This window comes from Bufo gargarizans, chromosome 2 (assembly GCF_014858855.1).
Source record: "Bufo gargarizans isolate SCDJY-AF-19 chromosome 2, ASM1485885v1, whole genome shotgun sequence".
NCBI lineage: Eukaryota > Metazoa > Chordata > Amphibia > Anura > Bufonidae > Bufo > Bufo gargarizans.
Window position 1 is genome coordinate 506029479 of NC_058081.1, and position 72089 is coordinate 506101567.

Below are 72089 nucleotides of genomic sequence, written 5' to 3' on the forward strand. Positions count from 1 at the left end.
AAATATTCTGTCCAATCAGCAAGGCTTCTTCATTTGCTTAGGCCTGCTGATTGGACAGAATGATTCTGTAGCTCATCAGTAGAACTTATGTTTGCAGATGTGGCAATTATAGGGAAAGAGCTACAGCAGACAGGACCCCCCCCCCCCCCCCCCCGAGCTGCCAGCTTTAAATAAATCTAAGCGTGGCCATACACATTAATATTTTGCTGGCCGAACTCGCCTAATGTGTGTGGGGAGCTCCTGACAAAGGTCAAGCAAAATTTATATTTTTGCCCTATACTTTTGATGTTCTGCCAAGCCAAACATGCATATGTATGGGGAAGAGAGAGATAACTGTCGGCCAAATTATCCTATTGAATGTGTATGGGCAGCTTAAAGGTTATCCCCATCTTCACCCCTCTGACCCCCTGATATGAGCATCAGAGTTTTTTTGCTTACTTTGGTACAGTGGTGCAGTGTTACCAGTGACGTTACCGGCTCATGGGCGGGCAGTAGCGCTGCCCTAGCCGTTTTACAGGCTAGGGCAGTGCTAAAGCCCGCCCATTAGTGCTGGTGACGTCACTAGAAACACTGTTGGGCGAAAGCCTCCACCTAGCAGTCCCTATGGAGAGCCCGGTATGTCACCGGATCTCCATAAAATGCCTCTGGCCTGCGTGATTCATGAAATGCTCCGATGCTCATATCATGGGGCTGGAGGGTTGAAGATGGGGATATGTCTGGATTCAGAGCCCTTTAACAGAGCAATTGGAGCAATGAATGAGGTGATCTCTGGATCCATGTGAGCTACAGACCCAGTTCTAGCTTTGTTAGGGTCCATTCACACGTCCGTATGTGTTTTGCGGATCCGTGCGGAGCCGGGATGGGGGCAGGGCAGTCCGCCTCGGCTCTCAGGGGGGTGCCAGAACAGAAGCAATGAGCGCTTCCATCAATACAGATGGAAGCGCTCATTGCTTTTCCCTTTATAAGATGCAGTGCATCTTATAAAGGGAATACTAGTGAGTGCTTCCATAATGGAAGCGCTCACTAGTCTGCAGGAGGAGGGGGAGAGAAGCGCTGTCCAGTACTTATCCCTCCTCCTGCTTGCTCTTCTCAGGGCTGGCACTGCTGTGTCCTTGCTGCCTGCAGGGTCTAGAGGTCTGACTGGGGGGTTTGGAGGTCTAACAGGGGGCTGGAGGTCTAACGGGGATCAGATATGGGGGTCTGGAGGTCTAATGGGGGTCTGGAGGTCTAGTGGGAGTCTGAAGGTCTGATGGCGGTCTTGAGGTCTGATATGGGGGTCTGGTCTGAGATGTGGGTCTGGGGATCTAATGGGGGTCTTATCTGAGGTCTGATTTTGGGTCGGGGTTTTACATGGAGGTCTAATGGGGGTCTGATCTGAGGTTTAAAACTGGGGTCTTATATGGCGTCTGTCTAAAGGGGGTTTGGTCTGAGATGGGGGGATTTCATTTAGGGTTTTATATGGGGGTCTGATCTGAAAGGAAGGTGTTTTTTTTATTACTAGCGCACAATATAAAGGGTTGTTTTTTACTGACGCACTATCTGTGTGGTACCAGTATTTTCAGGGGGACTGTTTCTGCAGGAAAGTATTGGGGAACACAGTGGAAACAGTATTGGGGGTGGCAGGATGGGGTGTTGAGAAGGTGAGGAGGAGGATGGAAAAGTAAGAAAGTAAGATGTCTGTTTGTTAAACTCTGCAGAGACGAGGCGCGGCTGAAAGAAGTCACCATGGCGGTCTGGTCTGACAGGAGAAGAAGAGGAAAGAGAATGTCTACATCAAAGAAGAGAAGTCACTGGATAAAAGAGGTACATAGGTGGCGCTGTATGAAGGGGGCACAGTGGGAATTATTACTATAAAGGGGGCACAATAGGGATTATTACTATGAAGGTGACACAATGGGGATTATTACTGAGAAGGGGGCACAATAGGGATTATTACTGTGAAGGGGCACAATGGGGATTATTACTGTGAGGGGGCACAATGTGGGCATAACTAACATAGGCGTGCGCACGGGGTGTGCCGGGTGTGCCTGGGCACACTCTAATAGGTTCGTCACCTCCATGCGCACTGCCCCCCAGCCTATTTCCCTGTCTGTTTTGCTGGCTGTCGCCGCCCGCCGCGCTGTCAATTCATTTACAATATCTGGCTGTGGGCGGCCGGCGGGCGGTAGCTAGTATTCAAATAGGGGGCGGAGTCCCGGACCCGGCGGAGGCAGAGAGGGAGTGCGTGCTGTGCGGCGCAGGCTGAGTTGACGTTGAAGTCACGTCACGTCACGCTGCATCTGAATAGTAGTACCCTGCCTGCGCGCCTGGCCGTCTGCTAGCTGGTGAGGTGAGGGCTGGGCATATAAAAAAAGTAGTATGTACCCCCCCGTCCCACAGTGCTACGAATCCTCTGTTGTCGCCTGTATTATCCTGATACCCCTCAGTTATATAATATATCTGAGGGGTATCAGGGTAAATCATACAGGGGATAATATAACTAGGGGTATCAGGGTACATAAGGGGAAATATAACTGAGGAGGGCTAGGCTACTATCAGACATTATACAGGGGTAATATAACTTATCTTACCCCTCACCCCTGTATTATGTCCCTGATAGCCCTCTCACTTGTATTACCCCTGTATAATGTACCCTGATAGATACCCCTTAGTTATATTACCCCCTGTATAATGTACCCTGATACCCCTCAGTTATATAATATAACTGAGGGGTGTCAGGTTAAATTATACAGGGCGGGGTAATATAACTAAGGGGTATCAGTGTACATTATTATACAGGGGGTAATATAACTAAGGGGTATCAGGGGACATTATTATACAGGGGTAATATAACTTAGGAGGGCTATCAGGGGACATTATACAGAGGAAATATAACTTATATTACCCCTGTATAATGTCCTTGATAGCCCTCCTCAGTTATATTACCCCTATATAGTGTACCCTGATACCCCTTAGTTATATTACCCCCTGTATAATTTACCCTGATACCCCTCAGTTATATTACCCCTGTATAAAGTCCCCTGATAGCCCTCCTCAGTCATATGTCATCCACAGATCCCCCATAACAGTGTGTCATCCACAGGTCCCCCATAACAGTGTGTCATCCACAGGTCCCCCATAACAGTGTGTCATCCACATGTCCCCCATAACAGTGTGTCATCCACAGGTCCCCCATAACAGTGTATAAATCCACATGTCCCCCATAACAGTGTGTCATCCACATGTCCCCCATAACAGTGTGTCATCCACAGATCCCCCATAACAGTGTGTCATCCACAGGTCCCCCATAACAGTGTGTCATCCACAGGTCCCCCATAACAGTGTGTCATCCATAGGTCCCCCATAACAGTGTGTCATTCACAGATCCCCCATAAAAATGTGTCATTCACAGATCTCCCATAAAAATGTGTCATCCACAGATCCCCCATAACAGTGTGTCATCCACAGATCCCCCATAACAGTGTGTCATCCACAGGTCCCCCATAACAGTGTGTTATCCACAGGTCCCCCATAACAGTGTGTCATTCACAAATCCCCCATAAAAATGTGTCATTCACAGATCCCCCATAAAAATGTGTCATTCACAGATCTCCCATAAAATGTGTCATTCACAGATCCCCCATAAAAGTGTCATCCACAGATCCCCAAAACAATGTGTCATACACAGATCCCCCATAAGTGTGTCATACACAGATCCCCCATAACACTGTGTCATCCACATATCCCCCATAACAGGGCACCTGCGCACTATGGAGAGACTGAAAGGAGGGGAAGATCCGCGGAAGCAAGCAGAGGACGGCATAGCAGAAGACTGAATAGCTTCTTTTGTAAGTAAATTATTTTATTATAGTGCTGAAACTGCTTTAAACTCTAAAGAAAAGTTTTGGAGAGTGTTTCTCTCTTTCTCAGGTATGAAGCAATACCGAGGAAGAAAGGAAAACTCTTGAAAGCTTGTCTTTTAAGTATTAGGATAGTACAATAAAAAGGTACCCCTGCATACCGCAATACTCTCCTATTTTGTAATCTTATTTATATATACTTATTTAGTTTTTTTCAGTAGTATGATTATATGGTGGAAATTATTAGTGCCCCCCGCCCCCATTTTTGACTGTGGTATATTATGTGCCCCCCCCCCCTATATATTGTTTCTAGGTGCAGAGGCGGAGTCAAGGCAATGCTAGGGTGAGGCCCAGCCTGTGTGTATATGTGTGTGTGTATATAATTATATATATACAGTGTGTGTGTGTGTATATATATATATATATATACACACACACACACACACACATATATACATACATACATAAATACACAAATACACACGTGCGCGGGGCGTGTGTTTTTGTGCTTTAGGGTGCACACCCTAATGCAATAGGCTGCGCACGCCTATGATAACTAATGTGAGGGGGCACAATGTGGGCATAACTAATGTGAGGGGGCACACATCTGTACAAAACTACTGTGAAGGTTGTACAATGAGGGCAATACTACTGCAAGGAAGTTTTTTTTATTTATTTTTTGGGGTGGGGGGGGGGGGGTGTGTGCCAGAGAAAGGACCCGCCCCGGGTGCCAAACACCCTAGGCACGCCACTGCTCGGGCCCCTCACATTGAATATACTTACCTGGTTCCCAGCTCTGCTCCTGGCACAGCCTCTGTAGCTTCTCCCTGTGCGGGGCTGAAAACATCTGTGTTGGAGGAGCAGCCAATGGCAGGTGGGGACGAGCCAACCTTGCGTCGTGGGTGACCCTAGGGAGCCTCCCCCAACACCGGATGTTTTCAGGGAAAAGCAGCGGTTGCGGTGCGGGGACCAGGAGGTAAGTACATTCAATGTGCTCATAGCAAACAATGACATTTCTGATTGCTATGGGTAACTGCACTATATATACACACGTATTTTCACAGAGCAAGGCCTGTCCATGGAGATTTGGGCAGCTTTGGACTCCATGACGGTGCCATTCCTAAGATTTCTATACTGTGCACATATCTCCTCTCCTAAATGCCATGGGGCACACACGTACACACCCTGCCCTGAGGTCGGAGCCAGCAGCCGCCCCTCACCCACAGCCAGCAGACAGCTAACTGTTTTCAGAACATCTGGGCAGTTCCACGTCACAGACTTGAGGGACTCGGAGCTCATTGGCTGACGCTTAGAAGCGATCCTATTGGCTGAGCGGAAGGATGCGTCAAGCGCCACGTCTGCAGCGGCCACAGAGCGAAGTGTGAGCGCTGAGAGATAACGAGGGCGGCGGAGGGAGACAGGATCCGTGCGGTGAAGGTGTGTGATACGACGGCTGCTGGACACCCTGCGGGATACGTTATAGCTGGCGGTGAGTGTGGGGAAGGTGGCCGTGCTGTGCGTGCGTGGCCTGTCGTGATGGAGCATAGGGACCAGTGCAATAACAGTGACGTGTCCCAGGTGTAAATCGGCACTGGCACCTGGGGTACCACAGGGACTATGTAGGGTTTCAGTAGGAATAGCAGCCACCATATAGGGCAGTGGGACATGAAGGCCACAGCTGACCTTGGATTCGGTAATTTTTTTTACTTAAGACGACCAATGTATTTTTGACATTATTTGCATATGTGGTGTCATAGCATTCGCCCTTGACCCATTTATATGTCTGTCCCATCGCTATGTCGCTGTTGGCAGTTATCGCTGCCATCATGTCCGTCATGTAGCGACATTCCCTAGTGTTCAGTGCAACCCGAAACTTTTTGCACTATTCCCCCAAAAATATAAAAAAATTTCCTCCATCTCCAAACATTACAGTGCGTTTGCTGTCCCAGGTGACCATGCCTATAATGATGGCTCTATGGTATATCTAATGTAGATGATGGTATTTCCCCCACTCATATCGCAGGACTTCGTGTTGCATCTGGATGTAGATCATCAGGTGTACTCGGTGGCATCGGCCATATTGGCTTAAGATCTAGAAGAGTCAATGAGGGAGAATGATCAAAACTGGTGTAAAATTAGTTGCCCATAACAACCGGATTCCAACTTTAATTTTCCAATGGAGCTCTGAAAAATAGAAGATGGCATCTGGTTGCTAGGGGCAACTAAACCAGTTTTCGTTTGCACCCGTTTTGATAAATCTCCCCCAATATTTAATTTGTGGTCTGGATAAGTCCCTGAGGGTCACGTCCTGTGAAGTATTTCCAGTAGCATAGTCGGAGCGATCCTTTGTGACTGGCGCTCTTTTACATACCATGTGTTGCTGATGAAGCAATACCTCTTATTGGATGGCGTGCGTCAGAGGTTTAGATACTTGGACATCTCATGTATCTGCTGAGCTGGACTTGGATCAGCACAGAGCTTTATGGTGATCTGAGTCCAGTTCAGTAGAACTCCAGGTGGTCTGGGTAATGCGGACAATAAAATCCACTCGTACTCAGGGCAGGATTTCCCATACGGTCATGTTATTTTTCTCCACATTGGAGAAACTATCTTCTATGGCAGTGGTCCCCAACCTTTTTTGCGCCAAGGACCAGTTTCCTGCAAGACAATTTTCCCAGGGACTCGGTGGGGTGGGGTGCTTGGGTGGGGCTTAGGGTGTGCAGGTCCACACTATAACTCCCCACCAGAGACCTGCCGCAGCTCACATGACTGGTTACTACGGGTGACACACGCGCTCTCGACGTCTTCATTTCCATGGATACAGTGGCTCTCATAGCAGATGACAGGACCATGTAACTGACCATATGACAGGTAATATAAGGGGCAGGCCGTCCTCATCATGTGATGCGGGAGTGAGCGGCGTCTCGATGACAGTCGCTAACGCTGGTCTGGAGAACGTACTCAGCTGGCGGGAGGAAGTCGGACAAGCGCATGCGTACTGCGAGTCCTTTAGGGTCCATTCACACGTCCGCAAATGAGTCTGCATCCTTTTTCCGAGATATCGGGAATGGGTGCGGACTCATTTATTCTCAATGGGGCAGGAATGGATGCGGACAGCACACTATGTGCTCTCCGCATCCGCATTTCCGGAGCGCGGCCCCGCAAAAAAAATAGAACATGTCCTATTCTTGTCCGCAATTGCGGAAAAGAATAGGCAGTTCTATGGGGGGTGCCAGCCGGGTGGGTGTATTGTAGATCCGCAATACACCACAGATGTGTGAATGGACCCTTAGGCTGCTGCTTTCTGAATTTATATTCAGCCGGGCCGTGGCAATTCGCGTGGTGGTTGGGGACCGCTGTTCTATGGGAAATTCTAGTGACTTTTCCGGAAGGATGTTGAGCGAGTGATCTGAGGAGCAGTCAGGATCTAATATTACGTTGTGCAGCGCTGACATGTGATACATGCACACACGTGGCCACTCAAGTGCTTATGGGGCTGTATGTACACACGTGGGTCCGCATTAGAAGACTGTGTACTCTTAACCCATTCTATGCCTGTTGCTGGCCCATCCTTTACCCCAGGTAGTACCTGTGTTGACTAGCTGACCAGCTGATTTTAGCAGTGCAGGGCAGCCATATTAATGTGTATTTGAGGGCTCTTCCTCGATGGCCAATGTCAGGGGAGATAAGGATTAGTGTTGTGCCTTTTCATAGGTAAATACATTGCGCTGTCGGATTTTAACATGTCCGATCCTTTTGTTGTCAGGCGATGTCTGGCAGCAGCAGATCCCCCTGTCTCTATTGAGAACACCTGCATGCTCAGCCGAGCATCCCTGATTATGGTGGGAGGGTGAGCAACATCACATCTAATCATTGTCAATGGGGTTGTGATGCAACTCGGCAGTCGCCAAACAATGCAAACCTGCTGGATTTTTGCCCGAAAATCACTTGCGACTTTGCCTTCATGAACCTCAATGCTTGTTCACATGACCGTATGGCCTTTTCAGTATCTTGCGGCCCTTTTTTAACGGATCAGTTTTTTGTTTCAGTAGTGTCTCCATTCCGTTTTTCCGTATGGCATATACAGTAATTATATAGAAAAAATTGGGCTGGGCGTAACATTTTCAATAGATGGTTCCGCAAAAAACTGAACCGATACGGAAGACATACAGAGTACATTCCGTATGTGTTCCGTTTTTTTGTGTGGACCTATTGACTTGAATGGAGCCACGGAACATGATTTGCGGGCAATAATAGGGCATGTTCTATCTTTGAACGGAAAATGCGGAAACGGAATGCAGTACATTCCGTATTTTTATTTTTTTGCAGAACCATTGAAATGCATGGTTCTGTATACGGGACACAAAAAACGTTTGTGTGAACGAGCCCTTAGTTACGTGTAACTCACAACATAAGAGCCAAATCACATAAAATACCGGTAGTTGTGTGACACGAAGTGGCAGACGAGTCGCACAGATTTCTAGTTGCATGACTTGTATACAGCTTGATGTCGTGCGGCCAAGTCGCCATGTAGCAGTCGTCAAAATCAAGGCAGTACGGGACACCCCCTGGTTCTGCGTAGAGCTATGCCATTACAGCCCTCATCTGGCCACCATGTTCACGTTGTCCTTTTAGCAGCAGGGACCCTCTGTGATTGCAACTTAAAAGGACATTATTGGGTTACATTTTTAGGACACAGGCGTATAATTTGGAGTGGGCCCCATTTGGCTTGTTTCCAGGTGCTGTAAATGGCGGAGAGAAACCCAGAGAAGTTTTACTTGTAAGCTTAAGGGTTAATTCCGCAGCACCTGAATACTTGGGGATAATGGAGCTTTCTGGAGCAGGGAGGAGCGTCCTGCAGGCAGTTTAGACAGTGTCTGGAGACAGAGGTGTATTATTCTCCATCCCCCCAGGATGACATGGAAGTGTTGCTGCTGTAAAGCGTGGCGGAGCTGCCAGGGATCAGGTTTAAGTCTCTGCCACGTCACTGGAGTGAAGAAAAGCCTCGCTGTCCACCCGAGCCTCCTCCCTCCTGCACTGCTTTTCTTCTGGGTCTTGAAAAACATGATCATATCACAGTACAGTGCCCGTTCCTGCAGGACATTGCGTGTGTTATCCCTTGCATGTAGTCTGTGAGGTATGTTTATTAAAGTACAGTGCCCGCTCTGGCAGGGCATGGTGTGTTAATAGCGATGACGATTATCAGGATATTGATATTACATGGTTATTGTAACTGGTAGAGAAGTTTAGGATTTGGACCTGCCTTATGAGGAATATCCTTCCCCTAAAAATCCACTGGAAAATATAATTCACAAGTCCCCTCTCCTCGCAGGTATTAGTCTTATTGCATGTATAGTTCAGTCTGTTTGGGTCAATATGACAGCCTTTCAACGCACTTTCCCAGATTACTGAATTGCAAGTCTGCATATTTATATTGACATATGGGTGCAGGGGATCACTGTGCCCCCTACTCTTCTGTATCTGCTTTACTATACAGGTCTGCCCAGTTATCCTGACATATGGGTGCAGGGGATCACTGTGCCCCTTACTCTTCTGTATCTGCTTTACTATACAGGTCTGCCCAGTTATCCTGACATATGGGTGCAGGGGATCACTGTGCCCCCTACTCTTCTGTATCTGCTTTACTATACAGGTCTGCCCAGTTATCCTGACATATGGGTGCAGGGGATCACTGTGCCCCTTACTCTTCTGTATCTGCTTTACTATACAGGTCTGCCCAGTTATCCTGACATATGGGTGCAGGGGATCACTGTGCCCCTTACTCTTCTGTATCTGCTTTGCTATAAGGGTCGCCCAGTTATCCTGACACATGGGTGCAGGGGATCACTGTGCCCCTTACTCTTCTGTATCTGCTTTGCTATAAGGGTCGCCCAGTTATCCTGACACATGGGTGCAGGGGATCACTGTGCCCCTTACTCCTCTACAGATGCTTTACTGTACAGGTCTGCCACTCAGCACTAGGAAAGCAGAATAATGGCCAATATGACACTGCAGGGATGGTCACCTATCTGAATTTCACATCTGCCTAGTTTCATAGGTTACCTGAATGCCTGTTTTTATTGTCATGTTGGATTAGGGGATGGATCAGCGCATCCTGTGCACATCTGTAGCTGCACTACTGTATAGGTCTGCCATTCAGGACCCTAGGGAAGCTGAGTGATGACCAATATAACGGCTGCAGTGGTATTTACCAAGCTGTCCTAGACCGCCCCCCCCCCCCCTTCCCTTATGGGATCAGGGGTACAGCACTGCACCTGTTGGTCCCACTCTTACTTCCTGCATTACAGGGCAGGCTTGATGTTCAGGGCTGTAGAAAAGCTGGGTGGCAACCAATATGGCTCTGCCAGATTCCTGGATGACAAATCTGCCTAGCTATGTTGTCTACGTCTGTTCACGTCTGCTATTCAGCTCTTTAGGGAAGCTGGGTGACCTTCAGATTCCCGATCTCCGGTAGTTACATGGGGCAATAATGACGAAGTGTTGTGCTGTCTAGTGGCACTACAAGCCCCAGCATCTCCATCCATCCTCGGCTTTATGTTTCATGAACTTGTTGAGCTCTACAAGATGTGCAGCTCTTCCTGTTCTGCTATTGAACTACATTTCCCATGATTTCCCAAGGGTTCGTGGCTGGAAACAATGCTGGAGCTGGGGTTAAGACCGAACCGGCTGTGACATGAGCAGGCCGAGGGATGGTATGCAGAACCACTATCACTGTAATGATACATATGCAGTATATATCGGCTTCTGGGCCCCTCCTGGGTTTTAGCATACGATTCTGGATAAATTATTGCCCCGCTTTTCTAAAATCCTGGCTATCATGCCGTTCAGGACTGTAGGAAAGCTGGGGAAGGGGTGGTAATATAAGCCGTTTGGTTAGAAACAGATAGAACTAAGTGAACAACTGAGTAAGAACCTGAGTGATGAGGCCAAAGATTTCAGTAATTTCCGTGTAAGCGCTGTAAATGGCTGCTGCTGTTTGTACGTGCGCAGCTTGTATTTAGCGAGCGTCTCTGGGGGGGGGGGCTCAGCAATCTAGTCACATCTCATTCTTGCAAGTGTTTGCGTAATGTCGCTCTGTGGCCCCGAGATTCTCCTTTACCCGGTGATTTCTACTTGTGGATAATTATAATAAACATGTTCTTTTTCTCAGGCACAATGAACCACACCGAGAAGTCAGAAGAAGACGTTCCAGCTTATCTACAGGAGGAGAAGCCAGAGGGTAATTACATTTATACTCTTAAGGGATTGCCAGTTTCTCCTCTAGGTATTGATGAATCTTGTGTTTTCGAGATGGAACCAAAAATGTGTGTATAGTGTCCTCTTAAAATGAGGTCTTTGCCCTGACACCCTGTAAAGACCATGTCAATGACAGGTCCCCTATTTCGCAGAGGTGCAGGGTAGGTATGATACTGCCTTAGGCCATGTAAAGCCTTAAAGGGCTTCTGTCACCCCACTAAACCTTTTTTTTTTTTTTTTTTTGCTTACTTATAATCCCTACACTGCGATTTATGGCTACATGATCAAATTAATCATTTTGGTCCTGTAGATTTAGTTTAAAACAAGCTTTTAAAATATGCTAATTACCTTGCTACCAGCAAGTAGGGCGGCTACTTGCTGGTAGCAGCCGCATCCTCCGATCGTAAAGACGCCCCCTCCACATTGTGATTGACAGGGCCAGGGAACGGGATCGTTCTCTGCTGGCCCTGCCTGTTTGCATTTAAAATCTTGCACCTGCGCCGCGGCTGTACCTGTCTTCAATTGGCGCAGGTGCACTGAGAGGCGGACGCTCCATCCTCAATGCGCCTGCGCCGGGTGTAGATGTGACGTCAGCAGGCGCGTTGAGGATAGAGCGGCTGAGCGAGCAGCTGCCTCTCAGTGCGCCTGCGCCAATTGAAGACAGGTATGGCCGCGGCGCAGGCGCAAGATTTTAAATGCAAACAGGCAGGGCCAGCAGAGAACGATCCCGTTCCCTGGCCCTGTCAATCACAATGTGGAGGGGGCGTCTTTACGATCGGAGGATGCGGCTGCTACCAGCAAGTAGCCGCCCTACTTGCTGGTAGCAAGGTAATTAGCATATTTTAAAAGCTTGTTTTAAACTAAATCTACAGGACCAAAATGATTAATTTGATCATGTAGCCATAAATCGCAGTGTAGGGATTATAAGTAAGCAAAAAAAAATAATGAGATTTTAATACTGAGACCTATCCTCTGAATAGGTCATCAGTATCTGGTGGGGGTCCGACACCCAGGATCTCCGCCAATCAGCCATTTGAGAAGGCACTGGCGTTCCCATGAGCTGTACAGTGCAGCGGTTTTGCTTGGTAGCACAGCTACGCCTAAGCCGCGTGACTGATGAACGTGACCTCACTCTACCTAGGGAAAGCAGCGAAAAGGCTGTGGCGCTACTGCGAGCGCCGCTGCATTCTCAAAAAGCTAATAGGCAGAGGTCCGAGGTGTTGGACCCCTCTCCGATCAGATACTGATGACCTATCTTGAGGACAGGTCATCAGTAAAAATACCTGCGAAAAACCCTTTACAAACGTCGTCTTTGTGCCCAGATCTACTTAATGGGAGGCACATTGTTTTATCAATTTGGACTTCTATTCGCCTCACATTAGTAGTAAATAACCCCATGGTACCCTTTATGTGAGGAGGTAAATGATAGGGTTATTATTAATGTGAGGCACATGTGGGGTCATTTATCAAACTGGTGTAAAGTAGAACTGGCTTAGTTGCTCATAGCAACCAATCAGATTCCATCTTTCATTTTTCACAGCTCCTTTGGAAAATGAAAAGGTGGAATCTGATTGGTTGCTATGGGCAACTAAGCCAGTTCTACTTTACACCAGTTTGATAAATGACCCCACACGTGCCTCACATTAATAGTAAGTAACCCCATCTTGTACCTCACATTAACCCTATGTTGTCCATTATGGAGGTCCAAACTGATGAAACCTTGTGCCTCACTTTAATAGTAAGTAATCCCAACATGTATGTCCTCACATAATGGGCAACATGCGGTTAATGTGAGGTACATGTTGGGATTTTATGCTATTAATGTGAGGCACGTGGTTTTATCAGTTTGAGCCTCCGTGTGCCTCTCGTTAATAGTGACACCATCATTAACCCCATGTTGCCCATTATGTGAGGTACATGATGAGGTCCATGTTACTATTAATGTGAGGCACATGGCTTTATGAATTTGGAGCCCCATGTGCCTTGCATTAATGGTAACAGTGAGCCCATCATGTACCTCACATTAATCCCATGTTGTCTATTGTGAGGAGGTACATTATAGAGTTATTAATGTTAGGCACATGGTGTTATTAATTTTGAACCTCCATGTGCTCATATTAGTAAGGGACACCATCATGAACCCATTATGTGTAGTACATGATGGGATCACTGTTACTATTAATATGAGGCCATGCGCCTTACATTAATACAAGCATATGGCATGAAGCACATGTAAAAACTGGAAACTTCTCCTGCAGCAAGATCATTCTGGTTGTTGTAGGATGAAGGACCTGTGATGATGTCATCACCATGTGACCAGTAATGTTACTGGTCACCAGGTGATGTCATCATCATCAAAGGTACTTTAACTTATAATCATCCAGCACAATGAGGACCACTTTGAGTTTATCTCTCCCCTGAAACCCCCCATCAGGCCCCTCGGTTATTTCATTGATGGCAGTGGCTGGCCGGGTTACAGTGGGGAGGGACTCTCTCCTTTCTTCTCCACTGTGCAGCTGCTTAGGAGAACGTGGCGTTCTCTGCAGTTCTTGCACGCTATGTTCTCTGATAGGCACTGATACTAAGCTGCTCAATAGTGGAGCTAAGTATCGAAAGAATGCCAGTTTGGTATCGAAACCGGCTCAAAAAGTATTGATAATCCGATACCCTTTGCAATCCTAGGCTGATATGTTATTAAAAAAATGTATACCGCTTATACGAATGAGGGGAATAAACTGCTGCCTGAAACCTTAAGACCCCTTTCACATGGTCGTTGCGGGAAAATGTGCGGGTGCGTTGCGGGAACACCTGCGATTTGTCAAAATGCGGAACGCACATTGCCGGTGTCCGTGTTTTGCGGATCCGCAATTTATGAATGGACGTGCGAATGGGACCCTAAGGCAGTGTTTATCTTGAGAAGAGCAGAATCGGGCATATTGAAATCCCATAGCTCAATCCTTCTTTCTTAATATCTGTAATAGGGGGGAAGGGAAGGGGAAAGAGTCAGAAACCCCCCATCCCATACACATTAGAATTAGATGATCTGCAGATTTGGCCACCCTTGTGGTGTGGGGAAGACAAGTTGCAGCTCCAGAGGTCTATCTTGCTAGTAGGATCCCGTTGCTCACTATGTTAATACTGTATAAACCCTTGAAGATGTGAAGGTTGACAATTGGACAAATGGTACTTCTAGACAGCAGAGAATGACGTAGGAGGTAAGGTAATCAGCGCTGGAGCTATATATAATCCTTGTGCTAATAAGTTGGTGGCTTTCAGATTTACTAGTACATTTTTGGAATATTTTAGATTTCTGATTCTACATCCCACCATATGGCCTTCACAAAGTTTGGGGCGTTTTCTAAGGGTATCTGTACAGAGCAGTAAGGTAACACTACGTGTTTGATGCAGTAACAAGAGTAGTGGTCGGTAGTCCTCCCAGACCTTGTAAGGTGAGCAGGTGGACTTCTAGGACTCTTTCAACACATGGGGTTAAACTGGACAAGCCTAGATGTTCTTTGTAATGTAAAGAGGTGGTGTTTGCTTTCATGTCCCTACCCATACAAACTCATAAGAATCAATGTTTGCGTTGTGTCCTCAGTCTGCACGACTGCAGGCATGTAGAAAAACATTGCCCTACATTCCCAGCCTTCTACCGCACCCCCTCCCCCACCCCCTTTTATTTGGGAAGCTTGACCTGGGTGGCAGTGTCTTATCTATTGTGCCATGCAAACTGTCACCTGTTTGTTTGTGATACCCTGCTGGGGTACAGCACATGGCGGTCTTATGACTGGATATTTGACCGTCTGACCTAATGTGACATGTCTGACATATGGAAATAGTCTGCGTTTACATAAGCGTCAGATTGCTCCAGTTAGATACAGTATCAGGTGTGCTGGCAGGTCTGGTGACAGCACTATTTTCAGCCCTCTCATTTACTGTACAAGTCTCTGCATCACTGGATGTTTTCAGCACACTGACGGTTATGGGGTCTGACATGGTGCCAGTAACTGTACCGCACAGGATGGTTTGATAGACGGACTCTGCACCAGAGGCTTGTAACGGAGTCTCCTATGCAGATGTCAACATAGCCTTAGCGGGTACAGGTTGCAGATAAGCTTTGCCATTCGGTATTTAAAAAGTTCTACGATTATTCTCATCACCAGTAGCACTTCTAAGTCAGAGTACTTTCAGCAAACTTTGTATAACTGTGAATAGTAGAAATGTTGTAATATATCTTATCAGAGAAAAATGTTTTTTGTTTTTTCTCTACTAGAAAGGGTGGAGATCTGTGGGTCAATTTACACTGGGAGATGATTGGTAACAGATGTTCATATGATCATTGCCAGCTCCTTAGGCTACTTTCACACTAGCGTTCGATCGGATCCGTTCTGAACGGATCCGATCATATTAATGCAGACGGAGGCTCCGTTCAGTACGGATCGGTCTGCATTAATAACTTAGAAAAAATTCTAAGTGTGAAAGTACCCTGCGCGGATCCGTTCAGACTTTCAATGTAAAGTCAATGGGGGACGGATCCGCTTGAAGATTGAGCCATATGGTGACATCTTCAAGCGGATCCGTTCCCATTGACTTACATTGTAAGTCTGAACGGATCCGCACGGCCAGGCGGACAGCTGAACGCTGCAAGCAGCGTTCAGCTGTCCGCCTGTCCGTGCGGAGGCGAGCGGAGGCCGAACGCCGCCAGACTGATGCAGTCTGAGCGGATCCGCTCCATTCAGACTGCATCAGGGCTGGACGGAGGCGTTCGGGTCCGCTCGTGAGCTCCTTCAAACGGAGCTCACGAACGGACCTATGAACGCTAGTGTGAAAGTAGCCTTAGCTGTATAGGGATGAACAATCGTTACTATGGTCATTCATCCCCTTGTGGTATTATTGTTTGTCAGTACCATAAATCGTTTTAGTTTTGCACAGGGCGATGTGCTGCTGACAAACCATAATTCCATAAATGCTCGGATTGCCAGACAAACAATGATTTCTCGTGTGTCAGTTGATTGCAGTCACATTTACATGGCCCGATTCTCAGAAATGTTTGGCCAAAAGGCTATGGATGGTGTATGAGCAACTTAAAGGGTATATCTGGGCTAGCAATATTGATAACCTGTCCTCAGGATAGGTCATCAATATCAGGTCGGTAGTAGTCCAACCGATCCCTACCAATCATCATTTACTTGCAGGGACCCAACACTGAGAATGAAAAACGAAATGCAAAGTGGGTGCACGCTCAATGGGGATAAGCTTACCCTATATGCAAAGTACAAAAAAGCGAGCAGCACTCCAAACATAATAAAGTTAAAAAAATAGATAATTTATTCACCCATGTGGTGTAGCAACATTTCGGCCCTACTCTAAAGTCTTTCTCAGGCTTAATCCGAAACGTCGCTACACCACATTGGTGAATACATTATCCTTTTTTTTACTTTATTACGTTTGGAGTGCTGCTCGCTTTTTTGTACTATATACACACACACACACTGCATTTTTCGCCTTATGCCCCCATGAGATGCACCTAGGTTTTAGCGGAGGAAAATAAGAAAAAAATATTTGTCATCAGACAAAAAAATAAATGAATCAACTCGCCCCTCCTACTTTGGATGGCTCTGCCACCACTTGGGTGATCCAGCGCTCTTCCTGCTGCATTATGCTAGTGACTGGACATCACACAGCGTGAGGTCACATAGGACACACTGCCATTTTTTCCCCCACTTTTGGCCCCAAAAAGTTACTTATAGGGCAATTTTTTTTATCTATCTATCGCATATCACTTCTGTAATACTTTTGTCCCTTTTACTGCCACATCCGTAACATCCCATATCCTGCTCTGACAGACAGTCACATGACGTAAATCCGTCTTGAAAGACCTAGATGAGCTACCAGCTCACTGAGGGATTAGATTAGAAACTCCCATGGAAGTCTGTGGAGATGGGGAGGAGTAAACTGCAGAGTGAGAGAGACATTATTATTCTGAAAAACTATGCAAGATGACAGATATCTGTTTCATATCAAATAAGTCGTACCCAGAGCTGTCTTTTTAAAAACCAGTAATTTTGGGTATGTAGAGTTTCCAGTCCTTTGCTGTGTGTGTGAATCCAGCCTACAGCTAAGCTCCCCTTCCAGGGGCAGGAAAGAACTTGTACGACCGCCATATTCGTCCCCCTGGGGCTTTTTTGTAATGTTGCCTTGTCTCCCCAAGAGAGAAATGTCCGTCTGTCAGGGAGAGGTTTCAGCCAGTTCTCTTATTGCTATTTTAGCTTTTATTTCTTTGCTGCTTGTGAAGCAGCGACTTCTTGGACATGTAGTTCTGAATTAGATAAATATTATCTACAAGAGGGGGAAGAAAGGTGAGGTCCAGAGTACTGGGGGTCTCTGAGTTTACTCGTAGGGTCGTCTTGTGAATTCTGTGAGGAATGCAGAAAAATGTAGGCAAGCTTCAACCTGTGGTGTATGACAGGGCTGCTTACCCCTGGAAGCGTTACCACCGATGGTACCCAGCTGAAATATCCTATAGTGAGCAGTCCATATAAACCAGGGAGAAAAGAATCCCAGGGCACTTACCTGGTGTACGGCTGATATTCTAAAATGAACAGCGATGTGGGTACGTTCATTGAAGCGTACTTTGACCTTTTTGTGATATACACCAGGCCATAAACATATTAATAGGGGGACATTCACATGACCAAATGTATTTTGTGGTCTGCAAAACACGAATCTGCAAAATACAGATGACGTGTTGGATCCATTAACTTCAATAGGTCCATGAACCTTATTTTGCAGCCAAGAATAGGACGAGTTCAGTCTTTTGCGGAACAGACATGATGCGGAAAGCACACGGAAGACATTAGTGTGCTTTCCACATCCATATGTCCGTTCCGCAAAGGATATAACACTCCTGTTCTTGGCCACAAGCGCGGACATGCAACCATTGAAGTCAATTGGTCTGCAAAAAAAATGGGTGCAACATGGACGCCATCTGTATTCTGCAGATTCGTGTTTTGCAGACCACAAAATACGTAAGGTCGTGTGAATTCCCCTTAAAGCAAACCTGTCATCACTTTCTTAGCCTATTTATCCACTCACTTTTCTATAAATACTTTTAATTACATTAATAATATTAAAATCAATCATCAGTTCAGAGAAAAACCTAAAATAAATGTTCCCGCCATATATGTAAATGCCCCTTAGATGAGTCCTGTCTCCTCCATGCTTCAGAGATGAGTCCAGCCACGCCCACAAATGAATAAGACACACCCTCTACGATTGGTCATCTCCACCCCTTCTCTTCCAAGTCTCTCAGCTGCACAGTATACATTATATGATCGGTGTGTGATGAGGAGGGAGGTGACTGGTTCTGATTTGGGACGTGTGTTCGGGAGGAGGGTAGGATCTTTACATTCTGTCACTCATAGAGAAAAGCGAAAGTGGACTGTAAAAGAAGTACTTGGAGGTGTTTAAAAACAAAACTCTAGGATGATTAGAGTGGGGGAGAACTATCTCAGGATGCCGATGATTCTTATGGTTAAAAATCGGTGACAGGTTCCCTTTAAAGAGGTTTTCCGAGGTTTTAATATTGATAACCTGTCCTCAGGATAGGTCATCAATATCAGATTGGCAGGGGTCCAACACCCGGCACCCCCGCCGATCAGCTTGAAGAGAAGGCCACTTTCTGTGCGAGCGCTATTTTCCCTTCATTGTTTACCTGCTCACCAATGACATTGCAGTGGTGAGCAGGTGTAATTACAAGCCGTCTCATTCACTTCAAGTGTATAGCAACGAGCCGTCCCATTAAAGTGAGTGGGACAGCTTGTAATTACATCTGCTCACCACTGCGATGTCGACGGTGAGCAGGTAAACGATGAAGCGAAAACAGCGCTCGCACAGAACGCGGCCTTCTCTTCAATCAGCTGATCGGCGGGGTGCCGGATCCTGAGGATAGGTCATCAATATTAAAATCCCAGAAAACCCCCTTTAAAACTAGCAGTGGCTGCTTTTCTGCAACGTGTGTATGGTGCCTGGTCCATGGTTGGATATGGCTTTCTCCAAGATAAAGGCTTGGGAGCTGCCTTGAAAATACAATTATGTGCATGTTATGGAGAAGTGAGGACTGATAGATGAGCACTATCACATCTATGACCAGGAGTAATGGACTTCCCTTTCACAGGACATTTTTATTTTACTGGAATGTTCTCCAGGAGCTCAGTATGGTGACAAGGTGTGCTTCACCTCTCCGTAGGTAGACCCATTTTGACAGATGTATTTTAACTGTGGAGCTAAAGCACCCGAGGTCTTCTCCTGTCCCTTGTCACAGATCGGTGTGTGCCATCTGTAGTATCGATGTGACAGATGCAGACCTACTTTGAGGAACAGTGTGTTGTGCCCACAGATGTTAAGCAAGGCGGGTTCTCAGACGGCGGTGATTGAACTGGAGATGAAAGTTTGTGGGACGAGCTTGAGGCAAATGATGAGCTGAGGAAGATGCCGCAGTAAGAGAAGCAGCCAACGCTTCAGCTAGAAAATGGCTTTGATGTTACCAGGAGTTTATCTCCCTCTTCTCATAAGAACTGTGTAGAAATCTGCAAAATCCCATTTCTATTTCACCTCTGTTGTGCTGATTAATTTTATAATGTTCACATTTAAATTTCTACACCTCCCATTGAAATTGCTAGTAAATCTGTCTTCAGTTCCGTTTTAAGATCCCTTCAGGGTGGCTGCAGTAGATTTTGAGTCGTAGGGCAAAGACAGATGAGCGAGTTCAGTGCGAGAAACTCTCTGCGTGTGTCAGTGTAAGGTCCCGCTCATGATCCTGTCTTTATAATGCTGTGTGTCCCTGTTAGACCTGTAATTTATAAAATTACACTGACATTGGTTCTCCAGCTGTAGTGAAACTAGAACTCCTACGATACCTGGACCGTAACTGTACACCAGTTTTCTGACACAGAAAAGTACATATATTTGGTCGCAAGTGACACAAAACTTGTGACTTTTTAGTAGGGATCAACCGATATAGATTTTTATAGGACCGATACCGATAATCTATGAATTTTCAGGCCGATAGCTGATAATTTATACCGATATTCTGTGAACTTTTCATTTTTGAAAAAACTAAATGTGTGTGTGTGTGTGTGTGTGTGTGTGTGTATGTATATATATATATATATATATATATATATATGTATTTTTTTTTTTGTAAATCTTTATTTTTCATTTATAATTAATATTTTGGTGTGGGTTTTTTTTTTTGTACTAACTATTAGCCCCCTTAGGGACTAAAACCCTTGTCCTATTCACCCTGATAGATCTCTATCAGGATGAATAGGACCTCACACTGTACCTGCTGCTCTGTGCACACAGCATCAGGGATGTTACCATGGCAGCCATGGTAACAGATCGGAGCCCCAGCATTACACTACTGGGGCTCCGATCAGAACTGCCAGTGAGGAGGAGGGGACCCTATGGCCACTGCCACCTATGATTAATATTGGGATTTGGGGGGTGGGGGGCGCACTGCGCCACCAATGATTAATACTCAGGTTTGGGGGGCACACCGCGCCACCAATGAAGATAACTCATTAATTCATATACAGGAAGCGGGAGCTGGCTGCAGAATCACATAGGCGGCTCCCGGCCTCTAGGAGCGGTAGCTGCGATCCGCGGCAGTTAACACCTCGGGTGCGGCACCTGAGGGGTTAACTACTGCAGATCGCAGCTACTTGTCATAGAGGTCGGGAGCCGGCTATGTGATTCTGCAGCGAACTCCCCCTCCTGTACATGAATGAATGAGGGAGGTATCTTCATTGGTGGCACAGTGGCCACAGCCCCCCCCCTTCTCTTATCCTCCCTCCTCTCATTGGTGGTCGTAGCAGTAGCACAGGGGGGAGGAGACACTGCTTCCTTCCCCCCTGTGCTGCTGAGGGAACACGGAGAGCGCTGAGAGCAGCGCTATCCTTGTTCCCAATATGTTATCGGTATATCGGCAAAATAGATGCTGATACCGATAACGTTCAAAATCCTGAATATCGGCCGATAATATTGGTAAAACCGATAATCGTTCGATCCCTACTTTTTAGCTTTTTCAGACATGCTTCCACTTTCCCAAAAAGTGGACGGGCCTTTTAATAATGTGTGCCCAAAAACTGCATGTTACACCAAAAAGCTACTGTAGTTCCTGGCTGGAGAAGTTTCTGTTCTAGCCAAAGGACAGCAGAAGATACGTAATTTAGAAGTGCGCCTCTTAATACATTGGTCGGGTTTTTAATGACTGGTGTGTGAAATGTTGGCCTTTATTAAGCGACCCCCATTGTGCCTACACTAGAGCTTAGCTCAGACTAATGATTGATGTTTTTTTTTTTTTTTATCTTTCCAGCCACAGTTAAAGACCACCCTCAAGCCCAACCTGGCATGATCTCTCGTGTAACGGGGGGCATCTTCAGCATGACCAAAGGCGCGGTTGGTGCCACCATAGGTGGAGTCGCCTGGATCGGAGGCAAGAGTTTTGAAGTGACAAAAACAGCTGTGACGTCGGTGCCAAGTATAGGAGTTGGCATTGTGAAAGGTGGCGTGTCAGCGGTCACTGGGAGCGTTGCTGCCGTTGGCTCTGTAGTCTCCAGTAAAGTCTCTGGGAAGAAGAAGGACAAATCTGACTGAGCCAATATTTATATATATTTTTCTTTTCTACGAGAACTGACCCAGCAGTGATTTGGTGACTGCAGAATGGGCAAACAAAGAGCACACCACCTAAGACACTTGTTTCTGTAGCCACGGTGCGGTCTGTTGAGCAAGCAGACGGGGATCGCATGCAGTCATGCAGTGAACACGGACTATGAAGGGTTCATTGAAACTGCAGTGCAGATGTTACATTTTATTACACCAAATCATGTGTTTACTTTGTGTTTTTTTTTTTTTTTTTATATATATATTATAACTTCACAGCACATAGATTTGCAGCCTGGTACTTGTATAGTACATGTTCTTTTATCTTATGCTCATGGCATGCACCTGGATAGCCACACACCTCAATGCAATTTGTCACCAGACAGGTGGCATGGAAAGGTTCAAATAAATAGTTATTTTTGTGTATGTCCAGAAATTTCAGCCAATTCCTGCTTTTTCTTTTCTTGCTTCCCAAGAGTGTTTGTTTCACTATAATTTTGGATTATTCTTATGTACTTGGTAGATCTGTATGTGACAGTGTTGTATGTTCCCCATCCCTCCATTATTAGCATTAGGGTAGACATACACTTAACTTATTGTTAAAGGAACTATATAGGTTCCGGATTGTTATTTTTTTCTTTTCTCCCACTCCTCTTTAGTGCCTTATAGAACGCCTTCAGGTGCACAACGTAAATGTGGATTCTGCCACCATCCTCACGGTTTTATAGAGCCTATTATAGAAAGCTATGATTTTAAATCTCACTGTCGCTTTGGTCTTTGCACATGGATTACACTCCCCTGAGGTGCATTCCTACTTTGTTTAGTTCCCCCCTTGGACAGGATTCCAGAAGTGGTAGTTTACATATTTTTATACATTGCAAGAAGCTTATTTTCTATATAGAGTATAATTGTGTGCTGTGTCTTTGGAAAGATATGAATGCTACGCAGATCCTAAATGTAAGAATCCTGTGCTAATTGCAGTTTTCTCCCGTTTCTCTTTTTCCCTTTCTCTATTTCCCACCCCCTTTTTGTTATATCTTCCAATTACCATATTTACTTAGTCACCCACCTAAAATGTGAATTATGGTGAGAGAGAAAAATAAACTTTGTGCCTATATATATTTGTTTCATTTTTAATTTATTTTTAATTCATGTTCTGGGGGTTGTCATGGCTGGTAGACACTACTGTTAAAAATCTTTTTCATGTAGGGGCAGAATCAGTCACAAGACAAAGAGTATTATATACACACAGTGTAATGCAAAAGTTTGGGCATCTCTAGTCAAAATTACTGTTACTGTCAACAGTTAAAGGGGTATTCCAATCACATACAATGGGGGCATAGCGAGTATTCCTCGCGGGTGCAATGCGTGACCTATTCATCTCTATGGGGCTGTGCACATGAGCTGTGATTTTCACGCATCACTTGTGCGTTGCGTGAAAATCGCAGCAAGCTCTATTTTGTGCGTTTTTCACACAACGCAGGCCCCATAGAAGTGAATGGGACTGTGTGAAAATCGCAAGCAAGTGCGGATGCGGTGCAATTTTCACGCACGGTTGCTAGGAGACTATCGGGATGGGGACCCGATCTTTATTATTTTCCCTTATAACATGGTTATAAGGGAAAATAATAGCATTTTGAATACAGAATGCATAGTACAATAAGGCTGGAGGGGTTAAAAAATAAATAAAAAATTTAACTCACCTTAATCCACTTGTTCGCGCAGACGGCATCTCTTCTGTCTTCTTTTTTGAGGAATATGACCTTTGATGACGTCACTACGCTCATCACATGGTCCGTCACATGATCTTTTACCATGGTGATGGATCATGTGATGAGCGTAGTGACGTCATCAAAGGTCCTATTCCTCAAAGAAGACAGAAGAGATGCCGGCTGCTCGAACAAGTGGATTAAGGTGAGTTAAAAAAAAAAATTATATATTTTTTTTTAACCCCTCAAGCCCTATTGTACTATGCATTCTGTATTCAGAATGCTATTATTTTCCCTTATAACCATGTTATAAGGGGAAATAAAACAATCTACACAATAGGGCTGCACGATATGGGAATTTTGTGCGATTGCGATTAGGGCCCTAAAAATTGCGATAACGATATGCGATATTTTAAAGGAATTGTGCTAGAGGTCTATTTGCTTGGATTTTCCCATATGAGCCGCTGACACGGCTGGGTATGACATAGTTATGGGGGATCTGTGGAGGACGCTGTTATGGGGGGGGATCTGTGGAGGACGCTGTTATATGGGGGATCTGTGGAGGACGCTGTTATATTGGTGATCAGTGGAGGACGCTGTTGTATGGGGGATCAGTGGAGGACGCTGTTGTATGGGGGATCAGTGGAGGACGCTGTTGTATGGGGGATCAGTGGAGGACGCTGTTGTATGGGGGATCAGTGGAGGACGCTGTTGTATGGGGGATCAGTGGAGGACGCTGTTGTATGGGGGATCAGTGGAGGACGCTGTTGTATGGGGGATCAGTGGAGGACGCTGTTGTATGGGGGATCAGTGGAGGACGCTGTTGTATGGGGGATCTGTGGAGGACGCTGTTGTATGGGGGATCTGTGGAGGACGCTGTTGTATGGGGGATCTGTGGAGGACGCTGTTGTATGGGGGATCTGTGGAGGACGCTGTTGTATGGGGGATCTGTGGAGGACGCTGTTGTATGGGGGACCTGTGGAGGACACATAGGGCCATGAGGGGGGCCAGCTTAAGACATATAGCATCTTATGCTGGTCCCCCTCATGTGTCCTAAACTGGGCACATAACTGCCTTTGCGTGTAAAGTGTTTTACTAGTGTGTGTGTGTGTGTGTGTGGGTGAAACAATCTCTCTCCTAACAGGTCCGGCCTCTGTACTCACTATGAATGCAATGCAATGCAGCGAGCTGGCCGGCCGGCGCGTGACTGACGTCACTTAGTAACGCTCCTCCCACTTCAGGAAGCAGGAGCGTTACTAAGTGACGTCAGTCACGCGCCGGCCGGCCACCTCGCTGCCGCTCGCTGCAGTGCATTGCATTCATAGTGAGTACAGAGGCCGGACCTGTTAGGAGAGAGATTGTTTCACCCACACACACACTAGTAAAACACTTTACACGCAAAAGGCAGTTATGTGCGCAGGGCCCCTTTTATATATAATTGCGGCATTTTCGGGTCGGCCAAATCGCCATATCGCATTTGCCGATTATCGCGATTCGATTTTTTTTTTTTCGATTTATCGTGCAGCCCTACTACACAACCTTGAACCCAAACCTCAACTTCTGTGAAGAAGTTCGGGTCTGGGTAACACATTCAGTTTTTATTACGCGCGTGCAAAACACATTGCACCTACGAGATAAAAACTGAACAACGGAACGCAATCGCAGTCAAAACTGACTGCAATTGCGTACCTACTGCACGAGTTTGCCGCAACGCATCCGGACCTTATCTGGAAAAGCTCGTGTGAAAGAGGCCTAAAGCTTTATTTGTGGTAGGGGCTGAGGTGTACATTGGCGTGGAGTCAGGAGGGATGCCTATCACCCTCCAAGATCTATCTGGCTGAACTGTGCCTGGAGCCAGTGCGGGGTAGGCCTGGATAAGTGGGCCACCCAAGAGAGTGGAATGAAAGAAAGAAGGGTCGGGAGGGTGGGGCATGAAGCAACCGTCCTCAAGGTGAGGACGCGTGGGGGAGATATAGTAAGCAGCCCCTCCCACAAATGCAGGCTGTAACCAGCCTTAATACTTGTGGTAGGGGCTGAGGTGTACATTGGCGTGGAGTCAGGAGGGATGCCTATCACCCTCCAAGATCTATCTGGCTGAACTGTGCCTGGAGCCAGTGCGGGGTAGGCCTGGATAAGTGGGCAAGAAGACTACCCACGCTGTAGGAGGGAAATAGTTAATTGAACCGACTGACACGGGAGGTAACAAGGGCACGAGTGATTCAGGCCGGAGCTGGGCTGTTAAATGACCTGAGCGACCCGGGAAGGCACTGGGTAGTTAGTGACGTAACGGTCCAGGTGACGGCGGAAGAGCAAGCCTGGGCGATCCCGGATGTGAGAGGCAACGTGGGCCTGGGCAATCCAGGATGAGAGAGGCAACGTGGGCCTGGGCGATCCAGGATGAGAGAGGCAACGTGGGCCTGGGCGATCCAGGATGAGAGAGGCCACGTGGGCCTGGGTGACCCAGGAAGACTAAGGTAGAGCAGGCCTGGGCGATCCAGGATGACAGAGACAGAGCGGGCCTGGGCGATCCAGGATGACAGAGACAGAGCGAGCCCGGGCGATCCAGCATGACCGAGGTAGGGCGAGCCTGGGGGGAGCAGAGCGAGCCCGGGAGATCCAGGGAGACAGGAGCAGAGCGAGCCCGGGCGATCCAGGGAGACAGGAGCAGAGCGAGCCCGGGCGATCCAGGGAGACAGGAGCAGAGCGAGCCCGGGCGATCCAGGGAGACAGGAGCAGAGCGAGCCTGGGCGATCCAGGAAGACAGGAGCAGAGCGAGCCTGGGCGATCCAGGGAGACAGGAGCAGAGCGAGCCTGGGCGATCCAGGGAGACAGGAGCAGAGCGAGCCTGGGCGATCCAGGGAGACAGGAGCAGAGCGAGCCTGGGCGAACCAGGGAGACAGGAGCAGAGCGAGCCTGGGCGATCCAGGGAGACAGGAGCAGAGCGAGCCTGGGCGGTCCAGCGAGACAGGAGCAGAGCGAGCCTGGGCGGTCCAGCGAGACAGGAGCAGAGCGAGCCTGGGCGGTCCAGCGAGACAGGAGCAGCGCGAGCCTGGGCGGTCCAGCGAGACAGGAGCAGCGCGAGCCTGGGCGATCCAGAGAGACAGGAGCAGCGCGAGCCTGGGCGATCCAGGGAGACAGGAGCAGAGCGAGCCTGGGCGATCCAGGGAGACAGGAGCAGAGCGAGCCTGGGCGATCCAGGATGACCGGAGCAGAGCGAGCCTGGGCGATCCAGGATGACAGGAGCAGAGCGAGCCTGGGCGATCCAGGATGACAGGAGCAGAGCGAGCCTGGGCGATCCAGGATGACAGGAGCAGAGCGAGCCTGGGCGATCCAGGATGACAGGAGCAGAGCGAGCCTGGGCGATCCAGGACGACAGGAGCAGAGCGAGCCTGGGCGATCCAGGACGACAGGAGCAGAGCGAGCCTGGGCGATCCAGGATGACAGGAGCAGAGCATGCCTGGGCGATCCAGGATGACAGGAGAAGGGTGAGCCTGGGCGATCCAGGACAACAGGGAAGACAGACAAAGGCGTATACATGATACCTGAAGAATTCGGGAAGCTGATGAGCCGCTACTTCTGATCAGGAGGGCTGAATAAACGACAGCACCGCAGCCCTGTTTGTTATAAGAAAAGATTGCCCAAAATGGTACATTTAGGAAACCGGAGAATGGCACCGCAAAACCCCCACGCCTAAAACAACATTCATGGAGTTAGCTACCCCGGAGGGGATAACCTGTGTTGCACTTGGTAGCAGCAGTGGAAGGTGCAGTTTCTGGTTCCAGTCGAGGAGGCAGAGAGCGATTGTGCAGTGATTAAAAGGCACTTGTGGGAATAGGGGTCCACTGGAGGTTCGAACCTACTTAACCTGGGCCAGCGGTAGCCTAGACGAAGGGAACCAGAATCGCAGATCCAGACCCCGCAGCAGCGTCCGCAAGGCAGCACCTTAATGACCACACCGGTGTCTGGTCTCTCCGCTGCGTTCCTGAAGCTTCTTTCCTTTTTTTTCCCTTTTTTTTTTTTTTTTTTTCGAAATGGAGAAACAGGCCGGCCAGCCCCGTGCCTGCTAACCATGGCTTCTCGGCTGGAATGTACTGCAAAATAAAAAATAAAGAAATAGAAACAATACGTGTTAAGGCTGGCCGCAGGCTAGCCTGGATTTGTGGGAGGGGCCAGTACCTGTCTTAAGCAGTCCGGCTCTCCCAGGCAGCACGTCTGCATTCGGACGTCTGCTACTTCCGGGTGTGACGTCATCAGCAAGCGTCCTGCACGAGTGGGTCCTCAGAGAAGCCGGGTGTACCTTTCCCTTCAGTCTGCAGCTGTTAAAGATCGTTGTCCAGGATAACTGGTTTGTTTGGGCACTGTGGCAACGTGGGGGAGGGTAGGAGGGTGTGTAGAGAGGGGGAAGTGTGCCGGAGGATCGCTTCTCCTCACTACGTTCAGGCACATGCAATTCAAGTTTTGGCACCAGGGGGCAGCATTGTCACATGGTTGGAGCTCACTGCCTTTTCAACATAACCTGCATTTAAGTTTACACAGGGGCTGCGAGTCATCTGGGCTCAGCAGGTTAAAACTCTGGTAGCTGGGTCCTGGTGCCATTACTGGGTTGATTACTTACAAGGTTGCTGGTGGTGCACATGTTTGACACTCTTCACATACACTACATACATACCTTAGACACATAGTTTGCACATCAGCCAGTTTGACGAAAAAAAAAAAAAAAAAAAGTGGGTTGTTAAATAAAGAAAAAAATAAAATAAAAATAGGTGGATTGTTTAATAAAAAAAAAAAAAAAAAAAGGGGTGGGAACCTTTTTCCACCAAACTTCGTGCATACACCACTAGCATAGGTACATTCGCTAGTACAGCCACACTCTCGCACGACAGACAGAGACACCTCGCATCATCTCGTAGAATAGTGTCATACGTCATACGGTCTGTTTTCCACAAATCCTATACTTACATACATCACCTACCACGTCTGTAGGTTCGTTAGCCCGCAGTGTTCGTTTTTAATGAATCTGCCACGTCACAGATTCAGACAAACTCGGGCTCGTCTCATACGTCAGTGGAAACGACTATCATACTCCCTGTCAGCCTCGTCGGCTTCTCGTCAAAACGTTCCACGCTGCTGGGGGGGGGGGTTTAGATTCTGTCACCTTGTCTGTCGGCTTATGGGCAGCAGGTCGTAGGGTTAACAGGTTGTTTTTGTTTTCTTTTTCCCCTCCTCTCTCCCTTTCTCTGTTGTTGTTGTGTGGTTGCAGTCGTCATGTCTCAGCCTTCAGACATTGAAGAGTTTGTGTCCTTGCCTCCGTCTCCAAGAGGGTCCGAACACGGCAGCACTCCATCCCTCAGGGCTTGGACTGTGCCTAGGTTGACGGCTGAATTGCTCAGGAGAGGGATTCCGTTTGCGGCTACTGCCAGAAAGGCGGAATTATTCAGTCTGCTCTTTCCCGCTACACCACAAGCCAGGCCGGCTGCTTCCGGCGGCAATACCACCATCTCCAATTCCTTGGTACAGATCCACGCGGTATTAAACACGCTCACTAGTTCCATCCAGGATTTACAAGCCCGGATGGAAGTAATGGAACAGCGTCGCGACCCCCCCCCAGCAGTTGGGCCAGCTGGTGGCGCGGCACCTCCGGCTGTGGTCACAGGTACCGTGCCTACTCTTCGTTCAACAGCCAACCTGTCACAGGGCGGGGGAGTGCCTTCTGTGGCGCCGGTGTATTTCGTCAGGCCCAGTATTAAGAAGGACATCCTAGAGGGCAAGGATGTCAACTTGGCATCCTTGTTAATTACGTCCCACGACGTTACAGAAAATAAGTCCTTCGGCTGCAGCGAGTTGTCAGTAGTACTCAAGGCCAAAGACCCCAGGCTCAGTCGCAAGCTGACCCTGGCTGAGTTCGTCCTGGCTTTCAGCCTGTTCAGAGACGTTGTGTGTTCCGCCAGCCCCAACAGGAGAGAGGAGTTGGACATTTACCTCTACAGGGTGGTAGATTTGGCGCACAAGTACGGGGGCACAGCATTCTATGATTATCATAGGTCCTTCTCGGCCAAAGCTGCAGCCATTTGGGCCCAGTTCCAGGTAGTCACGGACTGGAGCAATATTGACATGGAGTTATTCTGTAGGCACTTCGCCAGTTTGAAGTCCCCGGTGTGCGCCACATGTCAGTCTCCTGCTCATACTACCGCCTGGTGCCCATTGGCTGACCTCACAGCTGCCCCCAGTACCTCCAGAGGCGGGATCAACCCGGGTCCCAGCCAGCAGGCTACCCAGTTTGACAAACTGGGGAGACCCATTCATTACTTGGGGAAAGCCCAGCTCTGCAACAACTTCAACTATGCTGTCTGCAATTTCAGCCAGTGCAGGCTCCTGCACATCTGTGCCACATGTTTTAGGGCACATCCGGTCACAGTCTGCACCGTGAAGCCGGCATGACTGAGCCGGGTGAATGTCGAGGTTCTAGACCAGCTGCTGCGACTTCATCCGGTGCAGTCGTTCCGCGCTTTTCTGGTGGAAGGATTTTCACGGGGGTTCCACACCGGGCTCATCGCCTTACCTCAGCAGACTCATGAATGCCCCAACCTGCAGTCGGCTTCTAGACGTCCTGACCTGGTGGATCTGCTGTTGGCAAGTGAGCTGGAGAAGGGCTTCATAATTGGTCCTTTCCAGTCCTCTCCTTTTTTCACATGGAGGGTGAGCCCGGTGGGGGTGGTACAGGGGAAATACTCCAATAAATTTCGTTTGATTTATGACTTGTCTGCTCCACATTCTTCTCACGTTCCTAGTCTCAACTCATTGATTCCGTCTGAGGAATTTTCATTGAAGTACACTTCCGTGGACCAGGCTATCCAGGTCATTCTACAGACAGGCAGGGGTGCTTGGCTGTCCAAAGCAGATGTCTCTGATGCGTTCAAACTGCTGCCCATTAGCCCATCTCTCTGGCAGTGGCATGGCATCAAATGGAGAGATGCTTACTATTTCGCCACCAAGTTGACGTTTGGTTCCAAGAGCAGCCCCAGTCTGTTTGATAAGTTAGCGCAGGCTCTGGAATGGATTTTGTTGGAAGTACGGGCTTGCCAGAATGTCATTCACTACCTGGATGATTTTCTGTTGATAGAAGAACCCTCACGGGCGCCTGTTGACTTGCAGATTCTCTTGCAAGTTTTCAAGGAGTTAAACATTCCGGTTGCTGCCCACAAAACAGAAGGGCCTGCGCAGGTTGTCACATTCTTGGGGATCTCCCTGGATTCACGCGACATGTCGGCCAGTCTGCCACAAGACAAACTCGACAGGATCAAGTTAGGTGTCCGTTCCTTGCTCACGTCGCAGGTTTGCACCAAGAGAGAATTGCAGTCTCTGTTGGGTATGTTAAACTTCGCCATGAGGATCATTCCTCAGGGTAGATCATTTATTTCTAGATTGCTAGTCCTACTCCAACAGACCAGTGATTTGGACGCATCAGTGCATCTTAATGCCAACGCCCGAGCAGATCTGTTCATGTGGGACAGATTTCTCAGCGGGTGGAATGGCATTTCCATGTTCATTCCAAGGGCCACGTCTGATTCTCCACACGTATTTTCAGACGCAGCTGCCTCGATAGGTTTTGCGGCCATATTTGGCTCACATTGGTTCGCCGGCTCATGGCCCACGCATGTACTACAGATGCCGGGGTTTTCTCAGACGTCGGCATTGTTCGAGATCTATCCTATAGTAGCAGCTGCTATAGTTTGGGGGCATAGGTGGTCGGGTCACACGGTGGTTTTCCACACTGACAACATGGCGACTGCAGAGATCATTAACAAGGGTAGATCTAAATCGTTACTCATCATGTCTTTCATGCGTAGGTTGACCTGGATAGCCCTGGAACAGGGGTTTCATTTTCATGCCCTGTTTTTGGACGGGGTGAGCAATATTGCAGCTGATGCTTTATCTCGCTTTGATTTTTCACGCTTTTTCTTACAGAACCCAGAAGCAGACTCAGTGGGCACCCCGGTTCCGGACTGGCGGCTGCTGGTCTTGGACTAAACTCGCTGATGGTGGTCGCCAGTTCACTCATTACAAAGTCTTTGTCGATCAGTACATTGAGGTCATACCGCCGAGCGTGGGTGGTTTTCTTAGACTTCCAGTTGCTATATCCTAGGGGTGACACTGGTCAGGTCAAGTATATGGTGGCTTTCGTGTCTTATTGTCACTCGGTATTGGCTTTATCCTACAACACCATTAGGCTATATTTGGCTGGGGTGCAGCATTTTTTGGCACTTCAAGAGCCAGACAGACCCTCCATATTTTCTGCTCACCCGATCAAGGCCATCCTCAGAGGCATTCAGAAAAGCCAGGTCACGGTCAAGTCGGTCCGTCAACCGATTTCGGGGGACACGTTTCGTAGCCTGTCGGAAGTCCTCACACTGTCACCATTCGGAGTCCTTCCCAGCCTGGTGATCAAGGCAGCTATGTACTTGGCGTTTTACGGGTTTTTAAGACCAGGTGAAGTGACACAGGCCAGACAAGGGGCGGTGGCTCTCCACAAGGGAGACTTAGTAAGGATGGGCAGTAATTTTCATTTGCAGTTGCCTCACAACAAAACAAGGCAGGTAGGTCCCGGCCATGTAGTCAAGTTCTTTCAGACCACAAACGCATGGTGTCCAGTGACAGTCTTGGACAACCTCTTGCTGGCCCTTAGTCTTCACAGCCCCACCGACCCATTACTTCCATTTCCGGTTGGTCCACTGACGTCCAGCCAGTTCATCAAACATATTCGCATCCTGTTGACCAGTGTAGGTTTGAATCCGGCTCAATTCTCGGGGCATTCTTTCCGCATCGGTGCGGCATCCGCAGCGTCCAAGCATGGAGTTCCTGCGCATATCATCAAACACTTGGGGCGCTGGCGCTCGGGGTGCTTTGTGCGGTATATCCCGGAGCCACAAGCAGAGCTGGTCCAAGCATTCAGTAAGTTGGCAGAATAGCACGTCAGGCCAATCCTTCCCTCACTGGTGGGTTTTGCCCCCTTTTTCAGGCATACCGACCTAGTGAGGCCAAGGCACACCTCAGGCCAATCAGGTAGGGGGGTGGTGGTTGGGCATCTTCCACTCGTCAGGTCCTGACCACAAGTGTTAAGGCTGGCCGCAGGCTAGCCTGGATTTGTGGGAGGGGCCAGTACCTGTCTTAAGCAGTCCGGCTCTCCCAGGCAGCACGTCTGCATTCGGACGTCCCCTGCCCACCCATTCCCATTCTTCATTCAGTCATTTCAACCATCACATTCAGGGTATGCCCCCTTTTTCAGGCATACCGACCTAGTGAGGCCAAGGCACACCTCAGGCCAATCAGGTAGGGGGGTGGTGGTTGGGCATCTTCCACTCGTCAGGTCCTGACCACAAATGCAATTATACCTGATTACAGTTGTGGATACCCCCAGATCCGGCGTACTAAAGAAGAACTGCACCAATTGGTTTTAATATTATCATTATTCTTAAACATCGCTTTAGGAGAGCAGGGAAGAGAAAGAAGATGCGGGACCGGGGACCGGGCGGGGAGCAAGAAAGGATGACAGAGGCCGAACGAGCCTGGGTGATCCAGGATGATGGAGGCAGAATGAGCCTGGGGGGGGCGAGATAAGAAGCGTGGAAAACGACCCAAGTATAGATAACAAGCAATAAGCAGCACCCAGGTGTAACATGGCGGTGCCACACGCATGTGCACAGGAGGGCGGCGGGACAGCTTGTGCCAAACCTGAGCATGCGAGGACGGTACTGCAATGGTGCCAGACGCATGCGTCCAGGAGGGCAGCAGACACGCCGCCAGACCTGTGTGCACAGGAGGGTGGCACCACGCTGCCGCGCCATAAACCAATGCACCGGGTCAATTCTTAACGGAAAAGAGCTTACAGAAGGTTACTAAACAGGATTGCAGACATTTGCCAGAGAAAGGTAACACAATTATGGAGGCTATAGACATCCCTGCACATGATGGGGCAATAAGCTTCAGGCTTCCTACTGTGCCAAAAAGGGCAGAAAGGATCCACTACTCAGAGACTGTATTCCCCTGAGGATACCTGGGTATCTAAATATACCCAGAGACAGTGCAGGAAAGATTGTGCAGGCTATAAGAAAGGGATTCAGCCCAGTCCTCCATATACAGCCTTGGAAATTGCATATGTCATAGTAAAGACTGCATTGGATGTACAGTGCTTGTGTGAACCACCTACAAAATAGCCGCAGTAAAGTACAGTGGATTTTTGTACCTACACCCGGCCTCCTCCCCATCGCACTGCACCGCCATTGCCCCGTTGTGAATGTCTTATAATGCAATAAATACATTCACTATCGAAGCAAACTGTTCAGCGGCACAACAGGAATTGATCAGTGAAACTGCTGGAGAACCCACATTCACAAAATAAACAGAGCGCTTTTTTTTTTTTTTTTTTTTTTTTATCATTCCCCAGCTCTGCGTCAACTGAATCATTGTGGCTGGGGATATGTATGTCAGAAACTCACAAGAAGTAACAGGCAATCGACTGCCTTACTGAATGGTCTGCTAATGTCTATGTATCTTCTTTTAAGGAGGATGCAGATAATACTTCGCTATCCTCAATATAAGAGGACTGCAGTGCTATGAGTTTCCCATACAATACACTGAAAATTACATCCTGCTGAGAGAAACACACAACATGATCAAGCGCACAGCTGGGTGAACATGAATGTGATGACCGTGGAACGGATCGCCCCCACTTAGAGAGCCGCCGACGCCGGTATCGCCGAACCCTGCTGAGAAACACAGACCTGAAGAGAAGAGGTTCCCCTTGCGCCGGAGAGAAGAGGGAGACCGACCGGGCCGTGGACGGATGCTGCCGCACGCCTCGAGGCAGCCAAGCGAGCCGAGACTTACCCGGAAGTGACGCGTCCGCAAACCGGAAGTGACGAAGCGGGATGAACGAGCCTGCATGAAGCAACCGTCCTCAAGGTGAGGACGCGTGGGGGAGATATAGTAAGCAGCCCCTCCCACAAATGCAGGCTGTAACCAGCCTTAATACAAATACCCAGACTCAAACAATGTCCCAAAAAACAGCAGCCACTGGTTCTTCTAAGCAGCTGCCTAACACTCTGATAATGGCTGAGGTCCAAAAACAGGAGAAGGCTAAAGGAACATAGTAAAGCGTTTTCAGGTTGCCATCGACGTGTAACAGGAATAGTGGAGGTCAAGAGAAGGTTTGGAAGACCAAGAAAAATTTCAGACAGCTGCTCATAGGATTGCTAGGAAGGCAAATCGGAACCCTTGCTTGACTGCAAATGACCTTCAAGAAGATTTAGTTGTGGTACATTGTTCTACAGTTCAGCGACACCTACACAAATATGGCATTTGTGGAAGAGTGATCAGAAGAAAACCTCTCCTGCGTTCTCAACACAAAATTCAGCGTCAGACGTTTGCTAAAGAACATTACACACGCCTGATGCATTTTTGGAAACAAGTTCTGCGGAGGGAAGAATGGATTCAATGAAATTCCAGTAAATTCTGGAAGCAAACATAACACCAACTGTAAAAAAAAAAAGCTCAAGTTAAAAAGAGGATGGCCTTTACAAATGGATAATGATCTTAACCCCTTCCCGACCTTTGACGTACTGTTACGTCATGGTAACCACTGAGTTCCCGCAATTTGACGTAATAGTACGTCATAGTGATCGTGCGGGCACCGGAGCGGTGCGCGCGATCACTGCAGGGGTCTGGCAGTCCGTGGTAGCCGTGCCCCTGCTCTATCCGCCGGCATCGCTGTAAAAGGATTAACCCCTTCTATGCCGCGGTCAGCGCTTACCGCGACAAAGAGGGTTGTGTCGGGTGAGGGAGAGCATTGAGTCCCCGCGCTGCTGTGGCGGGGACCCGATGTGACACAAGGCAGCCCGATGCTGTGCAGAGGCTGCCCAATGCCTTGCACGGCATCAGGAGCTGCCTTCTACGGGAGCCGAGAAAATCCAGCCTCAGCCTGGGTCTTCTAGGCAACCTGTTAGTGTATGACTCAGTGTCATACACTAACAGGCAATGCATTACAATACAGATCAGACCCCCAAAAGTGAATGTCATAAATAAAGTAAAGTAAAAAAAAAAAAGTGTTTTTAATAAAGTAATACAATTCATAAAGTAAAGAAAAAAAACGCCCCTTTCCCCTTATTTTATAATAAAAAAAAAACAACAAACCCCCACACATATTAGGTATTGCCACGTCCGTAATGACCGGCTCTATAAATATATCACATGATCCACCCTGTCTGATAAACAATTAAAAAAAGCAATTTTTGTCACCTTACATCACAAAAAGTGCAACACCAAGCGATCAAAAAGGTGTATGCCCCCCAAAATGGTATCAATAAAACGATCACCTCATCCCGCAAAAAATGAGCCCCTACCTAAGACAATCGCCCAAAAAATAAAAAAAACGATAGCTCTCAGAACATGGAAACACTCTATAAAAATATCACATGACCTAACCACTCAGGTGAACACCGTAAAAAAAAGTATACATATTAGGTATTGCCACGTGCATAACGATCTGCTCTATAAAAAAGTCACATGACCTAATCCCTTGGTTAAACGCTGTAAAAATAAAAACTGTGCCAAAACATCAATTTTTTTGTTACCTTGTCTCACAAAAAACGTAATATAGAGCAATAAAAAATCATATGTACCCCAAAATAGTACCAATAAAACTGGTACCTAATCCCGCGGTCACTTTTTTGAGTTTCTACTGTAGGGGTGCAGCAGGGGGGCTTCAAATGAGACATGGCATCTAAAAACCAGTTCAGCTAAATTTGCTTTCCAAAAACCATATGGCGTTCCTTTCCTTCTGCGTCCTGCCGTGTGCCCGTACAACAGTTTGCGATCACATGTGGGGTGTTTCTGTAAACTGCAGAATCAGGGTAATAAATATTGTTTTATTTGGCTGTTAACCCTTGCTTTGCTACTGGAAAATAATGGATTAAAATGTAAAATCTGGCAAAAAAGTGAAATTCAGAAACTTCATCTCCATTTCCATCAATTCTTGTGGAACACCTAAAGGGTTAAGAAAGTTTGTAAAATCAGTTTTGTATACCTTGAGGGGTGTAGTTTCTAAAATGGGGTCATTTTGGGTGGTTTCTATTATGTAAGCCTCATAAAGTGACTTCAGACTTGAACTGGTCCTTAAAAAGTGGGTTTTGGAAATTTTCCGAAAAATTTCACGATTTGCTTCCATACTTCTAAGTCTTCTAATGTCCCCAAAAAATAAATGGTCATTTTCAAAATGATCCAAACATGAAGTAGACATATGGGGAATGTAAAGTAATTACTATTTTTGAAGGTCTTACTATCTATTATAAAAGAAGAGAAATTGAAATTTGCAAATATTTCGAAATATTTGGTAAATTTGGTATTGAATAAAAATGTTTTTTTGTTGTTGTTATTTTTAACTTATTTTTACCACTGTCATGAAGTACAATATGTGACGAGAAAACAATCTCAGAATGGCCTGGATAAGTCAAAGTGTTTTAAAGTTATTACCACATAAAGTGCAAAAAATGGCCTGGACAGTAAAGTGAAAACAAGCCCGGGGTTGAAGAGGTTAAACATACCTCAAAATCCACAATAGACTATCTCAAAAGAAGCAAGCTGAAGGTTTTACATTGGCCCTCACAGTCCCCTGATCTGAACATCATTGAAAATGTGCAGAAACCTCAAAATAGCAGTGTATGCAACATGGCCCAGGAATCTCACAGAACTGGAAGACTTTTGCAAGGAACAATGGATGAAAATCCCTCAAACAGGCATTGAAAGACTCTTTGTAGGCTGACTACAAAAAGTGTTTACAAGTTGAGATACTTGCCACAGGGGGTGCTACTAGGTACTAACCATGCAGCGTGCCCAAAGGCCTTTTCCTGTTTTTTTTGTGTGTTATTTTTAAAGTCTAAAACATAAATAAAATACAAAGGGAATGTGTCATCTTTAACTTTATGCCTTTTGGAAATAATTCAGTAACAGTCATTTTAACCAGGGGTGTCCAAAAGTTTGCATACCACTGTATGTATGTAAAAAACCATGATGCTGTGTTGGAAGACCACATGGCGCGGCAGTTGTGGCAGAGTACTGTGCAGCCATATGAGCTGCCTCAGGCTCTAATTAACGAATTAAGACTGCGTTGTCAATTTGCACTGTTAATGGCTGTACAATTGCTGTTGCAACATTACCATGCTGTCATGACCTCACACTGATGGAAACTGTTATGTTTAATAGCATCAGTCAGGGTTTCTGTATTGCAGATATGGTTCTCCACACCACAATATCTATTTTCTTTTTCTCATACTGCGTGAACATATTCCACAGGGCTATAAAACGATTGTCATCACTCGCATGTGGTCATTTTGGTGTCAAAAACACTAGAATGGTCGGTGGAACTCCAGTAGAGGTTCTCAAAGTGTGAACAGAGCTGTAAACATTTGTCTAGTCACTACCATTGTGTAACTCTGAAAACTGACCTCCTGGCTGATACCATGCTGCTTAATCGCAAGCTTGTTTTTTATACTGTGGTTCTTCCAGTGCAGATTGGGGTCAGTATTTAAAGGGGTTCTCCGGGAATTAAGAAAATGAAAATGCTTAAATATTACTTTAGTGTAATATATAATATATTCCTAAATACTTTTCATTAGTTATAATGGATTATTTTGTCTAGAGAGTAATCATTAGGAGAAATAAAATGGCCGCCGTCCTATTAGTACACACAGAACCTGTCCTAATCACACAGGAGGACAAGTTACTTTAGAACACTGAGCTCGAGCTGCCTCATCCTCCTCTGCTCTACTTGTCAGGGATTATGATGCTAAATACAGCAGTAGAAATGGAGTTCATGAGGAGACATGAAGTACAGAGAGGAGGTGGGGATGTGGCTAATTGTATGCAGTCTCCATTACCACAGTCTGTCCTGTCCGTCCTCTATGTACTTCATGTCTCCTCATGAACTCCATTCCTACAGAGATTCAGCTGAAGATCATATTAAACTGTATTCAGGACCATAATCCCTGACAAGCAGAGCAGAGAGGAGAATGAGGCAGCTTTTTGGCTCAGTGTTCGGAAGTAACTTGTCCTGCTGTGTGATTAGGACAGGTTCTATGTGTACTAATAGGACAGTGGCCATTTAATTTCCCCTGGCGGTTGCCCCTTAGACAAAACGAACCATTATAACCAATGAAAAGTGTATAGAAATATATTTATAATAAAATATTTTGATTTTCTTAATTTCCAGACAACCCCACAACATGCTCACAAGGAAAAATTTTGTAAAAAAAAGGATCTTTTCCAGCTTATCACACAGGAAATGCCTGCTGAGCCAATCACTGCTTGTTATACTGGGAGAAGGACGGCACTGGTGGATCGGTGAGTCAAGAAGGAATTTTTCCCCTAAAATGAGGAAAATTGGCTTCTACCTCATGAGAGTTTTTTGCCTTCCCATGGTTCAAATTTGCAGGACAACAGGCTGAACTGGATGGACAGATGTCTTTTTTCAGCCTTACAAACTATGTTACTAGGATTTGGAGCTGTTTCTTTAAAAAATATATATATATTTACTGACAGCGAAAAGTAAAAACCTCACAAATCTCTTGGGTCCTCATGTACAACAATGTTGTGAAGTTCTTCTAGAAATCTCTCAATCTTCCCAATTCACAGGAAGTTTTTGTTGTCTGCCATGTTACAGATATAATCGAGCTGCCCCTTGGTCAATATTTCCAGAAGTTTGCTAGCTCACATTACACTGAACCCTCCTACACACTGATTGAGTCTGTGCCAATGCTGCAGTAATAACCAGGCTTTATAAAATAGGTTATCCAAGACTGAAGGAGTTAATGACCTATCCTTAGGATAGGTCATAAATATCAGAAACTGTCACCTACTGATCATCTGTTTGCAGTACTGGAAACTGAAAGTGGCCCTGGAAAAAGACCTCAAAGTGGCCCCAATGTTGTAGGTGGGTCCAATTTGACAGGAGGTGGTACAACACAAGTAGATGCGGCCAATACAATTTGAAAGGGTCCGTAATACCATAGTGCAACGCAGAATACCGTCCCACACAACCAAATACCAAAGTGCAGCACAAAATACCTCCCCAGAAGCTGTCCCTCTGCGGTGGCCATCATTAGCTGCCATGTTCTGTCCTTCTCCAATTGTCACTAATGAAGGTATGGAGCAGGGGCTTAGGGGGTGAGAGGTGGGCCACAACACCAAACCAGCCCTACCTTTAGCATGCTGCCTGGACTTCTTCTATAGTTCCCCCCAGTAGTATGTACTTGGCCAGTGGCAGCGAGGTGGGCTTGGGTTGCCCACCGATAAAATTTGCTGTAGGGTCTATGGCCTGTCCCAGTGGCTGTGGCCCCAGAAACAGTCAAAGGAATCCACTGTGTCGTGGCCTGGGCTGGTTATTGCACTGCTGCTCCCATTCAAGTAGAACAGACACATCTCTGGTGCTAAACTCTCCTAACTAACCATAGGAGGTGGATTTCATATACTGTATGTAGAAGTGCGAGTACGCTTGTGCATGGAGAGAGATCTGCCTGCCATCACACATTCCCTGAAATCCTTCGTTGGTTATTGCCCTTTTTCAGCTCTTGGTGAATGTGCAGATCTGTCTTTCTCATAACCTTCTGGCCTTTTCCAGATTTTTATTTACACTGTCAGACAGATCTGTATATTTTCATTTCTCAGGAATACGAGATGGCCCTGCTGCGCATTGAACACAGCTTTTGGTTTGCAGTCACTTACAGGTGGAAGTCACCATTAATAGAAACATAGAATGTGTCAGCAGATAAGAACCATTTGGCCCATCTAGTCTGCCCAATATACTGAATCCTATGAATAGTCCCTGGTAGGGATGAGCGAACTCGAACTGTATAGTTCGGGTTCGTACCGAATTTTGGGGTGTCCGTGACACGGACCCGAACCCGGACATTTTCGTAAAAGTCCGGGTTCGGGTTCGGTGTTCGTCGCTTTCTTGGCGCTTTTGTGACGCTTTCTTGGCGCTTTTTGAAAGGCTGCAAAGCAGCCAATCAACAAGCGTCATACTACTTGCCCCAAGAGGCCATCACAGCCATGCCTACTATTGGCATGGCTGTGATTGGCCAGAGCACCATGTGACCCAGCCTCTATTTAAGCTGGAGTCACATAGCGCCGCCCGTCACTCTGCTCTGATTAGCGTAGGGAGAGGTTGCGGCTGCGACAGTAGGGCGAGATTAGGCAGATTAACTCCTCCAAAGGACTTGATTAACTGATCGATCTGCAGCTGTGGATCATTGAGCTGCTGATCCTCAATTGCTCACTGTTTTTAGGCTGCCCAGACCGTTTGTCAGTCACATTTTTCTGGGGTGATCGGCGGCCATTTTGTGTCTTGTGGTGCGCCAGCACAAGCTGCGACCAAGTGCATTTAACCCTCAATGGTGTGGTTGTTTTTTGGCTAAAGCCTACATCAGGGTGAAGCTGTCACACCAAGTGCATTTAACCAGCAATAGTCTGTTCATTTTTTGGCCATATACAAAATCAGGGGCAAGCTGCGCCTGTCACCAAGTGCATTTAACCCTCAATGGTGTGGTTGTTTTTTGGCTAAAGCCTACATCAGGGTGAAGCTGTCACACCAAGTGCATTTAACCAGCAATAGTCTGTTCATTTTTTGGCCATATACAAAATCAGGGGCAAGCTGCGCCTGTCACCAAGTGCATTTAACCCTCAATGGTGTGGTTGTTTTTTGGCTAAAGCCTACATCAGGGTGAAGCTGTCACACCAAGTGCATTTAACCAGCAATAGTCTGTTCATTTTTTGGCCATATACAAAATCAGGGGCAAGCTGCGCCTGTCACCAAGTGCATTTAACCCTCAATGGTGTGGTTGTTTTTTGGCTAAAGCCTACATCAGGGTGAAGCTGTCACACCAAGTGCATTTAACCAGCAATAGTCTGTTCATTTTTTGGCCATATACAAAATCAGGGGCAAGCTGCGCCTGTCACCAAGTGCATTTAACCCTCAATGGTGTGGTTGTTTTCTGGCTAAAGCCTACATCAGGGTGAAGCTGTCACACCAAGTGCATTTAACCAGCAATAGTCTGTTTATTTTTTGGCCATATACTACATCAGGGGCAAGCTGCGCCCGTCACCAAGTGCATTTAACCCTCAGTAGTGTGGTTGGTCAAGCTGTGACACCAAGTGCATTTAACCAGCAATAGTCTGTTCATTTTTTGGCCATATACTACATCAGGGGCAAGCTGCGCCCGTCACCAAGTGCATTTAACCAGCAATAGTGTGGTTATTTTTTGGCCATATCCCAGTCTAATTCTGTCACTAAATCCATACCGGTCACCCAGCGCCTAAATACTAGGCCTCAAATTTATATCCCGCTAAATCTCTCGTTACCGCTGTCCTGTTGTAGCTGGGAAAGTTATTTAGTGTCCGTCAAAGCACATTTTTTGTTCTGGGTTGAAGTACAATTCCCAATTTAGCAATTTCATAATTTAGTGGTTTCTGCTATATCAGAGCTATTTGAAATCTATCCCTAAAAGGGTATATAATATTCAAGGTGCACATTGGGTCATTCAGAATAACTTCACACACACCCGCTACTGTGTATTTTCAAGTCTAATTCTGTCACTAAACCCATACCTGTCACCCAGCGCCTAAATACTAGGCCTCAAATTTATATCCTGCTAAATCTCTCGTTACCGCTGTCCTGTTGTAGCTGGGAAAGTTATTTAGTGTCCGTCAAAGCACATTTTTTGTTCTGGGTTGAAGTACAATTCCCAATTTAGCAATTTCATAATTTAGTGGTTTCTGCTATATCAGAGCTATTTGAAATCTATCCCTAAAAGGGTATATAATATTCAAGGTGCACATTGGGTCATTCAGAATAACTTCACACACACCCGCTACTGTGTATTTCCAAGTCTAATTCTGTCACTAAACCCATACCTGTCACCCAGCGCCTAAATACTAGGCCTCAAATTTATATCCTGCTAAATCTCTCGTTACCGCTGTCCTGTTGTAGCTGGGAAAGTTATTTAGTGTCCGTCAAAGCACATTTTTTGTTCTGGGTTGAAGTACAATTCCCAATTTAGCAATTTCATAATTTAGTGGTTTCTGCTATATCAGAGCTATTTGAAATCTATCCCTAAAAGGGTATATAATATTCAAGGTGCACATTGGGTCATTCAGAATAACTTCACACACACCCGCTACTGTGTATTTCCAAGTCTAATTCTGTCACTAAACCCATACCTGTCACCCAGCGCCTAAATACTAGGCCTCAAATTTATATCCTGCTAAATCTCTCGTTACCGCTGTCCTGTTGTAGCTGGGAAAGTTATTTAGTGTCCGTCAAAGCACATTTTTTGTTCTGGGTTGAAATACAATTCCCAATTTAGCAATTTCATAATTTAGTGGTTTCTGCTATATCAGAGCTATTTGAAATCTATCCCTAAAAGGGTATATAATATTCAAGGTGCACATTGGGTCATTCAGAATAACTTCACACACACCCGCTACTGTGTATTTCCAAGTCTAATTCTGTCACTAAACCCATACCTGTCACCCAGCGCCTAAATACTAGGCCTCAAATTTATATCCTGCTAAATCTCTCGTTACCGCTGTCCTGTTGTAGCTGGGAAAGTTATTTAGTGTCCGTCAAAGCACATTTTTTGTTCTGGGTTGAAATACAATTCCCAATTTAGCAATTTCATAATTTAGTGGTTTCTGCTATATCAGAGCTATTTGAAATCTATCCCTAAAAGGGTATATAATATTCAAGGTGCACATTGGGTCATTCAGAATAACTTCACACACACCCGCTACTGTGTATTTCCAAGTCTAATTCTGTCACTAAACCCATACCTGTCACCCAGCGCCTAAATACTAGGCCTCAAATTTATATCCTGCTAAATCTCTCGTTACCGCTGTCCTGTTGTAGCTGGGAAAGTTATTTAGTGTCCGTCAAAGCACATTTTTTGTTCTGGGTTGAAGTACAATTCCCAATTTAGCAATTTCATAATTTAGTGGTTCCTGCTATATCAGAGCTATTTGAAATCTATCCCAAAAAGGGTATATAATATTCAAGGTGCACATAGGGTCATTCAGAATAACTTCACACACACGCTTCTGTGCATTTCCAAGTCTAATTCTGTCACTAAATCCATACCGGTCACCCAGCGCCTAAATACTAGGCCTCAAATTTATATCCCGCTGAATTTGAATACAATACATTGGGCCAAATAATATATTTGTTGTTGTGGTGAACCATAACAATGAGAAAAACATCTAGTAAGGGACGCGGACGTGGACATGGTCGTGGTGGTGTTAGTGGACCCTCTGGTGCTGGGAGAGGACGTGGCCGTTCTGCCACATCCACACGTCCTAGTGTACCAACTACCTCAGGTCCCAGTAGCCGCCAGAATTTACAGCGATATATGGTGGGGCCCAATGCCGTTCTAAGGATGGTAAGGCCTGAGCAGGTACAGGCATTAGTCAATTGGGTGGCCGACAGTGGATCCAGCACGTTCACATTATCTCCCACCCAGTCTTCTGCAGAAAGCGCACAGATGGCGCCTGAAAACCAACCCCATCAGTCTGTCACATCACCCCCATGCATACCAGGGAAACTGTCTCAGCCTCAAGTTATGCAGCAGTCTCTTATGCTGTTTGAAGACTCCGCTGGCAGGGTTTCCCAAGGGCATCCACCTAGCCCTTCCCCAGCGGTGAAAGACATAGAATGCACTGACGCACAACCACTTATGTTTCCTGATGATGAGGACATGGGAATACCACCTCAGCATGTCTCTGATGATGACGAAACACAGGTGCCAACTGCTGCGTCTTTCTGCAGTGTGCAGACTGAACAGGAGGTCAGGGATCAAGACTGGGTGGAAGACGATGCAGGGGACGATGAGGTCCTAGACCCCACATGGAATGAAGGTCGTGCCACTGACTTTCACAGTTCGGAGGAAGAGGCAGTGGTGAGACCGAGCCAACAGCGTAGCAAAAGAGGGAGCAGTGGGCAAAAGCAGAACACCCGCCGCCAAGAGACTCCGCCTGCTACTGACCGCCGCCATCTGGGACCGAGCACCCCAAAGGCAGCTTCAAGGAGTTCCCTGGCATGGCACTTCTTCAAACAATGTGCTGACGACAAGACCCGAGTGGTTTGCACGCTGTGCCATCAGAGCCTGAAGCGAGGCATTAACGTTCTGAACCTGAGCACAACCTGCATGACCAGGCACCTGCATGCAAAGCATGAACTGCAGTGGAGTAAACACCTTAAAACCAAGGAAGTCACTCAGGCTCCCCCTGCTACCTCTTCTGCTGCTGCCGCCTCGGCCTATTCTGCTGCTGCCGCCTCGGCCTCTTCCTCCGCCTCTGGAGGAACGTTGGCACCTGCCGCCCAGCAAACAGGGGATGTACCACCAACACCACCACCACCACCTCCGTCACCAAGCGTCTCAACCATGTCACACGCCAGCGTTCAGCTCTCCATCTCACAAACATTTGATAGAAAGCGTAAATTCCCACCTAGCCACCCTCGATCCCTGGCCCTGAATGCCAGCATTTCTAAACTACTGGCCTATGAAATGCTGTCATTTAGGCTGGTGGACACAGACAGCTTCAAACAGCTCATGTCGCTTGCTGTCCCACAGTATGTTGTTCCCAGCCGGCACTACTTCTCCAAGAGAGCCGTGCCTTCCCTGCACAACCAAGTATCCGATAAAATCAAGTGTGCACTGCGCAACGCCATCTGTAGCAAGGTCCACCTAACCACAGATACGTGGACCAGTAAGCACGGCCAGGGACGCTATATCTCCCTAACTGCACACTGGGTAAATGTAGTGGCAGCTGGGCCCCAGGCGGAGAGCTGTTTGGCGCACGTCCTTCCGCCGCCAAGGATCGCAGGGCAACATTCTTTGCCTCCTGTTGCCACCTCCTCCTTCTCGGCTTCCTCCTCCTCTTCTTCCACCTGCTCATCCAGTCAGCCACACACCTTCACCACCAACTTCAGCACAGCCCGGGGTAAACGTCAGCAGGCCATTCTGAAACTCATATGTTTGGGGGACAGGCCCCACACCGCACAGGAGTTGTGGCGGGGTATTGAACAACAGACCGACGAGTGGTTGCTGCCGGTGAGCCTCAAGCCCGGCCTGGTGGTGTGTGATAATGGGCGAAATCTCGTTGCAGCTCTGGGACTAGCCAATTTGACGCACATCCCTTGCTTGGCGCATGTGCTGAATTTGGTGGTGCAGAAGTTCATTCACAACTACCCCGACATGTCAGAGCTGCTGCATAAAGTGCGGGCCGTCTGTTCGCGCTTCCGGCGTTCACATCCTGCCGCTGCTCGCCTGTCTGCGCTACAGCGTAACTTCGGCCTTCCCGCTCACCGCCTCATATGCGACGTGCCCACCAGGTGGAACTCCACCTTGCACATGCTGGACAGACTGTGCGAGCAGCAGCAGGCCATAGTGGAGTTTCAGCTGCAGCACGCACGGGTCAGTCGCACTACAGAACAGCACCACTTCACCACCAATGACTGGGCCTCCATGCGAGACCTGTGTGCCCTGTTGCGCTGTTTCGAGTACTCCACCAACATGGCCAGTGGCGATGACACCGTTATCAGCGTTACAATACCACTTCTATGTCTCCTTGAGAAAACACTTAGGGCGATGATGGAAGAGGAGGTGGCCCAGGAGGAGGAGGAGGAGGAGGAGGAAGAGGGGTCATTTTTAGCACTTTCAGGCCAGTCTCTTCGAAGTGACTCAGAGGGAGGTTTTTGGCAACAGCAGAGGCCAGGTACAAATGTGGCCAGCCAGGGCCCACTACTGGAGGACGAGGAGGACGAGGATGAGGAGGAGGTGGAGGAGGATGAGGATGAAGCATGGTCACAGCGGGGTGGCACCCAACGCAGCTCGGGTCCATCACTGGTGCGTGGCTGGGGGGAAAGGCAGGACGATGACGATACGCCTCCCACAGAGGACAGCTTGTCCTTACCCCTGGGCAGCCTGGCACACATGAGCGACTACATGCTGCAGTGCCTGCGCAACGACAGCAGAGTTGCCCATATTTTAACCTGTGCGGACTACTGGGTTGCCACCCTGCTGGATCCACGCTACAAAGACAATGTGCCCACCTTACTTCCTGCACTGGAGCGTGATAGGAAGATGCGCGAGTACAAGCGCACGTTGGTAGACGCGCTACTGAGAGCATTCCCAAATGTCACAGGGGAACAAGTGGAAGCCCAAGGCCAAGGCAGAGGAGGAGCAAGAGGTCGCCAAGGCAGCTGTGTCACGGCCAGCTCCTCTGAGGGCAGGGTTAGCATGGCAGAGATGTGGAAAACTTTTGTCAACACGCCACAGCTAACTGCACCACCACCTGATACGCAACGTGTTAGCAGGAGGCAACATTTCACTAACATGGTGGAACAGTACGTGTGCACACCCCTCCACGTACTGACTGATGGTTCGGCCCCATTCAACTTCTGGGTCTCTAAATTGTCCACGTGGCCAGAGCTAGCCTTTTATGCCTTGGAGGTGCTGGCCTGCCCGGCAGCCAGCGTTTTGTCTGAACGTGTATTCAGCACGGCAGGGGGCGTCATTACAGACAAACGCAGCCGCCTGTCTACAGCCAATGTGGACAAGCTGACGTTCATAAAAATGAACCAGGCATGGATCCCACAGGACCTGTCCGTCCCTTGTCCAGATTAGACATTAACTACCTCCCCATAACCATATATTATTGGACTCCAGGGCACTTCCTCATTCAATCCTATTTTTATTTTCATTTTACCATTATATTGCAAGGCTACCCAAAGTTGAATGAACCTCTCCTCTGCCTGTGTGCTAGGCCTAAATATATGCCAATGGATTGTTGCAGTGGTGGCTGACGTGAAGCCTCATTCTCTGCTATGACATGCAGACTGATTCTCTGGTGACATGAAGCCAGATTGTCTGTTACGGGACCTCTCTCCTCTGCCTGGGTGCTGGGCCTGAATTTATGACAATGGACTGTTGCAGTGGTGGCTGACGTGAAGCCTGATTCTCTGCTATGACATGCAGACTGATTCTCTGCTGACATGAAGCCAGATCCTCTGTTACGGGACCTCTCTCCTCTGCCTGGGTGCTGGGCCTAAATTCATGAAAATGGACTGTTGCAGTGGTGGGTGACGTGAAGCCTCATTCTCTGCTATGACATGCAGACTGATTCTCTGCTGACATGAAGCCAGATTGTCTGTTACGGGACCTCTCTCCTCTGCCTGGGTGCTGGGCCTAAATATCTGACAATGGACTGTTGCATTGGTGGCTGACGTGAAGCCTGATTCTCTGCTATGATATGAAGACTGATTCTCTGCTGACATGAAGCCAGATTGTCTGTTACGGGACCTCTCTCCTCTGCCTGTGTGCTAGGCCTAAATATATGCCAATGGATTGTTGCAGTGGTGGCTGACGTGAAGCCTGATTCTCTGCTATGACATGCAGACTGATTCTCTGGTGACATGAAGCCAGATCCTCTGTTACGGGACCTCTCTCCTCTGCCTGGGTGCTGGGCCTAAATTTATGAAAATGGACTGTTGCAGTGGTGGGTGACGTGAAGCCTGATTCTCTGCTATGACATGCAGACTGATTCTCTGGTGACATGAAGCCAGATCCTCTGTTACGGGACCTCTCTCCTCTGCCTGGGTGCTGGGCCTAAATTTATGAAAATGGACTGTTGCAGTGGTGGGTGACGTGAAGCCTCATTCTCTGCTATGACATGCAGACTGATTCTCTGCTGACATGAAGCCAGATCGTCTGTTACGGGACCTCTCTCCTCTGCCTGGGTGCTGGGCCTAAATTTATGAAAATGGACTCTTACAGTGGTGGGTGACGTGAAGCCTGATTCTCTGCTATGACATGAAGACTGATTCTCTGCTGACATGAAGCCAGATCCTCTGTTACGGGACCTCTCTCCTCTGCCTGGGTGCTGGGCCTAAATATCTGACAATGGACTGTTGCATTGGTGGCTGACGTGAAGCCTGATTCTCTGCTATGATATGAAGACTGATTCTCTGCTGACATGAAGCCAGATTGTCTGTTACGGGACCTCTCTCCTCTGCCTGTGTGCTAGGCCTAAATATATGCCAATGGATTGTTGCAGTGGTGGCTGACGTGAAGCCTGATTCTCTGCTATGACATGCAGACTGATTCTCTGGTGACATGAAGCCAGATCCTCTGTTACGGGACCTCTCTCCTCTGCCTGGGTGCTGGGCCTAAATTTATGAAAATGGACTGTTGCAGTGGTGGGTGACGTGAAGCCTGATTCTCTGCTATGACATGCAGACTGATTCTCTGGTGACATGAAGCCAGATCCTCTGTTACGGGACCTCTCTCCTCTGCCTGGGTGCTGGGCCTAAATTTATGAAAATGGACTGTTGCAGTGGTGGGTGACGTGAAGCCTCATTCTCTGCTATGACATGCAGACTGATTCTCTGCTGACATGAAGCCAGATTGTCTGTTACGGGACCTCTCTCCTCTGCCTGGGTGCTGGGCCTGAATTTATGACAATGGACTGTTGCAGTGGTGGCTGACGTGAAGCCTGATTCTCTGCTATGATATGAAGACTGATTCTCTGCTGACATGAAGCCAGATTGTCTGTTACGGGACCTCTCTCCTCTGCCTGGGTGCCGGGGCCTAAATATCTGAGAATGGACTGTTCCAGTGGTGGGTAACGGGAAGCCAGATTCTCTGCTATGATATGAAGACTGATTCTCTGCTGACATGAAGCCAGATTGTCTGTTACGGGACCTCTCTCCTCTGCCTGGGTGCTGGGCCTAAATTTATGAAAATGGACTCTTACAGTGGTGGGTGACGTGAAGCCTGATTCTCTGCTATGACATGAAGACTGATTCTCTGCTGACATGAAGCCAGATTGTCTGTTACGGGACCTCTCTCCTCTGCCTGGGTGCCGGGGCCTAAATATCTGAGAATGGACTGTTCCAGTGGTGGGTGACGGGAAGCCAGATTCTCTGCTATGGAACCTCTCTCCAATTGATTTTGGTTAATTTTTATTTATTTAATTTTTATTTTAATTAATTTCCCTATCCACATTTGTTTGCAGGGGATTTACCTACATGTTGCTGCCTTTTGCAGCCCTCTAGCCCTTTCCTGGGCTGTTTTACAGCCGTTTTAGTGCCGAAAAGTTCGGGTCCCCATTGACTTCAATGGGGTTCGGGTTCGGGACGAAGTTCGGATCGGGTTCGGATCCCGAACCCGAACATTTCCGGGATGTTCGGCCGAACTTCTCGAACCCGAACATCCAGGTGTTCGCTCAACTCTAGTCCCTGGCCCTATCTTATATGAAGGATGTCCTTATGCCTATCCCATGCAGGCTTAAACTCCTCCACTGTATTTACAGCTACCACTTCTGCAGGAAGGCTATTCCATGCATCCACTTCTCTCTCAGTAATACTTCCAATATTACTGATGAGCAGCATCAGCACTGTATTCTGGGAATTTATATAGACTATGGAGGAGATTTATTAAGATCAGTGTTTTCCACACTGGGTTTAAGTCCTTCTGTGCTGCTGGAGGAAGTGCTAAAGGTTAGTAGAGGCATAGGCCGTGCGACAGACTTAAAGTCTAACTGCCATTCTATTTTTATTTTTGTAATGTGTAGGGGCAGTGATCCTGACCATTTTTGTAATATACTTTATTTACTGAAATTGTACATTTCTAGTAATAGAAAATAGCTCTCAAGTGGCCCATTATGAGCCTTAGAAACGCTCCTCTGTCTTCAGATTACATAACTGTGGAGGCTTGTTCAACACTGACTGTGTTATATAAACAGAAGAGAGAGGAGCATTGCTAAGGCATAAAATGGGCCACTTTACGGCTATTTTTCTAATAGAAATGTATGATTTCAGTAATTAATGTATATTACAAAAATAGTCAGCATCACTACCCTTATACATTTCAAAAATAAAAATAGTATGGCAGTTACACTTTAAATTTATAGCAGCTCCTTTGCTGGCATAGATTTAAGCCATTTTCCAAAAACTGTCGTGGGAATTAAAAAATGAGCCTGGCCTGTCTGCGTCCCCTCCCAGGTCATGCCCCATACTTTGGAAAAGTGGCGTGATTGGGGAAAAAATGGCGTGCAATAAAATCTGCTACTTATATACGACTCATTAGTGGTGTACATATGTTAATACATAACCCCCTATGTTCATTTATTGTTCATTTATGGGCTTAGGCAGGGTGCTGAAGCTCCTTAAAGGGACTAGTCCTGTATGGAGACTTATTGGCAATGCTCAATGGGAAACAAATATGCAAAGATACTCATCTCGCCAGCGCCACCTATTGGAAGTGGCTCCCTATGAGTCTAGATCTGACATTCCAACAAGATTTGGAATTTGACACGGGAATACAGCCAGGCCAGATGGCCATCCGTAGACAGCTGTTTCGGGGATGCATCTTGACTCAAAAGGAGGCCACTTCCAATAGGTGGCGCTGGCAAAAATTGTTCTATTTACTGACCTGGGAGATACCTTTTTGCGTATTAGTTTTCCATGGAATATTGCTAATATGCCTCCATACCATGGAATACTACCTGTAAATCTCCATACAGGACTAGTCTCTTTAAGGAGATTCAGTATTCTCTTTGAAGGCATCATATTGAGCCAGGCAGAATCCTATTCTGTACTGATGAAGGGCAAGCACCCCGAAACAGCTGTCTATGGATAGATATCTGGCCTGACTATATTCCCTTGTCAAATCCTAGGGCTTGTTGGAAAGCCGGATCTTGACTTCATGGTTTATTTATGGAAAAGTCAGATCTTGGTTCATTTATTGGATAATTTCACTGCAGCAAGGAGACCTCTATGTGCAAATGCACCTCAGTAACAAGTAAAGGCCTGTGGATAGATATTGCTTAAATGTATAGAAAACAGTGTCTCATGGATAACTAGAAGAATGCTAGGTTAAACCTATGCATCTATGGAGCATTGGGCATTTTGGAGTATTTTGACCCATGTAACGGGACCAGGTCGGTAGATTCATACTGCCCTAGTAGAGTGCAACATGAACTACCTACAAGCTCGCTCATTACAAAGAACTATGTTTAGTTCACTACAAATACGGCAGCCTTTGAGAGAAAACTGTTAAAAAAGATCCGGGCATAGAGAAAAGTGTCCACCGGGCAACAAATTTCTGGCTTGTGCCAGGAATTCACTCCTTATATGCAAATAGGGAGAAATCTGTCAATCTGGCCAGCAGGGAGTAGCCAGAGGGGAGCTGCGCAGCGGACATCTTCACCAATACCTGACTCTTTTAAAACATTGTTTTCTCTGAATGGACACAGGCTTCAGCGTAAAATCATAGAGTAGTTCTTTGTAATGAGGGAGCTTGTAAGTATTTTGTGCTTCCCGTGGGAAGCAATCTGCTGCCAAATTCCCTTTAACACATACCCTTTAAAAGAGTCTTCCGTTATAATGATTTTTAAGCAACTGCCCACAGCCTGCCTGCTGAAACAGGAGATTCATACTTACCTGCTCCACACTGCTTTGGTCCTCCGCGCTGCCTCTGCTTTCTCCATCTTATGGTCCCTGCTCTGTTTTCATCTGGTGGTGCATAGGCATGGTCACACGCACCAGTCCAGCGAATGACTGGCTTCAGCGGGGATGTGGCCACAAGCAGCACATCACTGCTAAAGCCAGTCGTTGGCTGGAGCTGTGCATGTGATCATGCACTGCCAAATGTGAATGTGTGGGGAGGGGATGATGGAGACAGCTGAGGCAGAGCGGAATACTGAAGTGGCAGAGAGCAGGGCTCTTTCACACTTCCGTTCTTTTGTTCCGGCATAGAGTTCCGTCGTCGGGGCTCTATGCCGGAAAAATCCTGATCAGGATTATCCCAATGCATTCTGAATGGAGAGAAATCTGTTCAGGATGCATCAGGATGTCTTTAGTTCAGGACCGGAACGTTTTTGAGCCGGAGAAAATACTGCAGCATGCTGCGCTTTTGCTTCGGCCAAAAATCCTGAACACTTGCCGCAAGGCCAGATCCGTAATTAATGCCCATTGAAAGGCATTAATCCGGATCCGGCCTTAAAGGGAACCTGTCACCTGGATTTTGGGTATAGAGCTGAGGACATGGGCTGCTAGATGGCCGCTAGCACATCCACAATACCCAGTCCCCATAGCTCTGTGTGCTTTTATTGTGTAAAAAAAACGATTTGATACATATGCAAATTAACCTGAGATGAGTCCTGTCCCTGACTCATCTCACATACAGGACTCATCTCAGGTTAATTTGCATATGTATCAAATCGTTTTTTTTACACAATAAAAGCACACAGAGCTATGGGGACTGGGTATTGCGGATGTGCTAGCGGCCATCTAGCAACCCATGTCCTCAGCTCTATACCCCAAATCCTGGTGACAGGTTCCCTTTAAGCTAAATATCGTTTCGGCGCATTACCGGATCCGACGTTTAGCTTTTTCTGAATGGTTACCATGGCTGCCAGGACGCTAAAGTCCTGTTTGCCATGGTAACGTGTAGTGGGGAGCGGGGGAGCAGTATACTTACCGTCCGTGCGGCTCCCGGGGCGCTTCAGAGTGACGTCAGGGCGCCCCACGCGCATGTGATCCATGTGCATAGGGTGCTCTGACGTCATTCTGGAGCGCACCGGGAGCCGCACGGGCGGTAAGTATACTGCTCCCCACTACTACTATGGCAACCAGGACTTTAATAGCGTACTGGCTGCCATAGTAACACTGAACGCATTTTGAAGACTGATCAGTCTTCAAATGCTTTCAGTTCACTTGCGGTGTTACGGATCCGGCGGGCACTTCCGGCAACGGAAGTGCACGCCGGATCCTAACAACGCAAGTGTGAAAGAGGCCTAAGTATTAATATTGTTTCAGCAGGCAGTCTGCAGGCACTTGCTTAAAGTGGACCTGAGTTTTCACAAAATGTTTGCATAATGGCTGTGCTTTGTTGTACAATCATACCTGTGAAGGAACAGTTATGTTTGGGTTTCCCTAAAGTCTCTTTCAGCCATATTATTCCCTGTTTAAGCTGCACAGCTAGATGCATTTCTCTCAGAAGCAGTGGTTGTCTTCTGCCAGCACTGTATGCAGTGACCTCACTTCCCTTACTTCCCACTATGTTTGTTTTCGTCTAGGGAGCCCAGGAGGCTAATAATGAGGGATAAATCACACAGACACGTGAGCCTGATAGAAGTGTATAGGCAGTGCTTCTATCAGGCTCACGATTTTAGCTAGCTATGAAATACCCCGACTTCCTCTCAGCCATCTTCTGAGTCTCTGTTACCAGGGATAGATCTTGCCTGACAACAGGCAGTGGACTGCAAATTAGGTGAGTGAGACCCCTAGTGGCCATGGCTAAAGCTTTTCTTCAGGTGGATGCAGGCATATTTTTTAAATGAAGAGATTTAGTAGTTACACCATTCTCTATCAAATAAATGAATTTGTGTAAAAGTACAGACTTTTAAAAGTCATTGTAACTGGAAAACCCCTTTAAAGTGGTATTCCCATCTTGCTAAATCAGCCAGAGCTGCAGTTACAGCAGAATTCACTTCCTGGTTTCCTGCTGCTAAGTCTGGGCGGGCTTAGGCAGCTAGCGTGAAGGCCAGCCACGCCTCCTTATGACATCACACTGAGAGCTGAGTCCTGCGTGCTCGTTCATGTGGATAGTATGAGTCATCAGTCTGGCAGCCTGCAGTGTGTGTGAGGGGAAGGGTTACTCAGAGAGCCATGTGAAGTGAGCTCAGTGCACAGTAACACGTGGCTGTTCTGCAGTTTTACCCATTCTGTGCATCAAAAACTATAATTCCATATTATACATTAACTCAAAAGCTTGACCAACCCCCACCCACCAGCACTGATGCAGATTTGTTTCCATTACAGCTGTACTCCAGTTGTGTATAAACCTTACACTATGTATCTTTATAGATGCATATACAGCTCAGCTACATGTGTCTTCTCCATTCCCCTAACATCACTTTGGCTGAATGGCTTCCTATACAGCCCTGCTACATATTTATTCTACTCCTCCGCTAGCACTGGGTCTGAAAAGTTACATATACAGCTCTGCTACATCTGTCTGTTTATCTCTCCAACCAGCACTGTGGCTGAACAGCCGCATATTCAGCTCTGCTACATCAGTTTCTCTCTTCCCCTAGCATTGATGCTGACCCGCAACATATACACCTCTGCTACATCAGTTTCTCTCTTCCACCAGCATTGATGCTGACCCGCACATATACAGCTCTGCTACATCAGTTTCTCTCTTCCACCAGCATTGATGCTGACCCGCAACATATACAGCTCTGCTACATCAGTTTCTCTCTTCGACCAGCATTGATGCTGACCCACAATATATACAGCTCTGCTACATCAGTTTCTCTCTTCCCCTAGCATTGATGCTGACCCGCAACATATACAGCTCTGCTAAATCAGTTTTTCTCTTCCCCTAGCATTGATGCTGACCCGCAACATATACAGCTTTGCTACATCTGTCTATTCCCTTCCCCACTAGAACTATGGCTGAACAGCAGCATATTCAGCTCTGCTACATCCATCAGCCCCCAAGTGCCTCCATCAGCCCCCAATCGATGCTGGAATTTGTGGTGCATATATAACAAATACTCACCCCGCTGTCTCTCCCATGCCGTCCGCACTCATCTCTTCCTTCCACGAACTGATCGGGCGGCCGCGCATGCGCAGATCTATATTCCTTTGTGGCGTGGCTCTATTTTCAACGCGGCTCAAAGGAAAATAGATCTGCGCATGCGCTGCCGGCCGGCGACGTGTGCTATCTTGAGGAGAATGGAGGCCAGCACTAGATCACCAGGGAATGATGTGCGCAAGCGCGGCCCATGGATGCGGCCGGCGAGCGGTGGCCGTATCTATGGGCAGCGCTGATCAACAAATAATTAGGATTTTTCGATTCCAAGAAGAATAGTAGTTTTTTTTTATTATATATATTTAGTAAAAAGTTTATTGGGGGACATTTAATAGAATCATTTAGGATTAAACAGATGGGAATACCCCTTTAATGGTTATGATTGCATCCGGGTGCTCTGTGGCAGTCTTTACCTCTTGTCTTCTATGGGTTCTAAAACCTGTTTTATGGTATGGCCACAAGGGATATGAAATACAGTGGAAAATTCACAACAAAAGCCAAATGAGTTCCAGATTTTTTCGTAAATCTTCCTACAGACTTACCTTGGATTTCACCCTCTTCATTCTAAAGGGTGAGGTCTGTGGTAGAAATCCGCATAATGCATTTACTTGCTGAGGATTTAAATTCCACACTACAGTTTAGTTTACGCTGCAAGTTTTGGATGAGATTTTTTAAAATCTCATCCATGGATGTACACAGCTCTCATAAGTAGTGATGAGCGGCAGGGGTCATATTCGAATTCGCGATATTTCACAAATATTTTGTAGAATATTTGCGAATTCGAATATTCGTTATATTCTACAATTTTTTTACTCGAAAAATCGACAAAGTAATGAATGCGTAATATGCAAATTTCCGTAATGCAAATTTCCGTAATGCGAATTTTTGCAATGCTAATTTTTATAGCGAATTTTCCAATTGCCGAGCAAAAACCTGATTCCTCCCTGCTTCTTGCTTGTGGGCCAATGAGTCATAGCACTATATCGAATATATTAGTTTTTTCAAATATTCGTAATATTCTAAAACAAGACTATATAGCAATACAGCGACTATTCGAAAAAAACGAATGTAGCACAATTTAGCTAATATAGTGCTATAATCTTTTTTTAATAGTTGTAATTTTTTTCCATCTGAACTATTAGACAAAGAAGATTATAGCACTATATTAGCTAAATTGCTGTATATTAGTTTTTTTTCTCGAATATTCGCTATATTGCTATATAGTCTTGTTTTAGAATATTATGAATATTCGAAAAAAATGAATATATTTCCTATAGTGCTATATATTAGTTTTTTATAATATTTATCATTTTTCCCATTTAAAGTCATGATTCCTCCCTCCTTCTTGCTTGTGGGCCAATGAGTCATTGGCCCACAAGCAAGAAGCAGGGTGGAATCATGTTTGCAATAAAAAAAAATCTTATATATTACGATATTCTAAATATTCACGAATTTTCGAAGTACCTATATTCGCGATAAAAATTTGCAATTCGAATATTCGTGATCAACACTACTTATAAGACCCCATAGTAAAACTTAGCATGGGCCCCTGCGTCAAACACTTCCAAGCAATGCAGACTCCAAAGCACAACACCCCATATTTTTGACGAATGTATTTTTTTTTTAGCAGAAGAGAGTTTAATAAAAAAAATTGTGATAAAAAAGGTTGCCCTCTTGAGTGTTTGAAAAAGAGGAACAGGTGCATCAAAAATTTGCAGCTAATTTCTCAATGTATTTACACCAGATGGCTGGCATACTGTCACTGTCCCTCCCGTCACAGAGGCGAGAAGATCGGATAGACTTGCTGCACGTGAGGCTATCTGACAGGTCTCTCTGTTTTCTTCCTTGTATGTTGTTGTTTGGCAGGATCTCACCTCTCCTCAGGTTCTGCTTGTTATCAGTGATGAGGCTCTATTTAGGTCCACCTCACACTACTGACCATGCGGTTGATATTTCCTCTGGGAGTTGGTATAGCTTGTTTGTCTTGGATCTCCTGCTTCTCTATTCATCTAAAAACTAAGTACAAGTTTCCTGTTCTGTTTGTTGTTCTCTGGAGTGTTTTTGTTCTAGGCCTCAGGAAGACACGGGTTTCTTCATTTGGGAAGGAACCAGCTGTCTCGTCTCCTGCTACCTATCCTAGGGCTCGTCAGTTTTAGCAGGGCATAGGTATCCGGCGTATGAGCATTTCCACCATCAGGATCTGCTCATACTGGCAGGAGTTAGGGAAAGGCCTAGGGATTACTAGGAGGTCACCAACCCTCTTCCTTAGCTTTTGAGGCCTAGACTGTTGTCTATTTCTTTTGTGTGTATCTGGTGTTTTCCCCTTCCCCATTACCTGTGACACATACATACATTGATAAATTCTCCAGCTTCACTTCATTACTAAGCTGTCTGCCTGCAGCTACCACTAGGGACACTGACTCCCCCTAGTGGTGGCTACATGGAAATGCAGTTTTTTGCCTTCAAATGGAAGGAGAGATCAGCTCCGGCCCCGTAGCAGTCACGTGATCTGCATCACCTATTGAAAGATTTATACTCACCTTCTCCTCATCGTTGCAGTCCCACATGCTGGGGCCGTTGACTGAAGATGGACGAAAGGGAGTCAGCATGCAGGACCGGAGTGGCAGGGCAGTATGAATCTTTCAGTAGGTAATGCAGGTTAGGCGCCTCAAATTAACAATTATTCCCAGAAACCATCTAGGATCCATCATCTATTCTAGTCTCACTTTCTAAGCCCATGGCAATCTTGGAGCCCTGGTGGTTAAACGGGCCATGCACATTAGCTGAATGCTGGCCAAACCTCCTGATCATTTAATGTGCATGAGGACCTTTCAACTTTTCCCTGACGGCAGATGTTGGGGGAGAGATGGATTGAACAGCTTGATTCCAGCATGCCTAATCCCTTTGTTCTAGAGAGTCTGGCTGTGGCTTTCTCCCTTCTTCTCATTCAGAACACAAGCAAGTTTGTCCAAGTCAGTGGTGCACATGTATGAGGGGGTGGGGAAAGATAGCCGACGGCTATCTAATTTAAATCGCCTACCTTGTAAAACAGGTATGGTTACTTTCCATCATCTCCAGGCACATTCCTTGCCTATATTACCTTCATTAAAGAGTTATCCAACCAGAAACCTGCAGAGTACCATAGGAATGTGTGTGTGTATGTATAATCTATGTAGCATGTTATTTAGATAGATACATATACATGCCTCCCGAGTTTCCCTCTTTTGGAGGGACAGTCCCTCTTTATGACCCAAGTCCCTTTGTCTTTTATTTGCTCCTTAAATGTCCCTCTTTTTGACCTGGGGAATTAATGCATAAATGTTCATTAATAAATTTACTAAATTGTTCCTCACTAGGGTTGAGCGAACTTTGCGAACGAAAGTTTGGGTTCGTAGCAAACTTTGCGAGTTTGGGGACTCGGACTCGAACCCAGACTTTTTCACTAAAGTTCAGGTTCGGTGTTCTGGTGATTTTAACATAACATGGTTATAACGGAAAATAATAGCATTCTTAAGACAGAATGCTAAATAAAATGTCCATTGAGGGGTTAAAAGCAATAAAAAAAAACTCACCTTATCCACTTGATCGCGCAACCGGTATTCTCTTCTTTCTGCAGGTCCTGCAAGAGGACCTGTGATGACGTCACCGCACTCACCATGTGGTGAGCGCGGTGACATCATTGCAGGTCCTGCTGAATGAAAATAGAAGGACCTGCGGTGATGTCACCGCGCTCACTAGATGGTGAGTGCGGTGACGTCATCACAGGTCCTTTTGCAGGACCTGCAGAAAGAAGAGAATACCGGTTGCGCGATCAAGTGGATAAGGTGAGTTTTTTTTTATTGTTTTTAACCCCTCAATGGACATTTTATTTAGCATTCTGTCTTAAGAATGATATAATTTTCCGTTATAACCATGTTATAATGGAAAATAATAAAGTGAAGTTCGGGTCTCCATTAAATTTAATGGGGTCCGGGTTCGGGGTCAAGTTCGGGTCCCGAACCTGAACTTTGACCTAAAGTTTGTCTGAACCTGGCGAACCCGAACTTCCACGGGTTTATTCATCCCTATTCCTTACTAAAATGTCTGTATGGTTTCTACATGTATATTAAACTATAACTTCATTATTTTGTGCAATTTCTACCTTAAAATATCAATAATCCGATGATTTATGGGCTAATATTTAAATGGATATTAAAGCGCAAGAAAAAAAATTGTCCCAGGGGCTCCACATGCTGTAAAAAATTAAAGGAACGTACACTCACCTAACCGATCCCCGGCTGCTGCAGTTGTGACGAGGGTCAGTAATTATGTGTTAGATGGAATTAGAGGTGTGGCCTAGTAGGAAAAAATTTCTGCGATGCATGCCGGCATATATTGTCCCTCTGCGATTTTCAAAAGCTGGGAGGTATACATATGTTGCATGTCTTGAATGACCAGCAAATTGGTTGCTTCCATACTGCAGTTTTAGAGGTTCCATAGAAACCTTCATTGTGTACCTCTGACCAATGCCACTGTGTAGATATACAATGGCATAAGTCAAACATAGACTGGCATGGTATAGAAATGTTTTTCAGTATAGAATAGTGCAGCCTGCTGAGTATTCCAAGCAAAAAAAATAAGGCCAAAAGGACACTCGCCAGTTGAAGCCTATGGTATGTTTAATGTATGTGCTGGGAGCTTTTGACTTGCAGCCTAGAAAAAGCTGTATTTCCTACCTGGAAACCACAAACAAGCTGCTGTTGACTTATCTAGAATTCTTATCATGTGTCTTTACTACTTTGAGTGAATCATAAATTGTAAATTATATTTTAGATTTATCATAGATTATACAGCAGGGATGCCCATGTTGCAAAACTACAGCTCCCAGCATTCCTGGACAGCCTACTGCTATCAGCCTGCAGCAGGGCATGGTGGGAGTTGTAGTTTTACAACACCTGGAGGGCCGCAGGTTGAGCATTCCTGTGATACAGTATCATATACAATCACAGATTGTAAGCTATTGCGAGCAGGGCCCCCACCCCTTGTGTTTTACTTGTATATAGTATATAGTATATAGCTTTAGGGCTCATGCACACGACCGTACTGGCTCAGTGCTCGTGATGTGGACCGCAAGTAGCACAGTGCACGAGTACCGACCCTATGCAGTCCGTATTGTGGTGCAGATCCTATATTTGGACGCAAGATACGGCCACACATAGAACATATCTTTTTGCAGTATGGACTTGAAAGCCCATGGAAGCGCTTAGTAGTGCTTCCGTGGGTATCTGATCTTCGGTCGTATCTCGCGGATCGCAGACATATTCAAGTCAGTGAGTCTGCATCCGCAGCACAGAGTGCACACAGCCAGTACCCGTCTGTTGCAGACCCACCATTTACGGTGTGCAATACGTTCACGTGCATGAGCCCTTATACAGTATGTCTTGATTTGTACATGTGCCCTCTGAGTTGTAACGCTCACATGCATGCTGAGCCCACTTTATACTTCTCCTGGAGCCTAATGGCTACTGGTAGGTGCTGTATAAGCAGACTCAGTTTTATACTGACTTTAAAACCAGCCTCCAGGGGGCATATTAACTGGACAGGTGTGCTTGACTGCTTGGAGATCGCCACGCCTCCAATACGTACTACAAAGAGAAAAATATGGAAAATTTCAGCCCGCACAACCCCTAGCAGGTGCAGATTGCTGTGGCGAAATAGAGATATAAATGTAAAAGCAGATTAACTGGACAGGTGTGCTTGACTGCTTGGAGATCGCCACGCCTCCAGTTAATCTGCCCCCTGGAGGCTGGTTTTAAAGTCAGTATAAAACTGAGTCTGCTTATACAGCACTTACCAGTAGCCATTAGGCTCCAGGAGAAGTATAAAGTGGGCTCAGCATGCATGTGAGTACTTGCATCCCTGGATCCGATGAAAGCTGTAATGGCACCGGACGGGGTTAAAAGCAGAGTGTGCTTGGCGTGCATGCTGTACCTGCGCTCCCTGGACTTTATGTGGCTGTCATGGCCCATAAAAGGTAGGAACTAGTGTTAGGGACCACTCATGAAGGCGACCTTGATGTGGTGAGTGGCTTATTACGCTTTGGCCAAAATGTACACCAATGCCTTATTCAACATCCAGCATAAAGGCAGGGCAGAGTGCTGGTTGCAGAGTGCCATTGCATTTGTGTTTTTACATTTATATCTCTATTTCGCCACAGCAATCTGCACCTGCTAGGGGTTGTGCGGGCTGAAATTTTCCATATTTTTCTCTTTGTAGTACGTATTGGAGGCGTGGCGATCTCCAAGCAGTCAAGCACACCTGTCCAGTTAATCTGCCCCCTGGAGGCTGGTTTTAAAGTCAGTATAAAACTAAGTCTGCTTATACAGCACCTACCAGTAGCCATTAGGCTCCAGGAGAAGTATAAAGTGGGCTCAGCATGCATGTGAGTACTTGCATCCCTGGATTCTATAAAAGCTGTAATGGCACCGGACGGGGTTAAAAGCAGAGTGTGCTTGGCGTGCATGCTGTACCTGCGCTCCCTGGACTTTATGTGGCTGTCATGGCCCATAAAAGGTAGGAACTAGTGTTAGGGACCACTCATGAAGGCGACCTTGACATGGTGAGTGGCTTATTACGCTTTGGCCAAAATGTACACCAATGCCTTATTCAAAATCAACTTCTGTCAGCTTCAGAGGTGAGAGGGAGGGTGACTTTCTCCCTGCAGATCACACTCAGACAGTACAGCGCTGCTGTCTTAGGCCTCATGCACACGGCCGTTGTTTGGGTCCGCATCTGAGCCGCCGTTTTGGCGGCTCGGATGCGGACCCATTCATTTCAATCAGGCCGCAAAAGATGCGGACAGCACTCCGTGTGCTGTCCGCATCTGTGGCTCAGTTCCGCGACCCTGCCAAAAAAATATAACATGTCCTACTCTTGTCCGCGATTTGCAGGCAAGAATAGGCATTTATATTGCCGGCGCCCGTTCCATTCCGCAAATTGCGGAAGGCAACACTGGCGCCTTCCGTTTTTTTGCGGATCCGCGGTTTGCGGACCGCAAAAAACGGCACGGTCGTGTGCACGAGTGAATGAGGCCTTAGAATGAGCTGTTCAAAAGGACACGTCCCCGATCCAATAAAGGACACTGTTAAGGTGGCAGGCCACTGTGGAGGTCACTGTCAAGGGGGTGGTATGCTGTGAAAGTCACTGTTAAAAGGGAAGGCTGCTGTAAAGGTAAAAAATAAGGGGGTGGGCTGCTGTGGCGGTCCAATTTTAAGGGACGGGGCACTGTGGGGGTCAGTGTTAAGGGGTGGGGGGCTGTGGAGGTCACTGTTTTGGGGGCGGGGTGCTGTAGATGTCACTGTTATAGTAGATAGTGTTGATATCTTTTAACGACACATACAAACAATAAATGAAATAGATTAAATATAGCAGAGCGAAGCCGGGTCCTTCAGCTAGTTATAATCATAAATTCCGAAAAGCGATGTGGATGAATCCTGTACATGTAGAGTTCCTTCCTAATCTCGTAGTAGCCTTTTAGAGAAGTCTCTCTTTACAGCGCTGTAAAATATGTTGGAATATAAATAGGCAATAACTGAAAGGAAATTCCTGCATGAACCCCTTCTGTACAGTCTGCATTAGATTCATATACTCTGCTTCTATTACATAGAAAATACTGTTACATTGGAAAAGGAAACACAATTGAATATAAAGTAATTTGTAACTTTTACAAAAAAATGCCTGATCTTTTTTCCAATTTGATATAAACAGAACATCATTAGAGTGCATGTTGTTTGCGGATGCGGGCCCATTCTCTTGACAATACATTCTGCACCACAAAAAAAATAGAACATGTTCCGTTTTTTTGCGGTGCGGACGCATGGACCAAAAACCCACAAAAGCGCTTTGCAGTGCTTCCTTGGGCTTCCGATCTGTGCCTCCACTCCGCTCTGTTGCTTGCAGATTGTGGACCCATTCAAGTCAAAGGGTCCGCATCTGTGATACGGAGTGCACATGGCTGGTTCCTTATATTGCAGAGTCCGCTGTTAGCGGTCCTCAATACGGGCATCATGGCCATACGGATGTGTGCATGAGCCCTTAGGCTGAGTTTATATCAGCGTTGTGTGTTCCATCAGAGGAACAGAAAAATGGGAAAAAACAAATCCCTTGTATTCACTACATGTTTGAATGGGTTATTTTAAGCATCACTTGTGTTGTTTGTGTCAGTTCTACCAGGTTTCCGTTACTGTCTGTTGGGAGTCCTGTCTGTTGTACTTTTTCGCTTGTCAAAACTAAGGCAGCGTTCACATCAGTTGGAGCAGAACAAAGAAAATAAGTGACGTGCTGGATTACAAAAAAAAAAAAAAAGCACAACTGATGCTCATAATAAAATGTTTTTTCCCCATTTTTCTGCTCCTCCGATGGCACAGAAATGCGGAAACACAATGCTGATGTGAAATTAGCCTTACATTTTGTCGTTCATTGATACGAACCTGTCTAGACTTGACCCTCATGATATCCCATTAATCTCTGTTGATTTGAAATTGCAGCTGACACCACAAATTTTCCTTTTTTTACTTTTTTATTAGATAAATGGTAGAAATACCCTTGGTTCCACAAGGCTATGAGAAAGGTTTCTCAGCTGGTGGACGGAGTCGACCATTTGATAACCAAGTTGGGACAGGGTGGTATTGCATATAATCTGCACAGTTTGAATTATACTGAAATGCAAGTGTAGCCTCCAGTTCTCCACAGTTTCTGCAGATTTTCGGATGGTTGAATATTTGTGAGGATTAGGAGGAACTGTTGCATTGGTGTTCTCCTCAATCCATGCCGAGAGACCTTCCTTCCAATGGAGGCCAACAAAGTTGTAGATTTCCTTGGTTTTTTTGATAGGATCCTTAGCAAGATCTTCATGCCGTACCAGTATATACTTCCCTCTCAGCCAAGAAGGTCTACTGAAAGCAGTTTCCACTGAGTTACTGTAATCCATACATATGTTCCTGATTGCTGACAGGTCAATGTTGTGAGGCTTTCGGCCTGATGAGTTCCATATATGGTAAGATCTATATATGTCTCCAAAAGTGCTTAATCTTGAGGCCAGTACTGCTCTGGGGTCCCTGACGAGGTGAACTATTTTAAGGTTAAGTCTTGGATCCTCCACTAGAGTCCTCATATGGTTGATCTCAGGAATTCTGATGGTTTTTATGGCCATGGTTTTGTAGGATCGACAGCTTGTAGAGGCCAAAGTCAGGTTTATCTTTCGACACAATGTGAAACATTTGCTTTCATCGAATTCCTGTGACTGGCTGCATACAGGAGGAGAGCATAAGGCTTTACTTGCTCCACTTCTGAAAAGTGAAGATGTAACGTGATCTTTAGGGGCTGGCTTGATGTAGTTTTCCAGGAGATAGAAGTCACAGTCATATAGGTTATGCAGCAGGTCTCTGTAGGCCCCAAGAAGTGATCTCCTCTCTAATGTAGGCAGCCCATTGGCATTGGAAAACATACCCTGTACATGGTAAAGAGGCTCATATAGATAGAAGACATCTGGATTTTGGTTAAAAAGTTGCCCAAGAAATGAAGATCCACTTCTGGCAGTAGCAAGTATAAGGATGTGCTTTCTGCTCTCCTGTCCATTCTCATCTTCACAGAAAACTCTTGCAGCATTTTCTACAAATGAAAGTGCATATATGAAAATTACTGTCTCTAGGTAAAATATAATTCACCAGTTGAACTACAGTTCCATCTTGTGGTATGATCATGTTAATACACTCTGTTGACAGTCTTTATTTTCTACTAAGCATAGTCCCTTTTTTTGCAGCAAGGAACTGTAAGGCTAAGACTATGAAAACATTTGGTTGCAACGTCAATGTTTCCCTATGGGGAAGGGTCAGATTGTTTGCAGTGGTCTCAAGGCCAACCCCTACCTTCTGATTTGGCAACACAGGGATGTTTATCCCATGATTGTCCCCAGAGGCGTTTATCCCATGGTTATCCCAGCTCCTGCACAAGTGCGTAGCTCCAGCAATATACTTCTGCTTTGGATCCCCCCCTACCATCTCTCCAGGGATTCATGTGAAAAATTATAAACTAGAATCTTGGCACTTTTATTTTTCATAAGAATTACTTTGTACCTATTATATCTCCATTTCATTGTGTAAATCTGTGAGAAGAACAATAACCCGGAAACTGCTAATGATTAGAATGGGGAGGGCAATAAGTGCATAAACAGTACGGTCATAAAGCGAGGACACTGCAGAAGGAGTCCTACAGAAATGTACAGGGAGTGAAATGAGGAGTCCGCTGTTCTTTATGGGACCAGACTAATGATCTGACTAGATGTTTGTGGAGTTACAGCCTCTAAAATGTTAATAATGTACAAGGTCAACAACATGGGGAGGAAATGATGTCCAAAAGCGCCATTTCTGTAGCAGCACAATGCAAATAAAACACAAAAATAACTGAAGAAGACATCAAAATCCTGAGATGTAAGGCTACTTGCACACCAGCGCTTTCGCTGGATCCGTCATGGATCAGCAAAAATGTATCCGTCACGATAATACAACCATCTGCATCCGCTCTCAACGGATCCGGTTGTATTATCTCAAATAGCCAAGACGGATCCGTCATGTACACCACTGAAAGTCAATGGGAGACTGATTTTTATTCTTACAGTGTGAGTCTTGCTCCGCACCACATCGCGGACCGAAAAACGCTGTCCGCGATGTGGATGCAACAGAACGGAATGCATTCTGGTGCACTCTGTTTCGTTCAGTTCCGTTTTGTCCCCATTGACAATGAATTGGGACAAAACTGAAGTATTTTCTTCCGCTATTGAGATCCTATGACGGATCTCAATAGCGGAAAGGGAAAGCGCAAATGTGAAAGTAGCCTAAGATGTACAGAAATGTTACAGATTGAACAGGATCAAAGAGAATGTTATTACAAGCTACTTCTCTGGAGATCACTACTACACTTGTACTTATCTTCTCTGTTCTGTTTTATTCTACTTGATTCTACTTAATGTAATTGCATTCACTCAAAAATTCTACTTCTTACTTACTGGAAATGATCTCTTATACACTTATTAAAGAGGTTGTCTCACTTCAGCAAGTGGCAGCCGCATTTATCATGTAGTGAAAGTTAATACAAGGCACTTACTAATGTTACGACCACCGTGCAATCCAGCAGTGGTGGACATGCTTGCACACTATAGGAAAAAGCTCTGTCCTCTCTGGTGGCCGGGACCGTGGAAGCTCACATAGGCCGTCACTTTTTCCTATAGTATGCAAACACAACCACCGCTGCTGGATTGAAGGGTGGTTGTGACTATGGAAACAAGCAGTATGTAATGTGATTGAAAAATGAATCAAGCCAGCAGAGGAGGCAATATGGACAATCACAATACATTAGTAAGTGCCTTTTATTATTTAGAGAAAGCTAATACATGTCATTTGCTGCAGTGAGACAATTCCTTTAATTTTAATAATAAAATTAACATCTGGTACCAGTGGGTACTGGATTGTCAATGTTGGCCAAGAACGGCTGGTTTGGCTGACACACTGATGTGTGAGGGGAGCTTCCGACTCATCATCTGTTGAGGGAGACAAGGATCAGGAGAAATTAATATTTTTGACCCATCCTTTTGCTCTTTGGGGAGATAAGCTGCCACCAGAACTGTCTGGCAGTAGCTTTCTCCCCTCTCCACATAGCATACACAGACAGTATGTGTATGTTGGAGATGGGAGAGATAGCTTCTGCTGAACAATAGATATTGAATGTGTATGGCCAGCTTAACACTGAAAATAGCACTGGCCATCAATTGTCTAATGCAGGCATCCTCAAACTGCGGCCCTCCAGCTGTTGTAAAACTACAACTCCCACAATGCCCTGCTGTAGGCTGTAATTTTGAAACAGCTGGAGGGCTGCAGTTTGAGGATGCCTGGTCTAATGCTACATATACAAACAACCACCATGTGTCTAACAATGAATATATCACCGACAATCAGGAGCCTAACCTGCATATACCACTGACCTCCAGATATCTAACACTGAATACACAGGCCATGGGCCACCAGGTGTCTAAGGGTACTTTCACACTTGCGGCAGAGTGATCCGGCAAGCAGTCCCGTCGCCGGAACTGCCTGCCGGATCCGTCAAAACATATGCCAACCAATGGCATTTGTAAGACTGATCTGTCTGACAAATGCATTGGAATGCAGGATCTGTCTTTCCGGTGTCATCCGGAAAAACGGATCTGGCATTAATTGTTTTCACATTTTTTTCAGTCTGCGCATGCGCAGACCAGAAGGAAAGTTCCAGCATTCCGGTATTTTGAATGCTGGATCCGGCCAGGGCAGTCTTTGCTGCAGGGCAAAAGGGGCAGCTGCCCCGGGCCCAGTTGCTCCTGGGGGCCGAAGGGAGCTCCGTTTCCCGAGTCCCGACTCCCAGTCCCACATCCCATTCTGATTCACACACTATGCGCAGCAGCGCCAGCAGCAGTCTTCAGAACAACTTACAAGCGCTGGCTGCACTGCTTAGCAAGCGCGTCGGCGCCCCCCCGCCGTCACGTGGTAAAAGGGTGTGTGTGTGTGACTCACCGTCCGCAGCCTGGAGTGGTGCCACGGCGGAGCAGCCAGGCCAGCAGCAGGGAGTCCAGGGACTAAGCCTCCGCCTCCGGTCCGGAGCTAAAGGGATTAGGTGGTGATTAGGTGGTCAGCCTCACGTGACCAGACCAAGGCACCAGTGACTCACTCACCTAGTACTTACCTTACACAGCCAGACCTGAGACCTGCCACTGCCGCGCCAGGAGGGGAGGAGGTAGGTAAAGCAAAAAGCAGCACGCATAATGATTTTATTTTATATTAGAAATTTAGGCCGGTCAGTCGGTCATGTCACCCCGAATTAATAATTAACCCCAGATGATCAGATCCATTCATAAATTAGTGGGGGATAGAGACAGACGGCCCCAGGAGACATAAGGGGTTGGGTTGGGTTCTCTCTGTCTGCAGTCTGCTGCTGAACTGTGGCCTGGGGCCCCACCACCGGCCACATTTACTAATCTCGCCTCAGGGTCAGGGGGGCCCTCATGGTGTGGACTGGACTGGTCATTTTCACTAAGGAAGAATAGTTTAACCATTTATGTGCAAAAGAGAAAATAAGAAGTCAGCTCCAATCAGATATCAATCTGCACATAGACCAAGAGTCTAGTTGGTCTATGTGCAGATATCAAATAGCGGAGTGCACCCGAATACATTTCATTCTGGTTTGTTGCGTTCCCATGCTGGACACAAAATCGCTGCAAGCGTTTTTGTGTGCGGCATGGGAAACTGACCAATCCGGATACGGCACCTAAAACCATGTAAGTCAATGGCACCAGATCCATTTTTTTCAGATACAAAAAAATTGATTCGCCACCCATTGACTTCCTTGGTTTCTTAATTTTCAATATACTGTAATACACCCGGGATCTATTCTGAATGAATGCAGCCGGTTGTATTATTACAATGGAAGAGTTTTACTGTGGTTTTGAGATCCCATGCCGGATCTCAAAACCGTACATCAAAAACGCTGATGTGAAAGTAACCTCACCAAGGCCCTTTTTTACTGATTACTTAGTTTGGTGGGGAAGCCAGCTCTAAAAGGAGTCCCGGTTGATCTAAACTTGATCCATTTAAGAATTAGAGGCCAGTGTGCTCTTGGGAGAATTCAGTAGAGACCTTATAAAGACAACATTTTAAAAATCATGTCCAATCACAGATGGACTCTAATCAAGGTGTAGAGACATTGCAAAGATTATCAAGAAAAATGGGAGGGATAGCTAAATCTCAAGTGACATAGCAGAGGTTCTGAATACTTATGTCTATGCCAAATTACATTTTTCAATTTTTAATAAATTTGCAAACATTTCTAAAAGTCTGTTTTCACTTTCTCCTTTTGACCTATTTCTTCGTATTGACTGAAGATTGCTTCAGGCAAACATCATATTATTATTTTTTTAAGCACTAGGCCACAGCATAACAAAATGTAAAAGAAGTGAAGGCCCTTCCACTCACCCCCCTAAGCAGCTCTGCAAGTGGAGCCAACCAGTTCTGTTCACAATATAGGACAGGTTTCTGTCGGTCATTTTGAATCATTCCCGGAAAATCCCTTTAAGAATGATTTTAGGGATTTAGGTCACAAGCTTAGGGCAAGTTTTTCAAGGGTCGTGCGACCTAAGCGTGGCTTGAACCACCCACTGACTAATTTTTTATTTTAGGTGCATAAAAATTATATCTTTATTATTTCTATTTAAAAGTTGAACTCTAAATGTGATTAAAAGTCCTCAGAATGAGCGGTGAGACTATTGTATATGTTTATATACCCCTCTTGGTATATGTCACTGGATGGGATAGCTCCTGATACAGTTCTCAGGGCTTGCCCAAATCCCTATCTCTTTATAGCAACTTTATATTTAGTTGCACTATGTCTCTGCTATGAGGGCTCACTCCGCTCAGTCTGATTCTAAAATGTGTGCGCCCGCTTCCCTACATGTTTCGCCGAGCCTTCGGCGTCCTCAGGGGATATGCAGGTCTGCATATCCCCTGAGGACGCCGAAGGCTCGGCGAAACATGTAGGGAAGCGGGCGCACACATTTTAGAATCAGACTGAGCGGAGTGAGCCCTCATAGCAGAGACATAGTGCAACTAAATATAAAGTTGCTATAAAGAGATAGGGATTTGGGCAAGCCCTGAGAACTGTATCAGGAGCTATCCCATCCAGTGACATATACCAAGAGGGGTATATAAACATATACAATAGTCTCACCGCTCATTCTGAGGACTTTTAATCACATTTAGAGTTCAACTTTTAAATAGAAATAATAAAGATATAATTTTTATGCACCTAAAATAAAAAATTAGTCAGTGGGTGGTTCAAGCCACGCTTAGGTCGCACGACCCTTGAAAAATTTGGTTATATATTGTAATAGCGTGGCCACCCCCTGTAGGACCTATCAGTCTGTTGCATATAAGCTTAGGGCAAGGACCTCAAAGGTAGTGTTTTCCGAAATACTACCTGTACCACAAGCCACACAAGAAAGGCAGCAGGAGATTAGGGAGGTTAACAAGTGGCTCAAGAACTGGTGTAGGAAGGAGGGGTTTTGGTTCCTGGAGAATTGGGCCGACTTCTCTGTCAGCTACAGGCTCTATGGTAGGAATAGGCTGCACCTCAGTGGGGAAGGTGCAGCTGTTTTGGGGGAGAAGATGGCTAGAAGGTTGGAAGAGTGTTTAAACTAGGGACTGGGGGGGAGGGTAATTACGTAATAGGATGGGAAGATAGTGCAGATAGAGACCGGGGGCAAGGTAGTGAGACTGGGGGAGGAATGGAAGGAGGCACTAGAAGAGTTCATCAGGAAAGGAGTAGTGTGAAAAATATCCCAAATCCTCTTAATTGTATGTACACTAATGCCAGAAGCCTAATAAAACTGTTGAACTTATGTGTGAGGAGGACTATGACATAGTGGGAATAACTGAGACATGGCTGGATGATAGCTATGACTGGGCAGTTGATGTACAAGGTTACAGTCTGTTTAGAAAGGATCATCATAACCGGAGAGGGAGAGGGCTCTGCCTTTATGTAAAGTCCTGTCTAAAGCCCACAGTCCGAGAAGATATAAGTGAGGGACATGAAAATGTGGAGTCACTGTGGGTAGAAATACATGGAGTCAAAAACAATAATAAAATACTAATAGGAGTTTATTATAAACCACCTAATATACCAGAGTCCACAGAAAATGAGAAAGCAAATCACGAGGTCATTATTATGGGGGACTTCAACTACCCAGATATAGACTGGGAAACTGAAAGATGTAGACCTCATGAAGGAAACTGGTTCTTGACAATAACCAAAGACAATTAGCTTTCCCAACTGATTCAGGACCCGATTAGAGGGACTGTCATACTGGACTTAGTATTAACCCATAGACCTGACAAATGTGCAGGTCCGGAGAAGCTTGGGAAATAGTGACCCATCCTTATTTCTAATTGTGAGGTACATACCTTATGGGTAGAAAAGGGTAAGGAACAAGAAAATACCAATATGGATAAATAGAATTGTAAAGAGAGCAATAAATGACAAAAAGAAAGCATTTAAATTACTAAAATGCTTGGACTGGGAGAAAATGTCTGTATGTGGGTAAGTAACTGACTCAGTGATAGAAAACAGAGGGTGGTTATTAACGGTACACACTCAGATTGGGTCACTGTTACTAGTGGAGTACCTCAGGGGTCAGTATTGGGCCCTATTCTCTTCAATATATTTATTAATGATCTTGGAGAAGCCTTCATAGTAAAGTATCAATTTTTGCAGATGACACTAAACTGTGTAAAGTAATTAACACTGAAGAGGACAGTTTACTACTGCAGAGGGATCTGGATAGATTGGAGGCTTGGGCAGAGAAGTGGCAGATGAGGTTTAACACTGACAAATGTAAGGTTATGCATATGGGAAGGAATAATGCAAGTCACCCGTACATACTAAATGATAAAACATTGGGTAACACTGACATGGAAAAGGACTTAGGAATATTAGTGAACAGCAAACTAAGCAGTAAAAACCAGTGTCAGGCAGCTGCTGCCAAGGCCAATAAGATAATGGGTTGCATCAAAAGGGGCATAGATGCCCGTGATGAGAACATAGTCCTACCACTTTACAAATCACTGGTCAGACCACACATGGAGTACTGTGTACAGTTCTGGGCTCCAGTGAACAAGGCAGACATAGCAGACCTAGGGAGGGTTCAGAGGAGGGCAACTAAAGTAATAACTGGAATGGGGCAACTACAGTACCCTGAAAGATTATCAACATTAGGGTTATTCCCTTTAGAAAAAAGACGACTGAGAGGAGATCTAATTACTATGTATAAATATATCAGGGGTCAGTACAGAGATCTATCCCATCAG

General features: G+C 46.3%; 3 protein-coding genes across 4 annotated transcripts in view; 2 read left to right on the forward strand and 1 right to left on the reverse strand.

The window, feature by feature from the left end:
* The first annotated feature begins 5172 nt into the window (after positions 1 to 5172).
* On the forward strand, positions 5173 to 22878 carry TMEM263 (transmembrane protein 263). Of its 2 annotated transcripts, none has more exons than XM_044277934.1 (3): positions 5173 to 5328; positions 11011 to 11079; positions 21475 to 22878. In XM_044277934.1, exons 2-3 carry the CDS (start codon positions 11016 to 11018, stop codon positions 21753 to 21755), a joined length of 345 nt encoding a protein of 114 aa, XP_044133869.1. In that variant the 5' UTR covers positions 5173 to 5328; positions 11011 to 11015; the 3' UTR covers positions 21756 to 22878. The 2 variants fall into 2 exon arrangements, with proteins under 2 accessions (XP_044133869.1, XP_044133870.1); XM_044277935.1 differs by lacking the exon at positions 5173 to 5328 and adding an exon at positions 8780 to 8976.
* Positions 22879 to 27606: 4728 nt separating this feature from the next.
* LOC122926541 lies at positions 27607 to 31746 on the forward strand. Its single transcript, XM_044277936.1, has 2 exons — positions 27607 to 27815; positions 28731 to 31746. Exon 2 carries the CDS (start codon positions 28736 to 28738, stop codon positions 29906 to 29908), a length of 1173 nt encoding a protein of 390 aa, XP_044133871.1. The 5' UTR covers positions 27607 to 27815; positions 28731 to 28735; the 3' UTR covers positions 29909 to 31746.
* A 31984-nt stretch (positions 31747 to 63730) lies between these two features.
* LOC122926092 (carbohydrate sulfotransferase 1-like) overlaps positions 63731 to 72089 on the reverse strand; it is an 8956-nt gene continuing 597 nt past the window's right edge. The window contains exon 2 of the mRNA XM_044277478.1: positions 63731 to 64818. Coding sequence (XP_044133413.1) covers positions 63731 to 64818 — 1088 coding nt within the window. The remainder of the gene's footprint in view (positions 64819 to 72089) is intronic.

What these genes read in the sequence shown, in the direction of transcription:
- LOC122926541 (XM_044277936.1), top strand. Translation starts at nt 28,736, where the DNA reads ATGTCTCAGCCTTCAGACATTGAAGAGTTTGTGTCCTTGCCTCCGTCT.
- TMEM263 (XM_044277934.1), top strand. Translation starts at nt 11,016, where the DNA reads ATGAACCACACCGAGAAGTCAGAAGAAGACGTTCCAGCTTATCTACAG. An exon ending in ACAGGAGGAGAAGCCAGAGG is followed by an intron (nt 11,080 to 21,474) that starts GTAATTACATTT and finishes TTATCTTTCCAG; the next exon opens with CCACAGTTAAAGACCACCCT.